The sequence below is a fragment of the Pinus tabuliformis genome, chromosome Q, assembly GCF_031772625.1.
Source record: "Pinus tabuliformis cultivar Carrire ecotype Pingquan chromosome Q, CPIR1, whole genome shotgun sequence".
In the NCBI taxonomy this organism is placed as follows: domain Eukaryota; kingdom Viridiplantae; phylum Streptophyta; class Pinopsida; order Pinales; family Pinaceae; genus Pinus; species Pinus tabuliformis.
Genome location: NC_142296.1, coordinates 1,316,775,086 through 1,316,847,174, shown reverse-complemented (window position 1 = coordinate 1,316,847,174; position 72,089 = coordinate 1,316,775,086). Strand labels below are relative to the sequence as shown.

The window sequence follows — 72,089 nt, the reverse complement described above, 5'->3', positions numbered from 1 at the left end:
GGCTATTTTCCTGGAAATATGTCTAAACCATCAAAGAAGTAGAACTCACATCTGTTACAACATGATTAAAGATCCAAACATTGCAGGTTCTCTAAATGCCCCACATGATACAAAAGGGAAGATCTTTATATTCTTTAAAATCCATGAATCACTGAGTGAGGTGATCCTCCATGGAGGACTGAGTATACATGGCTCTTAAATTTAGCAATTGAAAGACCCCAATCCAAATTGAAACCGCATAAGCACATGCATGGAAGAGATGCATCATGTCTTGGGGGCTATTACAACATAAAAATAACCTACCTAATCCTTGATAGCCTCTTTCTAATAGGTTATCCCATGTTAGAATCATATTATGAACTACCAACTAGAGAAAACACTTCAATTTAATTTTTTTATTTTCATGTTTTTTGAAACCATAAAACATATGAAACCTAGCTGCTCCCTTGTGGTATGAGAGAATAAGCTTCCTTGACTTGAATCTATCCTTGGCTAAAACAATAGTTTCAAGATAACACATCCTCCCTCACCAATAGAGAAATACCAACTAGCTACAACTGTATAGTGTAATTTTCCCACTATTATGCGAATGGACCCAATAGTCCAGTCTTCTTGGCTTCTACCCAAGAAATGGACTCCATATTCGAATGCCCGACTACATAAATATGATTTAAGAAAAATAAACTAATACTATGTAAATGACTGAGTAGAGGAACAGATAGGACATTATTACTGGTCAAACCTTTAATGTGTTCTAACCCAATCTCCATTCTCGATATGGATTTGACCTCCCATCTTAAGTTTCCCATATGCCAATGATTTTAATTCATCAAACTCCTCAATGTAAAAGACAACACCCATTTTTTTGGAGCCCCTTCTCCAATCTAGCTTGTCAGTTGATTGTTATTAAGGTATTTTGATTTGATGATCTGCTACCATATGCATTCATCCTTTAGAGCCCTCTAAAGAATATTTACAAGCAAAGCCAAATTGAAACATTAAGATCTTTGATGCCCAACCTCCCACATCCACTTGTCTCGTGATATTCTCTAGGTGAACAAGATGGATTTTCTTAGCATTGATAGGTATAGCCCATAACGTTGTCATATGACAAAAACCTTTCATTAGTGACTAGAAGTGCTTATGGTGAAGTATTAGGTGTGACGAGTGAAGAATTCTTTTTTTCACTATTTTGATATTGTTTATTTTTTTCTCCTATAGAATTTCTTTTTAAAGCTTTGTATTGTTGCGAGTGGAGCATAAGATTGCATTTGAAATAAGTGCAGGGGGTAGCGCTGGTAAAGAATTTGATAGGAGGAGGGAGACTAGTCAAAGTTCTTTTCTTTTGAATTATTTGAAGAGTGGTGGGACTTGAAAAAAAAAAAAACACTACAATCTTTGAAATAAAATTCAATGTAAAAGAACATACTACCATATTTGCAATATAATTCAGTGCAAAAGAACATAAAATTGGTGCAACTTTCAAAGAACCTCTCTATCATATCATTGATTGGCAACCCATAGATTGGTGTTGTAGTAGTGAGGACCTACTATGAATTCCATTCTATAAAATTGCATAAACCTAGTTTGAAACCACTTGAACTTTTTAAAGCTTTTTATGAATATTTTTAAATAGCCCATCATTGAGTGTGGACTTAAAAGCCATTGATTGTTTTGAAACTTGGAGAAACTTTTGTTTCAGGATGGCTAATCCTTTAGGAGGATTATACCTAAATGAAGCAACCAAGTCATTGTGATAAAGTAAAGTGTTCCCTCTGAGGCAACTCCTATAGCCCTAGAGTGGGTCTAGTCACAACATAGACAAAACAACAATCGATTCCCTTAAATAGTCATCGTTGGATGCCTATCTCAAACCGGTGGTTGATGAAGTTTCCGTTGCACCGCTCCAGCTTCCGTTTCTTTCTCCTTAATGAGAAATAAACCTGAAACACCACAAGAAAACAACATAGCACATAACCGAGAACAACAATGATCTATTTACTTATAAATTCAAGAAATCATAAGCTATCAAGTAAATTGTACACAAGATATAGAAAATCATCATTGATTGTATTAAAATGAATTAAGAGCAAAGCTTACAACCAAGTCTTGACGTTGCAAGCCTTCTTGGAGGGTCTAGCCAGTATGTTTCTTCAAGCATTCACTCTCAAGAATGGGTCTCCCAAATAGATGATATCTCTCTCTCACTCACAAGCTCTAATACAAGGTTAAGGCACTCCACAACCTCTTACCAAACTATTAGCAATCCCACACTTGTCACACTCACACCAAAGCATCTATTTAGTTTCAAAGGAAACTCAAAAGAACTAGCCAGCACTGCCCAACTAAAGAACTAGCAGATCATAGAAAGGGTGAGTGATTTTATAGGAGAAGGAGTCTCTATGAAATGAGGGAGAGAGAGCTTATCCTTAAGGGAGGTTGCACAAGAGGCGGAACCACCATCCCAGGGGGGAAAGGTGACCCAAACTGACCCAACAACCATCTCTAGAAACATCTAGAAGGTTGACTATTTGAACAAATTCACCAAATATGGATCGTCACAAGTCATGAACTAAAGCTTAGCGATGACATCACAAGGAGGTAATGCATGCAAACCAATCATCACGATAAATAGCTGGGAGCCTTGCGCTGAGCCCTAAACTTCGATCATCACGGGAAACAGGTGTAAACCTGCGACGCTGTCGCGATGAGGCTATTCATGACAAGGGATAGTTTTGTATATTAATGGTTCACTTGCGACAAGGCAGAAACTTAGGGAATAAGGGTCAACTTTCAGCATTAGAGAGCATTTTCTTAATCTTCTTACATGAGTGGGAAGATATGAACATGTTTATTTGATTTATGACACAACAGGGGGAATGAGATGAGGACAGTGACAAATTTTTGTGTAACAGATGCCCCCTAAAGCATAAAGCATGAGAGAGTGGGAGGGGTGAAATGTTTTAGGAAACCATGACCGAAATGGAACACCACCTTTAAGAACCTGCAGGCGCAAGTACAACTGATATCTCTCATAGTGAAATACATGTAATCTAGGCATGGGCGTCGCCATCCAAAAGACATATGAAACTTGGTCTGTGGTATGGACGCAACCACCCAGTTGATAAGACCACATATAATGATAAAGGTATGGTTGCAGCCATCCATGAAGACTCAGGTATGGTTGTAGCCATCTAATCAAAGAGTCAATTATGTAATCACGAACCAATCCACGCAGCCCGAACATATGTAATCTTAGTTCGGGGCCTTGAAACCCTAACGGTTCTTAGTACAAATTCTACCATGCGAACAAATGTGCTAAAGTTGAGCATGATAGAAAGTCACTTGATTACCAGTCAATAGTGAAAACCATTAACAAGCGCGAGATAAACCACCAATAATGCCAATGGCTCTTAAGGTACTACCAGTACAATCGAAAAATGAGCTAAAGTCGAACACTCGTGGAATCACCCAATCGACGACCAATGATGAAACTATATCATTAGGCATGAAGAACTTGCCATTGAGGCATGTAAGCTCCAAGGTACCAAAGGGGATCTCTTGATCAATCTCCTGGATAATGAGCTGGTGTCGACAGGAGACGATCTGTCGTAGGAGGGCCATAATGTTTCCCCCATCAACAACGCAAGATCAGGAACAAGTGGTAGATGGTGAAACAGAGCACCAGAGGGGGAGGTAAGAGTGTGAACTGCAGAAGGATTATACTCTTGAACATATCGGTGACACGACTCTGGAATGTGGCATCATTTTGGTACCAAGGGATCAAAGCTCTGATGGAGCAACATGGATCAGATGGAATGAGGAAAAATGGCAACCCAAAACCTCGGAAGGCCAATGATGATGTGAGGATATCCCAACCCGAAGAGGAGCAAAAGTATCGATGTTCAAGAGTGACTAGCTACCGCAGGTAACCAATGACGACTTCCAAATTTTCCCCCACCATTACTAGCAAGTACCCCAATTATTTTTGAAAAACAAGCTTGAAGGGCATAGCATACGCTTGTGATATAAGTTCAACCTTTGGACAAATCCAACCTAGTAATAGTTTAACAAGCCCTAGGGAGAGAAGCTCAAGTCTCGTCAAGGTGACGAGTCCAATGTCGTCAAGATTTAACGAGTCCAACATAGGGAAAACTCAGAGTCTTTTTCATGTTTAGAGAGTTTGAAAAAGACACGGAAAAGAAAACTCTAGGGGGGTCCTTTTTTGTAAATTTGTGTCCCTCGAGCCCAAAAAAGTATAAAATAATACTCGAGAGAACCACTTGACCATTACGATCAAGGAGTACTTTTTGTAATTAGTGGCCTCGATCTGAAAAAGTAAAAAAGTGATTGAAGACATGTCATTTCATAACCAGTATTGAACTCGAAATGACAAAAGTCTAGCGATCTTTTCATGTTTATATGGTTAGAAAAGAGCTAAAAGTGGACCACCTTTTATTCTATTTATTGAGTCAAAAAGGGGAAACACTCGGCAATCTTTTCATCTTTTACAAGTTAGCAAAGAGCTTAAAGGAGACTTTTCCTAGAGGAACAAGTGGTATAAAGGGTAGCAACTGCTTTCGGCAATGGTGGAACTGCTCAAAACATGTAATGGTCAAGAGGCTGGCTAATAAAATCACTCATCGTTGCAGTCCCTTAGGAAAGGAAAATCAACCGAGTGAAAGCATACGATTGGCCAAATAGATGGCAATGATGGAACAAAACAACCAAGGCTCATCTAGTAGAATTTAGCAGATAAAAATCAGCAATCACAAGTTGTAAATTGGGTATGGGTTCATGTTTACACAAGCTTGAAACAAAAAACTATGCTTGTTATAAGTTCACATGCTCCCAGCATAATAACGCAAATCGAGGTGCATGCCCCCAAGCTTCATTGCATTCAATGAGGTGGATGGAATGAACGTTCACTTTCGAGATCTTGGAAAGACTTGACTCTGATTTTACGAGATCTTAATCAAAGACTCGATTTGGAAGAGGGAGTTGTTTCATTTTTTTAATGAGGTTGACACAGTAAAATAACTATCCTCATAACCCTTGTTTCATTTCTTAACGAGGTTGACACAAGATCAAGAACTTTCCTCAAGACTCCTTGTTTCAATTTTTAACGAGATTGACAGAAGACAAATAACTATGATCTATGATCCTTATTTCATTTTTTAATGAGGTTGACACAAGATCAAACTATCCTTGGGACTCTTGTTCATAGGCTGTACAAAAACATGGCTCCCAAAAGATATTCACCGGACGAAAGAAGCACACTCCGGGAGGAACACATGTCATTAAACACCAATGATAGATCAGGTTCCAATGCCCCCAGTACATATGTACGAGACATTCTACATGATTAGCAGTAGACACGAAGATGGAATAGGTAGCCACATAATTGACCTATGGCAAGGAAGGTACTGCTTGCGAATAAGAATCGATGGGGGATGACAGTGGTGCAGGAAGCACCAGGTGACTAAAGAACGAAAATTAATTAATAGTCACCATGCTTCCATCGTGCAGAAAAAAAAACCACACAGAAAAGTGAAGAAACAAGAGCCCCCATGGAATAAATATAGTCATGGCCAAGGAGAAGATTGAAATCTAAAGCACCTTGGACAACCATCACGTCTATATAGACGGTTTTGCTTTCCAATGTAACAGGGAACTTTGAAAGGATCCCTAAAGGTTGACTAGTTCCTCTGTCAAATGCTAACAGATTCTACGTGATTGACATAAGATGTGGGGAGCCCAAAGCTTGCCAAGTAGTGAAAGAAATGAGGCTAATCGATGCACCCTTATCCAAGACAGTGCTAGGTACTACCTTATCATAGGCATGTACTGTAATCTGAAAAGGCACATAGGATGGAAGGCAGAAAGTATTCAAGTGACTCCAGTCAAAGGAAACAACTAAACTACTTGGTGGGGGTCTCATATGATTACCCCCATGCTCAACAGGATCCAAAGAAGGACCCTCTGAATCAGCTGGGATAAGAGGGTCATTCTTGGACTCAGGAGAATCTGACGAGATGAGAAGAACATGAGCAATGTAATCATGATGTTTTTATGGAACAGAGTGATTACCGGGTCGTGAATCCAAGTAGACACTCTTTCCGACCAATGGTTGGTTAGGAACAGACTAAGCACAACCAAGTGCGGGAAGAGAAGGGTGGACAATAGAAGAATCTAAGTTAATCTCATTGTCAACCAGGAGAGGGTCTGAAGAGAGCCTCTAATAACCAATGGGAAGTCGAGGTGAAGAAGCCGTAAGACTTTCCATAATGGTGGAAGATTTATCCATAAGCATACAAAGGTGAAGGGGATGGTTGCCTTCACACAGTCTATAGGGGAATCAAATCTTCCCTTTCTTCTAAGCGTTGCCATTTGAGGATTGAACATCGACATGAGCTTTAGAGGATGATGAGGGACGAGCCAGATCATGAGACCATACTTCTAAGATCCTAAGAATGTTATGACAATCACGAAGAAGATGGTCACCCTTGCACAATTTACAAGGAAACTTAACCTTCTGCAAAGGAGTAGGAGGTGTTCCGACCTGAGATGTAATCAGAGCAATAGTTGCACAGCTAGCCTCATGCTTATCGGACTTCTTCTTCTTCTTTGTTTTCTTCTTCTTCCTCTTAGCCATCTAGTTACTGGATGTGGAACTTTCACTAGGCGAAGGAGGAGAGGAGGATGAAGAAACAGGGGAAGAAGGTGAAGGCACATCCTTAGAATCATCGTGTCATGATTCAAATGAAGGAGATGGCAGAAAAGGATTCATGACACTTAGGACCACTAAGGTTGAAAACAACCACATGCGCAAACTGATGGTTAACCCAAGCAAAGACAATGTTGCCATATATGGAGCACCAGCATTTCCAAATGGAGGAAATGGACTAGGAGTTCCATCTGGGGGAAGACCTTGGTTGGTAGACTCGAGGAAGGTTGCCATCGAGAATAATCCTAAAAAAACACCTGCACCGTAATCAATAACTCAAACTGTTACCAGGAATATTTCGTGGGCAATAAATTTTATGACACAGGAACAAAACTTGACCTTTTCATGTTTCAAGAGTCGAGAAAAGGATGAAAAGGTGACTCTATCTCTTTCGAGGTTTAATGAGCCTGAAAGGACAAGTGCTCAGATGGACCTTTTCTTTTAAGGAGTAAAAAAGGAATGAAAGCGACTACTCTGGAGAACTAGGCAAAAGGTTAACCAGACAAACTGTAAAACTGCATATACACCTTGGTGATCAAATGGAAGAGTAATGACCAAGGAATTTCTGTATGGTAGTCAATCTTCCCGAATGCTGTGTTCGGTGCATTACGATTCGCAAGGCGGCAGACATGGCTTCCTATGGATGTAGGATGATAACGTAGCATGGTATCCCAATATATACTCGATGGTACCGGGAGCACAAGTCCGTACTAGGCAACTATTGAGTCAGAGAAGGAGGAATCACCCAACCTTAAGCGAAAGCAATAATGACTAGGTTTAACGACGCCGGAGAACGTCTCTAGCCTAGACCCCTAAATAATTTGCGTTAAGTTCCAATGCATTGTTAGGTTCATTCAGTTAATTTTAGAGTTGATCTTGAATTAGGTTTCAGGTTTAAGGCCCTACCGTATGTAGCTTAATAATTCCTAGGATGCAACTAGAATGAGTAAAGCATCAATCGTTTTGATGAATACCTACTTAAAGAAAGGTAGAGAGTTCATTCCCAAGCAAACACCAAACCAAGACAAGCTAATGGAAGTGCTAAGAAACACAATGTATCAATACACTAATCTCACGATGCATCGATACTATTAATGAAAGATTTAGAGTTCGCTTTTCAATTTCTCAAACATGAAAATTTGAAATGCACATATACTTTCACTTTTGTATATCAAATGAATGCGATCCCTTAATTTTTTTGGTTTGAATTTAAAGAGACAAATAAGCAAGTGTGAACCGATCGATCCAAACAATTGTGACCTATGCTTGGTAGTGAAGAAATTGAATCAATATCAAAAGTTGGTTCCATAATCGACACTAAAATTCAACTAGCAAGAAAACAAGCAATGAAAAAGCCTCAAGCAAATCAATAAGATGGTTGTGGATGAACCTTGGATAGACAAATAACCCAAGAAAACAGTTTCTCGACGAAACCTCTAAAGAGCTAGGTCACACGGTCTAAAAACATAAGACTCACTTAATGAAATCAAAGAGACAGTACCTTAACCAAAAGCAATCAAAACAAGCTAATGAGAGACAAGAAAGAGCAGGGAATAAACAAGACTGGTGGATTCAGGAGGTAAAGTTGTAAAAACAACTTTACAAGAATCATCGCAGGTGTTACACTGATAGCTAGAGATGTCATCTCAAGTGTTACATTGACAACTAGAGATGTTTCCGTAAGTGTTACACTGACAACTAGATACTAGTCGCTAAAGTACACCTGTTTTCAGAGACAGTCCAATTTCAGGAGTCGTCGCGGGAATTAAACTAACAACTCAAGATGAAAGCCAAATAGTCATGGGTATAAATTTATAACATCAGCGACGTCATCGCGACTGTTCGGCTATCTTCAGTGATGATCTTACTTAAGAAAAAGACGAAGTAAAATCACCTAAATGCCATCAGATTAATCTTCCAATCAGTCAGAAGGACTCCCAAATTGACCTAGGTAATCCAAGAACTAAAGGTGCAACCCCAAAATTCAAGAGACACTAAATCAAAAGACAAACAAGAAGGAAACATAAATCAAAAGACAAACAAGAAGGAAACATACAAATGACTCCCCAGCGAAGTCGCCAACTTGTGATAAAGAAAAGTGTTCCCTCTGTGGGTAGAGGCAACCCCTCTAGCCCTAGAGTGGGTCTAGTCACAACAAAGACAAAACAACAATCGATTCCCTTAAATAGTCATCGTTGGAGGCCTACCTCAAACCAGTGGTTGATGAAGTTTCCGTTGCACTGCTCCAACTTCCGTTTCTTTCTCCTTAATGAGAAATCAACCTGAAACACCACAAGAAAAAAACAGAGCACGTAACTGAGAACAACAATGTTCTATTTACTGATAAAGTCAAGAAATCATAAGCTATCAAGTAAATTGTACACAAAATATAGGAAATAATCATTGATTGTATTAAAATGAATCAAGAGCAAAGCTTACAACCAAGTCTTGACGTTGCAAGCCTTCTCGGAGGGTCTAGCCAGTATGTTTCTTCAAGCATTCACTCTCAAGAGTGGGTATCCCAAATCGATGATATCTCTTTCTCAATCGCAAGCTCTAATACAAGGTTAAGGCACTCCACAACCTCTAACCAAACTATTAGCAATCCCACACTTGTCACACTCACACCAAAGCTATCTACTTAGTTTCAAAGCAAACTCAAAATAACTGGCCAGCACTGCCCAACTAAAGAACTAGCAGATCATAACAATGGTGAGTGATTTTATAGGAGAAGGAGTCTGCATGAAATGAGGGAGAGGGAGCTTATCCTCAAGGGAGGTTGCACAAAAGGCGAAACCACCATCTCAGAGGAGGAAAGGCAACCCAAACTGACCCAACAACCATCTCTAGAAACATCCAGAAGGCCAACTGTTTGAACAAATTTGCCAAATCTGGATCGTCGCAAGTCATGAACTAAAGCTTAGTGATGTCATCACAAGGAGTTAATGCATGCAGACCAATAGTCGCGATAAATAGCTGGGAACCTCGCGCCGAGCCCTAAAATTTGACCGTCGCGGGAAACAGGTGTACACTTGCGACGGTGTTGCTATGAGACTATTCATGACAAGGGATCGTCGCGTATATTAATCGCTTACTCACGATGAGGCAAAAACGTATCAAATAAGGGTCAACTTTTAGCATTAGAGGGCATTTTCTTAATCTTCTTACATGAGTGGGAAGATATGAACATGTTTATGTGATGTATGACACAACAGGATGACTGAGATGAGGACAGTGACAAATTTCCGTGTAACAGTCATATGACACCAATTAAGTGAATTGGAAGTTTAAAATATAGACGTTGATGGAAGGGTACAATGTCTGGTGGATAACAAGTGGTAATGAAGTAAAGTAGAAGGAAGTTGCAAGAGTTATAAATGCATAAATTCAAGATTGCGATAAGCTAGAGACCAAGGGAAAAGTACTACTGAGAATGTTTGTGAAAGATAATATTATAATGCATATTATATATTGCAAGACATCTAACAAGACTTAGAGAACACTTACTGATTTATACAAGTTGAAGAATACAAATTGACTCAATTCCTTGATGAGTAACATTCCTTCTATTAAAATGGAAGAACATGAAAGTATCAATAACTTTATTTCAAGAATTAAGGGCATTAAAGATAAACTTGGAGATATATGTGAAACAATATGCAGCACAGATCTAGTCAATATAACCTTAAATGAAAGGCTAAATGAGTATCAGATGTTCATCACAGATCAAGGGATAAGGCTCCCACTTTTGATGAGTTGATAGGTATAATCATGTAGGAGGAAGAAAGGTGAAGGAACCTTAAACCTCAAAGTTCTGATTTGGTGTTGATAGCAAAAGGGAAACCATATTTCAAGAGGAAGCCTTAGGAAGGTAATAAAGGAGGAAATTCACCACATGGAAAGCCATCATTTGGTAAGCCACCATTTGCAAAACCACAACTAGGTATGACATTTCCAAAGTTTATTATTAAATGTCATTAATGTGGCAAGTTTTGACACTACCCTTGACATTGCATGAAAAGGAAATAGCATAAGTCTAAACATAGAAATAAGAGGTACACTAGTAATTTTGTTTATAGAGGAAAAAAAATGAATGACGGCATAAAATGTTTTAGAGTATTTGTTACAGATGCTACACTATCTACTCACACATGATCCAAATAATTGGTTTGTTGATTCAAGAGCCTCCATCCATATGTCTTGTAACATGCAATGGTTTTAGAACTTTCATGAAACTAATAATGGAGAAAATACATATCTTGGAGATGATCGTTCACATGAAATTAAAGGGCATGGTGATGTATCAGTGACATTACCTAATTATCACATTAAAATAATTCATAATGTGATGTATGTGCTTGGTATGAAGAAGAATCTAATATTAATTTATACTACAAGATATGAGGGTTTGAATGTAGAATTTGTAAGTTCACATTGTGTGGAGAAAGATATGTAGGATTACTTCAAGGTCGTTGCAACATGAGAACAAATTGTAAGTTTATATAAGCTCAGTGTGACAACCAAAATCCATCAAGCATTGTCATCCAGGACCATGATAAGAGAATTTTTTCGGAATCAAAGGTATGACCATATTAATTACCATGATTTATTACTACTTCAAAAAAGACGAATGGTAGAAGGGGTTCCAATACTTAAGAATGCATATTTTGCATGTGAAGGGTTTGCATAAGTGAATATGCATAGGGAAGAGTTTCGTACTCATATAGATAAAAGGAAAAGGGATGTTCTAGAACTTGTGCATAGAGATGTATGTGGGCCTACACAGATTAAATCATTAGGTGGAACATATTAGTTGTTGATCTTTATTGATGATTGTACAAAATATATAAAAGCATACTTCATGATAATGAGGAGTGATGTATTTGAATATTTTAAGGAGTTCAAAAATATTATTGAAAAGAAAATTGATAAATACATCAATATCCTCTAATTAGATCAACTAGGAGAATATATTTCAAATGAATTCATCAAGTATTGCGAATCCCTTGGAATTTTAAAACAATACATATTACCATATACTCCACAGTAGAGTGGAGTAACTCAAATGAATAATAAAACCCTAGTAGAATGTGTGAGGAAAATGTTAAAAGGTAAAAATATTACCAATTCTTTTTGGGGCAAGGCCATTAACACTATTTTTTACCTGAAAAATATAAGTCCAACAGAAAGTTTAGATCATAAGAGTCCTTTTGTAGTACGTTATAGTTATGAAATAGTAGTAATCCATCTAAAAATCTTCAGTAGCAAATCATTTTCTCATTTTCCGAAAGAAGATAGGAGGAAAATTAATGAAAAAGTTATCTAGTGTATTTTCAGAAGTTAATGTTCTCATCATAAAGCATATAAGTTGTTTTATCCTCACACAAATAAAATCTTCACAAGCAAAGATGTATTACTTCCAGAGATTAGAGATGAAGGACATAAGCATGAAAGGTATGATGCAAGTCATATTCCTTATGTGTATGATGATGACAAAAAGAAAGCATTGGATAAGAAAGAACATAAAGAGGAGGAAGAATCCAATGATATGGACACCTCTAGAAGCCACATCAAACTAAGAGGAAGAGATGATTCACCATGAAGCAGGAGAAGAGATGAAAGCAGTGAAGTACCAAGAAGGTTATATCATAAAACTCAACAATTAAGTAATGAATTCCATAGAACCTTTGAACTTAAAATAAGCTAATGAACATAAAGAGTAGAGAAATGTAATGAAAGATGAATATGAGTCTATAATGAAAAATTATAGTTGGGAATTAACATAATTTTCTGAAAATAAAGTAACCATTGGATCCAAGTGGTTGTTTCAAATTGCAAACGGATACTACAAAAAGAAGAAATTTATTATGAAGAAATGTTTGCACTGGTATATATGTTGGATACACAACATAACTTAATTACAATTATATTGATTCTTTATTTATCTACAAAACATAAATGGAAACTACATTAGTTAGATCTTAATCCCTAATTATTGAAATGGAAATTAAAACAAGAATTATATTGTAACGAACCTCCTCACCCTACCCTGAGAATTCAACCCTTATGCTCAATTAACTTAAATTTTTGTTCATTCACAGTTAATTGTTACCCATCATTGCAGATCTTGTCTTCCAATAGTACATGAGAAATATTACAATTAAGGCCATAGTACAAATTACTCATTAAATGTTTTACTGGTTCCTTTATATGGACCCTTAGATTCATTAATATGTCTGTTGTATGTGATCGACCATTAAAACTTATGATGGTATGTAACATACAAAATCTCTGGTTTAATCCCTACAACCATTAATGGACATTAATCTAAGGTTACTATAGCTAGATTAGCCTAAGTGGAGGCAATCTTATGCAAACACAGATACCTGAACCATTAGTCATACAATAGGAAACAAACTAGTCCTACATGCAACCCATAACATTCATTAGTGAATTTCCCCTACCAACATTTAATAACTTATGTCTAATGTAGTTAACCTGACCATGCATCAGAATCACAATTCTACAGACTTAGTTCACCCTTATACAATAGGTAGAATGGCTAAACCAACCTCTTTGAGTACACATGCAATAGATAATCAGACCATCATAGTCTATACAGTTAAAGGCATGTATCTATGTCTTGTGCTCATTATCTTCCAAGTTAAACTAGAGACATAATATAACATTAAACACATACTATGTTCTTGCTCTAACATAATGATGATCAGCTTTAGATTCATTGGTTAATTCACTCATCCATACATATCTATATCATAAGCAAACTTTGTACAGTATCCTACCTATGCTTAAGGGTCCCATGTGGATTCTATCATGAATAAGCAACGACAATCCCATGTTATGCTCCTACTGCTACCTCTACCTTGGTAGTAAAAGTCACATGCATAAAAATGAGATCAATTACAGATAACATTGCTAACACATATCTGACGCAATATGAGTAAATAACTGGAATCCTCAGTAGGTGCAATTCATCATAATGCATAGATTAGATAATATGTACCTCTGCCTCTATAGTTGCAAACTTAGAATCAAAATCATTCATCATGTATAGATATCATTCTCCTACACAATTAACACCCATATAGTTAAACCAATATACTGAAATAATTGCAACAATTTTGCACGATAAGTGAAGGCAACATACAGTACATTACATGCATATGAAACCAACTAAACCATCACTTGGAGAGCAAAGCACCACCACCCAACCGTGAATCCTATGATTCTCCCCGAGCTGAGGTTCTTTCCATGGATCAACTGTCTCCAATTGATCGATGCAATGGGTATTGAATACCCTCTTTGATGATTTAGTTTCCATTAGAAGTGTCCCGCTTTTATGTTTTTTTCATTTTCCTAGGTCTTTTTCCGAAAAAGCTCGTGTTTGTTTCCCATGAGGCTTTTCGTCATAAAAGCTTTCCTTTATCTCTCGCAAAGATTTTATGTTTTTTCCTTGATGGATGTTTATCTCTAATCCATCCAATGGATATTTATCTCCAATCCATCCAAGCTTATCTAGAATCACATCTAGAAGCTTTATCATGAAAGACTTATCTCTATCCCATTCCTCAATGGGATTTGGAAAGAATCTTGTCTCTTGGTGTCTCTCTTTTCTAAGTGATTCATTTATTAATTTATTTAATAATATTCTTTCTTTCCATATTACATATCACACCTATCTTTCCTCAGCTTAGGTTTACAATAGCTTAACACACAAGGGAGGGGTGTTACATACTCCCCCCCTTACATTTTACACCGTCCTCAGTGTATCACTACATCATGTCCTCGTTCACAGGTAGTTGGTTTCTCTCATGGCCTTGCCATCTAATGCAAATCTTCTGATGTATATCAGTTACAAGGAGTGATCCCAGCATATATCCAGCCATAGCTACGTGTAACATTGTTTCCAAATCATTTGTGAGAATTTATAGATGCAAAAATTTAACTATGATCAATATCATGATTCGTTACTCAATACTATTAAAGCAACTATTGCTCATTATTCATTTTATCTAAAGAATGCATGTTCTCTCCCTGCATTCTTCTGAGCCTTTGTGCTCTTGATGAACACTTGCCTTATGTAGCTCCTCTGCATATAACAATCAACTGGTATATTTGCATAATATATTATAATCAAGTTAGTTTATATATAATCATAACCACATATACTTATCATAATAATATGTATGCCATACTGCAATTAACCCATTGTTAATTATCCTAGAACCAATTCTTGATTCACTCTTCTATACAACTCCCTAATTGATTTCCCTGCCAAACATCTACTCAATGTCTTCATGCATACTTGCACACAAGGTGTATTATATACACTGATATACATATCATATTTCAATCATGTAAGATATGTAGTCATATGGATACCATATGTACTGCGTGTACATAGTACCATCTATGTTATAGCCCATCATACCATCCTCATGGAATCACCTGCATGACATAAACTTTATCCATACTTTTTTCCACTATGTTAGTATCATGCCAAACATTCCTTTATCCATTTTGGGTAAACAGAATAACTATGCTCAGTTTACAAGGATTTTTCATGAACATGTTCCATTTCTGTAACCAAAGAAAGTTTTATGTCAAGTGAAAATAATTTTCCGATTTCATGTGGTTATATCACAATAATTGTAGTACAATATTGTATTTATGCATATTTTTATATTAATCATACCTTTTGCTTAATGTTTTAAAGAATCCTTTTAACTCATATATTTTTTAAGTTTATTAATCATTAGATCAATAATTCATTGTTAAATAATTCAACTCGTGTGATTTAATATTACTATTTTTATGCCTCAACATCTTATTGGCCATGGTTAATTTAGTGTAGATATAATCTCATTTCCCTTTCATGAGTTATACATGAAAGTTTTACTACTTTCAATCCTACACCTTTTTAGTTAATTACTTATGATGTCATGGTACTTACATGCTAACACCTCCTCTTTAACATTAGATCATCATTAACCAATTTTATGGATTATTGCATGGTTTATGTAACATTTGTTATGTTGTCTTATTCAACCCAGACACATTATCAATGTAATTTAGCAAGAAAGCCTCCCAAAATTTCTTGGTACAAAATATGCATTTCAATTGGTATGATATTAGTCTGTACCATTCAATTGATCCATTGGTTCATAACATACAATTTGTGCTTCTTATTAATTACCATGGTTTTTATATTGTTGTACTCAAGGATACTTCTAGGTCCCACTATGCACATCCAATGTTGGATGCATATGTCATGGTATATAATAACCCATTAAATTTTAGTTTACCTTAATCACACTTTCTTCTAACCGAAGAACAAATCACATTCTAAATTCATTGTATATAGATGCATGTAGGTTTTAACCCCGTGCAAAAATTACATGCATATGAATTCTAAAAACATAAAATAAACATTGGTGAGAGCATAACACATAAAACAAATATACACAAAGATTTTCCCTGGATCCCAAAACTGGGACTACTAAATTGATTTTTTCATTATATTCCTTTCAATGTTACAATACATATATATACACGACGAAGCATCCATAAACCTCAATCCATTAACCCTATATTAAAATATAACTGTAGTTCCCTTGACCGGATCTACAAAATACCATGGACCGAAAACCATCACATCCAAAATCATGTGTGAAATCCATGCACAAAACCATAGGTAGGTCCACCCACCTAACATAGGGTCCAAAACAATTTTCCCTGGGGAGCTACCTGAGACCCTATAGAGGGGGGATATCGCACCCCTCAAACCCATCGACAGGGGGGTCTGTCGAAGAAAAGATCACATTCAAAATGAATTGTATATAGATTCATTAGTCAAAGGATTAATACTTAAGGCGGAACCCACTTATTTAACCCCCAACCTCTCATGAGGTATATAATTTCCCTTTGGAATTTACTAGTGAACCATTTACCTTACTAATGCTTAACATTTCCTATAATCATCCCCTCAAGTACTAGGTGGGATTTTTATTTAGCCATGTCATTTCATAGCAATTATACTATTTGACTATAGTTTAATCTTGACCAGAATCAATTACCACATATTCTCTAACAAGCATGGTAATTCCTTCTTGATTTTATCATAATCTAGTTTTATGAGAATTGTGATTCTTTCCTCATGAAGGCAACACCTTCTATGTATGATGGATCATTACACGATAGTTCATAAATGGCGCAGTCTACTGTAGATGACATAAGAGCTCCACTCTGAATCCCCTGATTTATAGGAAGTTTATACAAGGAGAATGCTAGAACTAAAGTTTTGAATTCAAGCACAAAATCTTCTAGCAAAACCCAGACAGATAATACCAACACCCTATCATGAGTTGATTCAACATGAACGAAACATATTCATAGGTGCTACTCACAAACCTTAGAACTAGGTGAAGCCCAACTTGATGCTCACTTGAGGATTCAACTATTTCTGTTCGCCCCATATCCAAACCCTTTAAAAATAACTTCCATACTATTAATATAATAGTTAAGTATATTTTTCTCTTGCTAGAGCCTGCAACATCTCCAGCATAAGATTTTGAGAGGTTTTCAAATATTTTGAGTAGGAACTCCAAATGGAATAACCTCCACTGTGGCCATTTAATAGGAGGACATTCTATGGGAAGAACTTGTCTCAGCGGTGTGTCTTTAATCTTTAGAGAAATTAATTCCTCAAAGAGACCAGAACAAGAATCCCAATCCCATATGCGCCAACTATTCCGTCCAGATCTAAAGATAGACTCAAGCATTAGAATTGAAATAAACAGAATAACGGAGACTCAGACACATATTTTCTAGCATGAATTCCAAGTTTTTTTTTTTTTCCTGAATTTTCAACAGTCATTGTACCAACTAGGGGTGTCATCGAGTGTTTCATGCACTTGAGGTAAGTTGTACTAATTGGTTCTCGGTTTCTCTCCACCAAATCAGGCACTATTGAGCCTAGCTGATTTTCCAATAGACATTGTTCCATCCCATTCTCCACAGATGATGGCACTAAAATATCAACCATGGATTTTCATGCAGCCTGAGATGCAATTCGTACATCAATGTCTGTATCAAGGAAAATACGTTCTAGTATTTTAAGCATGCGATTTACAAGAACCCTGTTTTCCAGTACATGACTTCCAAGTAGGCTGATGAACCATGCCCATGCATTGATTACAAGAACCTTATAGTTTTCATTTTCTATCATTTTCTCCATACACGTAAGAGAATTATTTTGTTTATATGGATACTCACTTAACTTTTAAAATGCACAATAGACCATTTGGGTAAACCATTATGTTTTGCATCTACCTTCCCCTTTCATTGCAATCGTTCGATATGAAAAATGGTAAACGGAAGTCCATGATGTTATTACGAACCCACTAATTTCCTAAATCATATAATGAGACATTACATTACTTAAATAAATCCGATCATCGATATTTTTTTGGCATAAGAGGGAAGATCCTGTAATGAACCGGATTCTAGACATGTTTGGTGTAAGTCGTAATATTTTAGAAGGATCTTCGTATGCCAAATAATATAACCCATGTTTCGGCAATGGCTTTACCAAAATTTATGAGCTCGACGTTTCCATTTCCACAATTGCATGGATCCATGAGACAACCTCAAGTTTCCTATCATGCAATTTCTCACTGGTCAAAGAGAACAAACATACTGCTTTCAGGGATCCTCTTATACAACCAAAAATTAAACCAACTTTACTACAATTCTTTTTACAAGAGTTCCCAAACTTTGATTGATTAATCGTACCCTCAATCAGAATGTAACACTAATTACTCGATCCATTTCTCACTCCTTTTTTGTTTTTGTGCACACAAGATATCACACATTTTCAACATCTATTATTGAACTGGCTAGCATTGTAAGTCAATCATACTTTTTCTATAGAACCTTCTTATAGCGCACCTATTTTAAAACTTAAATAATCATTCCATATTTTCTAGGGCTTTATATTCTTATCGAAACAATATTTCAATCCTTGCGGAATTTACGACACTTCGATCAACATTTTCGGCATAATTCATAATTAAATTATTTTTTATTAAGTCCACTAACTCTCTTACATGCGGTTCATTTCACTTGTTGCTTCCTTTCATTGATGAATAGTTACAACTATAGATAGAAAATTTATTTCCTTATATGAATTTCTCCATATTTTCGACAACCGTTATTACACTACACTAGTGACATTGATACAACATCTGTTACTACAACTAGAAAATCCTATTTCATAATTTAAGAAATATAATTAACAAAGTTTCCTCTTGCAAACAGAGGGTTATAAACTAAGGAAGGTGAGTGGGGTGAATGACGAGTTTCATGCCCCCAAAACAATAAGCATCTTTGACATTGGAAGAACACTATTTATTTTGCAGAACACATTACTTATTTGAAAGCAGCTATGTACTATTCAACAATTTTTTTTTATGTAATTTGAATGGAAAACATTTTACTGAAATTATTGTGGCACTACCTGTCCCCTTCACAGGAATTCTGAGAGTGTGCATGGGAAGGGCGTATCGACTAGATCATCTGTTTCATGATGTATACTAATTAATATAAATTGTATGCATTCAACCTTCTAGAGTCGATTCTTGCGAGGGAGAAAAATTCTGGAACAACACCTCGACAATATTTACTTTGACACCTTACGTCAAAGAGGGTGCACATTTTATGATATAAGGATGGACAATTTAATACAAGATTAACGCTCAAGAGAGAGCAATGAAGGTTTTTCAGACCCAAAAAAATTTCTCCAAAGGTATACAAACGGGAATCCCAACGCAGCTCCAAAAAATGTAAATCTAGCAATTCCAAATGCTTCTCTAGGAATAACATATGGCAAGAAAAACTATAGTGAATCAAAACCTTTGGTCCAACAAGCCGACACCCTTTAGATTGAATTGGCCACAAGAAAGGATTTTGCTTTATTCCACAAGCCCAAAAAAGATTCTAGAGAGAGACCAATCGTTTGCTAGAGAGAATTGCTCACAACTAGCTCATTACCGACTAACAATTAAGATGATACCATTGTATACGCGTGCCAAAAATTTCCTCCTGATACTTGCAATGTCCAAAAAAATGATTTGAAAACATTTTTTTTTTATTTTAGTAACATGTTGTTCATGCATATACATTAGAGGAATTTTCAACTCAAAATAGCCACCTAAGAAAAAATTAAGAAACTAATAAAATAATGTCATGTAGACAATTTTTTAATGTATCATTTTTATTATTCTTTTACCAAAATTACCCAAATAAATGTCACATTTATCAAAATAAATGTATATATATTTTATATTTAAATGATTACATTAGCACAAGATTTAATAAAATTTAAATTAAAAAAGTAAATTTAAATTAAAAAAATAAATTCAAAATTTAAAGGAAACTTAAATTTAAATTTAAATTACCCAAATAAACATTACTTTTATAAAAAATAACCCTCTACACATATTTTATATTGAAATTCATTTATTAACACGAGATTTAATAAAATTTAAATTTAAAAGGAAAATTTAAAATTTAAATTTAAATTTAAGTTACACAAATAAAGGCACTTTTATCAAAATAACCATATATTTATATTTTTTATATAAATTAATTTATCAATACAAGATTTAATAAAATTCGTATTGTATGGTCCAAACCAACGATTCTGGAGTTTCTCAGGGAAGCCTGAAACCTAGAGTCGTACAACAGAGCCCAGTCTCCCTCATGGAAGACTTTGTTTTTAATGAGCGCATCATGCCATTTATCTCGCTGCTGTTGAATCATTGTTGTATTTTGAAGTGCAAAGAGCCTAATTTCGTCCAACTCATTGATCTGTTGTAGTCGATTAATCTGTGCCTCGCTTAGATCTAGGCCAACTTCCTGTGCTTTTCGTAATGTTTGGATTTCGAATTCTATGGGAAAAATGGGTTGTTTTCCAAACACTAATTGATAGGGTGAGTAACCAGTGGTGCTTCTCCATGTTGTTCTATAGGCCCAGAGTGCTTCAAGTAGTATGGCAGCCCAATCATGCCTATGTGACGCAATGGTTTACGTTAGGATTGATTCGCCTGTGGGTGGTATGGAGTAGTGATTTTATGCTGGACGTGATAATTGTTGAGTGTTGCAGCTAATCTATTCCCAGCAAATTGTGGTCCTCCGTCTGTAATTATTTCCCTTGGAAGGCCATAACGTACAAATAGATGGAACAAGAACTGTATGACAGAGTCCTCTATGGCTCTTGGCAATGCTTCTGCTTCAACCCATTTGGTGACTTATTCTGTTGCCACCAAGATATATGTTTTCTGATTTGATGATGGGTTGATGGGTCCAACGAAATCAAGAGCCCATCGCTCGAATGGTTCAATGACTAACTGTGGTTTTAGAGGCATCTCATCAGATTGACCAGGATGTCCTGCTCGCTGGCAGCTATCACAGGCTTGGACAAATTTCTTTGCATCTCTGAAAATCGTGGGCCAATAATATCCTGTATGTAGTGCTTTATGTCCAGTTCGGAGCTCAGCGAAACTTCCACCACATGGTCCATCGTGACAGGCTTTTAGGATGTCAAAGATTTCATCTTCTCGAACACATCTCCTGATATGCATGTCTGCCACTGTGTGAAACAAATAGCCCCCAATCCACGAGAATCGAGCACTCTTCTGAACAATCTGTTTGCACTCATTAGGGGTTAGGTGTTTTGGTAGTTTACCTACTGCAAGGTAATTGGAAACATCAACATACCAGGGTGTTTGAACGGCAACAACAAACAGATGTTCGTCCAGAAATTGATCTTCAACTGCTGCTGCATCAATTGGCTTTGGCATTCTTGAGAGAAAATCAGCTACAGGGTTTTCTTTGCCAGGCCGATCCTTGATTGTGATATCGAATTCCTGTAATAATATCAACCATCTAGTTATTCTGGCATTTGCGACAGGCTTATTTCCTAAATATTTTATGGCAGAATGATCTGTATACAAGATAACATGATATCCTGTAATATAATGTCTAAACTTATTGACAGCATGTATTACAGCTAGGAATTCTTTTTCAGTAACAGTGTAATTTAATTCAGCAGGGGATAAATTTTTGTTGATGTAATAGATAGCATATGGTTTTTTTATCCTCTTCCTGCCCAAGGACTGCGCCAATGGCTGTATCTGAGGCATCAGATGATATTTGGAATGGTAAATCCCAGTTTGGTCCTCGAAGGACTGGGGTTGTGGATACGAGCTTCTTTAAATCCTTGAAAGCACGCTCACATTTTTCTGTCCAAAGAAAATCAACATTACCAATTAGTGCATATAAAGGTGCAGCAATGTGCGAATAATGTTCTATAAATCGTCTATAATAACCAGAGAATCCAAGAAAGCTGCGTACCTCTGTTTGAGTAGTAGGAGTGGGAATAAGCAAAAGTATTTGGATTTTGGCTGGGTCTACCTGAATGTCGGCTGCTGAAACATAGTGTCCTAGGATAAGTCCTTCAGTCATCATCATGTAACATTTTTCGTGGCTTAAGCAAAGCCTGGTAGCGATGCAGCGTTGTAGGACTTTTTTTAGGGTGTCTAGTGCTAGATCAAAATCATCTCCATATGGTGTAAATTCATCCATGTATACTTCAAGTCCATCATTTATTAAATCTGCAAAAATGCTAAGGATAGCCCTTTGGAATGTGGCAGGAGCATTACATAAGCCAAAAGGTAGAACTCGATAGGCAAATGTTCCCCGAGGACAAGTAAAAGTAGTTTTGTCCTGGTCTTCAGGGGCAATCTGAATCTGATTGTATCCATTAAAGCCATCCAGGAAAGAAAATAATTTCTTTCCTGCTAAGGTATCTAATACTTGGTCTATGAATGGGAGAGGAAAGTGGTCTTTTTGTGTTGCTTTATTTAGTTCCCTGCAATCACACAGATTCTCCATTTCCCATTCTTTTTTGGTACCACCACAAGCAGAGAGACCCATTTACTATCAGAAATAGGATAGATAAAATTGACATCTAAAAGTTTCTGAAGTTCAGCTTTTACCACATCCTTTAGGTGAGGATTAAGTCTTCTTTGCGGTTGACGAACAGGTCTGGCATCTTTTTCTATATAAATGTGGTGTGTACATAATTGGGGATCGATTCCTTTCATATCAGGGTAATCCCATGCGAATGCTTCTTGATATTTTCTTAACAAATGGATGAGCTTCGTTTCTTGTTCAGGTGTGAGGTTGGCATTAATATTTAAAGTTTTTCCCGGTTCAATTTCCACAATTTTACTATTTGCAACATAAGTAACAGGTATTGTTTGATCATGTGTATCTTTCAGAGGATCTTCTTCTAATTCATTATCAAATGCTGCTTCTATCATGTGACACTGTGTGCAGGATCTGGATTCAGTTTGACTAATGAAGTTATTAATGGCATCATCTTCTGTTTGATCTTTAAAATCAAGTGCCTCTTGTATAGTCAATGGAGATCTAATGTTATCAGTAAGGTATGATGCAGGGTGCTTGTTAGTTTTAATTATTGTGACAATTGGCTACGCTGGAGGATATAGAACTAAATTCTTGATATTTGGTCCTTTGGTTATGGTCATATTTCCTTACCGGCAACCAATGTAAGCATCGGCAGTGGCTAGCCAAGGTCTACCTAGGATTAGCGGGTGTCCATCCAGTCGGGTTTTTGGATTAATTATCAGGAAATTGGTTGGATATTCCCAGGAATCTACAGAGACCATGACATCATGTAGAGTACCCTCCGGTCTAACCACAGATCGTTCAGCCAATTCTAACAAAGTAGAGGTGGGTTCTACAGATGTAATGCCGAGCTTTTGGCAAGTTGTGGTTGTTAAAATATTAATTGCAGCTCCTAGATCAACTAAGGCATTAGACAGAGTTTGACCATAAATTTGAACAGTTACAATTGGATTCCCTGGGTCTTGATATTTAATGGGTGTCTCTTTCCTGGATAGTAAATCAGATAAAGTACCGACTACTTGGACTCTTGGATTAGTTGTTATATTCCTCCTTGGTTTCTTTATGCACAATTCTTTGATAGTTTTTGCATATATAGGAATGTCTTGAATGGCTTAGAGGAATGGGATTTTTATGTACAGATTTTGTAATTCTCCCAGAATGTTGAAGTCAAGATACTGTAAAGGTCGAGGTATGACTAATCATTCTAGGAACAGAGGAGAGGATGTGGTTGCTTGATTATGAGTCTGCTACTTATTTACATCCTCTTGTTGCAACTGATGTTCTCTTGGTAACTGATCGTCAATATGAACTGTTTTATCTCCCTCAGTTTCAATATTATGTCCAGATCGTAACTAAAGATCATTACACTCCCTCAGGTCGGGTTCTATTTCTGGTGATTCTACAATTTGGAGAGATTGGACTGGTCTGTTATTTGGATTGGGGTTGGGTTGGGCTGGGAGTTGCTGTCTCAGATTACACTGGGGATTTTGTTGTAAGGCTGGCAGGGTAGGTTGAGGGAGCGGAATAGTTCCTACTAGCTGGTGTATCGGTCTCTGCAAGTTTGTCTGCCAGGCTAAACTTTGTGGAGTATGGGGAGTCCATTGTGGAGGATATGGGCTATTTTTCCAATATGGTGGGGTGTAAGGGAAATTCGGCCAACCAGATTGGCTTGCCTGATTCAGCCACGAGTTTGAACAGGGAAACAACTGTGGTGACTAGTTTGAAAATGGGGGTTGAGACCGACTTTCCCACATAATATATTGTTGAGCATTATACTGTGGAGGATGAAAAGAAGAAGTTGGGTCTGGAAACATACCAGATTGTCTCGGCTGCCACTAGCGGTGCTGGTTGATCAAGTACACCGATTCTAGTTCTTCTTTTGCTTCCCTATATACTGCTTTCAATCTAGGAAGTGAGGGTCAACTCTCCGTAAGGTGATCTTTTGTACAGATGGCACATGTTTGGACTGTATCCAGTGGACATTCCTTGTGACTATGCTTTTTCCTGCATCGAGGACAGAAGATCGCCAAATTCTGTTCTGCCTCCATTTGCTTCTGTTTAGCCTGCATAATATCAAGTTGTGTAGTTAGTGTCCCCAGAATATCAGTTTTAAAATTTTCTAATAAATTTCCAATTTCTACACGTGTTACTCCTTCTGTTGATATTTTGTTATCTCTTACAAACTGATCATATTCTGTCGGTTTTACTCTTGTGTTGCCTCTCGAACTCTTGATACATAAATCAATGATGTCAGCAAAATTCTCTTGATAAATATCCCCTTTTCCCATAATGTTTAATGTTTCAATCCATTGTTCCTTCATGCCCCTTATCAATGCAGTTTTTAACACATCATCAGGTAAAGGTAGTGATGCATAAGGAGATCTTTGTAGATTGTACTGAAAACGTTTCACATACTCCTCTAATGTTTCATTCAGTTTGGCTATCATTTGAAATATTTCGTCTTTTAATTCTCTAGACCTACAATAGTCCTGATGTTTTTTCAAGAAAGATTCTTTCATTTGATCCCAATTGTTTATGACCCCACCACCTAGTCCAATAAACCATCTTAAAGCAGCCCCTTTTAATGTAGAGGGGAATAATTTCAATTTCTGGGGATCGGTGGTGTAATCATATCCCCTGCACAACATATCGAATTCGAATAAAAATGCATCCGGATCTTCTGATGTGAGACTGCGAAATGTAGGGATATGTTGAAGAGAGATAGCTTTCATGGCCACATTTGCTACAGAATCCACTATAGGATATTGTAATGTAGAGGTTTGAGCATTTGGCTGGTTCTGAGCCATAGGATCGAATATATGCCAATAACCTTCTGAGATATCTAGGAGGGTATTCCTAGGTTAAGAGGGAACGATTTTGACAGGGATGGTTTTAATAGCACTTCCTTTATCTGGGATAATGAGAATACCTGATGTCTGAGGAGATTGGGTTCCTTCAACAATGATTTTTGCAGCGCTCCCCTTATCTGGGCTATTTAATGGTTGATTTGTTCCAATAGGAGATCTTGATTCCTCGGTTTCCCCTGTTTCTCCTTCTCCTTCACAAAGGTTGCTGAAATTCCCTTCTTGCAATAGTTTTGGAGTAGAATTTTCAATTTCTTGAAAGTCCTGCTCTTCAGTTTGACTATGCACCTCAGCAAAGGCTACAGATGGTGATCCTGTGGCCTGAAGGGAACTAGTAGGCTGTTTAGAAATGATTTTCCTGGGGCCTACTGATGGCTGAGATTCTGCTTTCTTATAGATTTCGTCTATGAAGGTCGTTCGGCCAAGGGTCACCGAACCCTTAGCTTTTTCAGGTTTGGATGGAGGTTTGATATTATTTTCTGGTTTTTTTTGCTTAGTCATGCACTCAAATGGACTACTAAATTCTATTCAAACAAAGCAACAACAAATCTGTTAGGAAAGCGGGTAGTGAAGCAGGGCTTTTACATGCTCCGTACGCAGGTTCTTACCTTCTGTTTTTAAGATCCAACTCTTCCCTAGTAGGTTCGTAAACTACTCTGAAAAAGACAAATGGCTACACTCTTTCCCCGGCAATGGTGCCAAAATGTAGAGCTATATAAAGGGTCTCTTTCACCTCTAATTACCTCACATTAATATGTCAATCCGGGAGCGTTTTTTTATTTAAAAGAGTGTCTCAGTCTGAGGCTATCATTTTCCAGAGTAATGCTAGTAGTACATCATTCAAAAATACAAGAGTAAACGGATGCTTGTCTATAACTAAGTTACTTCAAAAGAATAAATCACGCACTGAGAAAACTAGGCAACTTATCAGTCAAGGGTTCGGCAGCGATAACCCATCCCTTTGGAAACTGATGGAAAGGAAATTAGAGCATGGACCATGAATCTGGGAGCTAGACAGTAAATGCCGACGCTCACTATAGCCTTAGATCGTCTCTCACACCAAAGCAAAAAATGCGAGTAAATGGAACGACAGATAGTAAAATGGAACAACAAATAAGAAATTGAACAGCAAATCTGGAATGGAACAACAATTCTAAAATGGAACAACAACTAAACAACTAAGTCTCGCGAGCAGTCATCAAACTTAATCTACTAACTCAAATGCACTCATCGTAATCAAACAACAATCTTTCAATCTTAAGGCAAATCAAGCAGAACACACTAATAGAACAGCACTAGTTACTGATAAGTTATGGAATAGCGCTTGTAAATCATATACACACACAACATGCTTGAATAGTAATCTGATCAATCTTAATTAACAGGAATACGACTTTGTTTCAAAATAGAACAGCATTACTTCTGATTCCAACAATCGTAAAGAACACCGCTTTCAGATGAATTCTATAACATGAATGTACAGCACAAATGCTCTGTAACATAACAGTAACAATATTTGGTCAGGACTAATAATATTAAATCAACTCTGAAAGGATCAGTAATATAATGCAGAGTCAATACAACAGTTCGGTCTGTAAAAACCTTAATGAATTAATCTTAACAGAGCATATGATGTAAACTTATAAAGCATATCACATTACCAAATAACGACGATAAGCAAATCACGCAGAAATCAAATCATAGTAATATAGAAGCAAGTGTCCTCCGGGGCCGGGCCCTTAGCCTCCAAGGGTACACCGCTTTAGGTTAATCTAGACGCAAAGATAAGATAATCACCAAGTTTGTATTAATGGATGAAACAAAACTACAATGAACCAGTTCTTATCGAGACTCGATGATCAAAGTTTTGATCTTAACAGAAATTACATAAAAGCATAATCCCCCCAAAGTTAACAGTGTTGTCCCTTTATATAAGGGTGACGGTGGAGATGTCTAAGTAACAAGATAGATAAAGCAGCGATCCATCAGGATCAAAGATCTTGAGGGATTCGCCAAACTGTTAATCCTTAATCATCTCTTTTCTCCTCCGCCGAGCTGGTGTCTTCTCCTCCTTTTCCGAGCCAGTTTGCTTTGATCTACTTAGCCTTGTTTGCACTCGGTCCCCCGTCAAAGGGACAACAGTTACCCTATTCTTGTCTTTTTCTTTGGAACAGAAACTCCTCGTTTTTACCCTTTCCTGCACAGGAGAATGACAATTATCAGCGGTTAAGTCTTGCATATTAATTCTCACATGTTTTGTTATAATTCTTTATTATTTTCCAAGTTCATGATGAAAAAAGGTTTACAAGTTCTACTGAAAAGCCACTGAAATGATTATCAAAAGCATACCTTTTTAGTACTCCACAGTGTGGAGCTCTCTATTATAAGAATGTTGTATATACCATATTTTCATCCTAGGTCTTCGAATGCTTCTGGTTGTAACCCCATAGAAGTTACGCCAAAGTCCTCTTGACTACTTCTGTCTGCCCATGTGTCTGTGGAAGGAATGTTGTAGATATCTTTAACTTCATGTCCATATTCTCCCACAATGTATTCCAGAATGCACTAAGAAATCTTGTATCCCTGTCTAAAATGATACTCCTTGCTATCCGAAAGTGTAACCAGACCTATCCAAAGAACCTTTTTGCTGCTTCTTGTCCACTGATGGTGTTTTTACATGGCATCATAACATACATCTTATTGAACCTATCAAATAACATGAACATGTAGTCATGTCCCAAGGATGCAGGTAAGGGATTATACATACCTTGTTTCATGTTGGTAGGCTTGTTGGTACAACAAATAATTCATCTTCTTATGAACCTAGCTACTATTTATTTCATCTTGGGCCAATACACATACCTTTGCAAGTTAACCACTATCTTCCCTACACCAAAGTGCCCTGCAATCTTAGAGGTGTGAGTGTCTCTAATCAACTGCAAATGCTCACCTTTAGGAATACATATATTATCTAGCCTATAGAGTAACCCATCTTGGAGATGGTAGTCAACAGTGTTGTCGCCATCATGCACATGACTCTGACTCTACAACTACTCACACACCTCCTCAAATTCCTCATATTCTGAATTTCCCTGTCTGTATGCATCATGGGTGAATGGCTCCAAGTGCGTAAGAGTCTCCAAAGCTATAATATTTGATGTGGGTGGCCTTGAATGCATAACGACCAACTTGTATGTGTTTCCCTTGTTATACTTGATCACCAAATGAAACTGCTGTAAAATCCCCATCCACTTGTAAGGCCTAGCTTGTTGTAGCTTATTCTGGGCCTGTAGGTTCTATAATGGATGGTGATCCATGTGGATTATTGTCTCGTTTCCCATCATATAGTTCTTCCACTTCTTCACATCTTGCACCATGGCATAAAGCTCCTTATCGTAGGTAGGGTAGTTAAGAACAACCCCATGAAATAATTCAGAATGGTAGCAAACATGATTTCCTCCTTGCATCAGGAAAACTCCCATAGCATAGCCACTTGCATCTATCTCCACTTCAAAGGGTCATTGCAAGTTTGGTAATTACAGAACTGGTGCTTCATTGATTCTTTAACTCATCGAAAGCCTTATGCTACCATTTTCCCTAATGGAAACTCTTTCCACTTGTTGCTATGACGTGGAGCAGTTTTGCTACCACTGAAAATGAGGTTATGAATTTCCTCAGGTTCTGTGATGCTCCAATGAAACTCCTAACCTCAGTAACATTAGTAGGCACCGACCATTTCATGATGGCCTCCATCTTGGAATGATCTATCTTCAATTCTCCTCCACCAATCACATGTCCCAAATACACCAAGGACTATTGTGCAAACTCGCACTTCTTGAGATTTATTAGCATTTGGTGCTTCTTCAATGTTTCTAGAACCTACGTCAAGTGTGAAATATGCTCCTCCTAGGTAGCACTATATACCAGTATATCATCCAAATAGACAATAACAAATTAATCTATAAAAGGGCGCGATACAACATTCATGAATCTCATAAATGTAGCTGGTGCATTACATAGGCCAAATGACATAGCTAACCACTCATACAAACCTTTCCTAGCTTTGAAGGCGGTCTTCCATGTATCTTCTTCTTTGACTTGAACCTGGTGATATCCAGACTTCAAGTCCAGCTTGTTGAAATACTTTGCTTGCTGCATCTGATCTAGTAGACCGTCTATCCCAGGAAAAGGGTATCTATTATTGAGAGTGATTTTATTGAACACCCTGTAATCTATACACATTGGCAAAGTCCCATCCTTCTTTGGCACAATGATGATGGGTGACCCACATGGTGATGTACTCAATGAAATGATACCTTATTCCTGCAGCTGCTACAAATGTTTCTTCACCTCACTTGCTCCTATAATAGACTTCTTGTATAACCCAATATTTGGCTATGAGGAGTCTAGAAATAGCTAGATCTCATGCTCCACTTCTCTCCTAGGGGGTAATCCTTTAGGCTCTCGGAACACGTCCTTGTATGCCTGGAACAATTCCTCCAAATTTTTTTTTTGTTTCTTAGTACACCCCTCTAGGGATGCCTTGCCTCTTATTGAATCCTCTATAGAATGACCTTCTCTTGAAAACAATAATGCATACTTCTTGCTAGAACTAATCAATTTCTTGTCCTCTTTGGCAATTACTACTGAAATTTTCGACTTGCCTTTGTGCGCGTTGATGATGAATGATTTTCCATCCTTGATGAGCCGTTACTGGTTAGATCTCCTCATGAACATTGCATTACGCATGTACATGTATAGAATCCCAAGAATGTCTCTACATACATCAAGGGGAACCACATCCATGTCTACTTCATCAATAAAATCAACACTAATAGCAAATCTAATTTTACACATTTTTGTTACCTTTAGCTCTACATCCTTATGTTCCCATCCCAGTGGATATGGGTTTGGATGATCACAAAATTCCTGCCCGAACTTGTTGACTAGATCTACCACAATGATATTTTCATGCGATCCTGAGTAAAACAAAGCATCCATCTTCATCTTCTTGACTTGTATCTTTACATGGAAAATTTTGGTCATTTCTTTCTATTCTTGTTGTTGAAGGCTACTCAGATTCACCTCCTTTTGTATTGATGCAGATATGATCTTATCATCCATGTCCAAGCTTCTTTCAACTTGGTTTCTCGAATCAGTAGCCATGAGATTATTCTTCTTATTATCTTTCTTCTTATTCTTTGGTTTTAGCTGTAAATGCAACCTCCAACACTTCTCCTCTGTATGTCCATCAATGTTGCAATTGTTGTTGTGGTTGCTAGGATCTTTGCATTGGCGTGCTGTGGCTGCCATGTTTTTATCATCTCCCCGTTTTTGCTTCGTCTGTCCATCCTCATAATTGTCTTATTACTCCTTTTGCTTCAGTCCACTTGATTGTGCTCTTTTCAAGCCTATGTTATCCAGGTACTGTGCCTGTACATAAGCCTCGTCCGCTGCTTTGAGCTTGAACAACATCACTTGCTCACGCAGTTGGTGGTGTAGACCCCCAAAATAATTGAGGAGTATATATTGTTTCTTTGGAGAGATGCCCAACCTTATAGCCATCTTTTTGAATGTTGTGGTGCACTCCTCCATGCTTCCGCCTGACTTTTTCCTAAAGTAATGCCACCGAATCCACCAGAATTCTACGTACCTAATGGGATAAAACTATGACTTAATGAGGGTTTTTAAATCCTCCCACTTAGTCACTCGAGGTTCTCCCTCCAACCTCAAGGTTTCCGTGTGGCTCTCCCACCAAGTCAATGCATGGCCCTCCAATTTCAACTGTGCGAATGAGATCTTATTCCCTTCCTCGATCTGATGGACACTAAAATAAAATTCTAGTTGCTGCAACTAGTGGTTCAGCTTAAGAGCGTTAATCTCACAATGGTATCACTTGATATCGACTTTTTCTTCCTCTTTAAATATGGATTGGTTCACGACACTTGAACTCGGTTGATATTTTTTTGAGTTCTTTCTTCAGCTAATTATCTACGTTTTCCCAATCTCTCGATCCCCCTTCTGATTTGTCTCTTCATTCGAACCCCCTTCTTCTCCGAATATCACTAGATTATTTCTTAGGGCTTCCATGAGGAGGTTTACATTATAGTTTATATCAGTGACTTGTTCTTCGAGTTGTGAAAACCTCACCTCTCTAGGATCACAAGGTTCATTTATAGATTCATCACCCATGATTAAGGTTTTATGATTTTCAGCCTTGTTGATCTAGATCCATGCAATATAAAAAAAATACTCAAATAAACCTACTCTAATACCAAACGATTTGTAAACTACCATGGATATTCCATTGGATAGTTCGTCACAACAGATCTTATAATATTATATTAAAAATATGAGATTCTACACTATTACAATTTTATTTAATTTCTAGATCTATAAAATTAAAAGTAATTAGTTCATGGATGTAAAATTAAATCAATAAGAAAAGTAGAGAATGAAAAAATAAGCTCACACGCACATAATACACAATACGTGCCCTCTGGGAAAACCTTTCGAGAGAAAACCCAGTTGGAAGGTGAGGTCGCTTCACTCTCTTTCTCTGTTTGGAAATATGGTTGCATATACAAAGAAGTAATGTCTATGGCTCGTGGGCTGCTATAGTGAACAAATCCTCCCTGTGTGCTCTACCTCCTATCTCTCCTGGCTATATTTTCTCAACTATGGAACAAAATTCTCTCGAAAGAATGGAATGCCTCTACCTCCTAGTGGCCCGGTTATAACACAGTCCGATGGCCTACTAGTGGTTAAGTTTGACTATAATAACTCTTAAATAGAGTTACAAAATAGAATCTTCTATAGTATTTTACATCACAAGGATATGGCTAGCACCTTTTCCATGAATAATTTGGCTAACACGACATCCTCCCAAACTATAGGTGTGAAAACAGGACAATCAACTTCTAAGTGGCATAACGTTTGCATATAGACTCCAATTGACGTGATTCTTGCACGTTGGAAAAATATTTGTGTGTAGGATAACATGAAGATATGCTTAGTTTATGTAGAAAATTTTTACCCCCAAAAATGTCATTTTATGCCTCAAAATGCTCCTGGAAGGTTTCAAACCCTGTTTCGCCAAACTAGGTCCCACCGGTAAAAACGGTCCTGTGAGCGGATTCCTACACTTTTTCCACTCCAAATGCATCAAGATGGATGTAAAAAAATATAATGATCCAATTCGGATCACTTAACGGATGCTTTATCATGCAACATCACAATTTCCAAAATCAAATAAATATTCCTGTAGACTAACCTATCTTGTTCACACAAGCCTTCATGTTAAACAAACAACAACTTGGGATAGTTTTTGAAATCTAACCCTAGCAGGCCTGAATTTTGGCCCTAGTCATAACACTTGGTTTATTTTAGCCATCACCTGGGAATGCATCATTATATAAACTCAATTTATGTACATATGTACATATTCTGTAAATCTATGTTTTGAATTTCCTCTCTAATGGTTTTTTTTTTCTCAAATTTGGTCACAGATTGCAAAGGGTATCCCTTCCTCCCTCTTTCTCTTACACACCCCACAAGCACAAACACAAACACCCATGCTTGCATAAAGAAAGATATCATATGGTAAGTATTTATCATGCCAAACCAAATGAATCATTTGAAAAGAAAGTGAAATTTGTTGTCTGTCGTGTCTGTTTGTATGAGTACAACTAGAACATCGATAAGGCTTAAAACATAAGAAAAATAGAGAACCTCGTGAATTGTGAAAAAACCATGTTGATAGGACATTTTCGAAGTGTTAGAATGTTCCTTGGAACAATTATTTCAACCTGTGATGTCATATTAGATTATCTTCCAGCCTCTGATACTCTGTCCTACACTTGCAATATTTTATGATTATTATCAACACTATTGCAAAACCATAATATGTTTCATTCAGAATGATTTTCCCTTTTTCACCTATATAAATATTGAATATTTTTTCTTTTGCATTACATCTATACCCATCAAAATGGTATAGTCTCCTTCCGTAGAATCTTCTTAACATTATTGAATAGTCTCCTCTCTATTTCCATCCTTACCTTTGCCTTTGGTCTCTTCTCTAGGAACAACTGCATTTGGAATTTCTATATTGACATGATTTCCTTCTTGATTAGTTTCATTAGATGAATTATTCTTCAACATAGTCTCAATATTAGTATAAGAAGCTCCAACAATCTTAAACCTCTCAACGACAACATCTAGGTGTCCTATCCATGCTAGATCTTCCAATCTGATCTCCACTTGTGAGTGTTCCAAAAAGTATGCTTCCCCAAAATAGATGGATTTGAGTTCTCATTATAGTAGCTTGTTTTACTACTTCAGCAATAGATGTCACTATCTCCTCAGTAGAATATCCATCAACCCCAGCCAATTTCATTTTTCTTTTCAGGACCTAATCCTTCTTGGTTGCAGATGGATCTTTTAACTCATTTTGGCACTGCTCTTCTAGCTTCTCCCGCATTTCAGTTGCAGTCCACATCTTCTCCTATGAACTATTGAAAACTGGATAGATTTTGAAGAATCCCATGTACCAAGATCAACCTTGCTATCCAAAGAAAGATACCATCGAATTTTTACACTTTCAAAATATTGTTGACCCAGCGCAAGCAATCCCTCAAAGAAGTCATGATTTATCCTCAAAGCTTCCTCATAATTTTGTCCAGTTTGGGAGTATTGATCCTAGACATAGTCATATGCAGTTTGAAGTTGTGTCGTAACCAATTCCTTTGGAGGATTTTCATCCAAAGGAATCTGCTTCCTAGCTGCACACATATGGACATTTTCCCAACTGAAGAATGCCAAAGCTTCCACCTCCTAGAACTTGCACGATTCCATCTCAAAGAGGTGTTGGGCTTGTTCATTGGTCACAGTTTCCTCCAATGCCTCAAAACATAACTCCATTCCTAGCACAGGTAGATCCAAGTGAGCATCTAGATCAATTCCTACTTGTGTACGAAACAACTAAGAAAAATAAAATAGTGATTCATCAATTTCAACTTCTTTGCCTTCAAGCTCATCCCCATTTTTGTCTTCACAAGTTTTCTCCAAGGATACCTTCTTATTAGGTTCTTTTCTCATGTCTTCTACTATGCTACTGTTTCTTTCTCCTAATGAACCAAAATAATTCTCCTTGGTTTTAACATCCTCTTCTTGAACTCCATCTAATAGAGGTTCCTCCTCTTCTTCAATCAATGGCTCCTGCTCAAGATTCACCTTGAACACATACAACCTGAAAGGATCATTTTGAAAAACTGTGATTATAAATTCTTTCTTTGTTGTTCAAGCCCCTATTTGTAGAGGAGTCTGTGTTTGAGTTAACTGTCCTTTTCTGCTCAACACGCTGAGTTGTAACAACTTTGTCCAATATAAGCTCTTCTGTAGTTGTAATAGTCACAATATCCCCATCCAAATCCTTGTATTTTATTAAAACTACCTTGGATGAGGATAATCATTTCCTCACTATTTCTCTCAATTCCTTAAATTGGCATTTTTCTGCCATTAGACTAAGCCTTATGTCATGGTCAAAAATATGTTTTGATGGCCTCCAATGAATTTATGCCTATGATTTATGCGTAGGTTGAGGGGCATGATTAACCTGATGACCTTGAGAACAATTAGATCCCATGGATATTACTTTGGAAGACACCGTAAAAGATTCCAAGACCGAGGTATTTTTTTGTGAAGAAGACTCTTTGGAAGACATTGACAACATAGGTTCCTGCAAAGGTGGCCCATTAGATTGATTACTCAAGTTATCAGCAGGAAGCCTCTCCTATTTAATTTTCTTCTTTGGCATTGGTTTAGTAGGTAAAAAAGGCCCCATACTGCCAACAGGAGTTCCTCAAATTATTGATGCCCCCACGGATGTAAGAGGAGTCCATGAATAGGTAGGCACTGTGGGCCTATTTTACAGGTCTGGCTAAGAATATTTCTTGTTCCCAAGGGAAGCATGTAACCCTTTGATAATTTCCAAGCCATGCTTGTGATTCACATCAACCTATAGAAGGGCCTACACATCTTGCATGGCTAACTCTAACCTACCAATAACCTCATATGTTAGCGCCCTTCTAAAAAGAGCCCTGCTTAAATGAGGGTGCATTTCAAGAGTGAGTGTACATTCATTAACAACACTTTCATACTGAATAGGCTTCATCTACATCAAGTGTGTTGTTCGATTATTGTGGAAGATGGCATGGTCCAAGTGATTCCTAGTGATAATATTGATAGCCTTTTCATACTGTTCTAAAGCGTCCACTTAAGCTCTGTTTTGGAATCTCTTGTTTCCTTCCTCTTTCGGCTCATGTGCCCTTTTTAGGAAGAGTGATGGATCAAGATCCACTTTACTTCAGTGACTACTCTAGATTTCTTAGAAGTAGGAAATGCCCCTACGCCTTTCTTTTTCCTCGCCCCATACTTTACCATGACAACTTCCCAACAAAGATAAAGATATCCCAACCAATAATGTGAACTAGTGCTAGATTAGATTTTCTCTCTGTATTCGATAATGCCTCCATAGCGTTCTTTCTATGCTTAATAACGTTTTTTTAGCCGAACCCAACTGAGCTAAATTCCCCAACACTTAACAATCTCATAGGATACAAATCTATACTTTCATTCCATCACTAGATACTTTTATGAATCACTACTTCCTCCACATACTAGTTTCAATTGGGCATAGATCAGGGTATACAATCCTAACAATAGAGACCATATCCATACTTCTAACTAGTTTCAACCATCAAGTTCCTCTCTAACCTATCCAATATTGATTGAAAGGCAATCTTGGTGAAATTAAAAATCTTAATGCTAATGTGCATGCCATTCTAAATTACAGATATTAAAAGTTGCAACTAATCAAGTTTGAATTTTGATCATGACCCATGATTGAATGAAAATGAATCCAAATCTATTGGAGTTGTAAGTCATCTTGAAATAATATGTAATGCCACTGGATAATGCATACTAAAATATGATTTTTTTTAGAGAAGAGTACTATTATTTTTTGTTAAAAGGCCTCTACATTTCATTCTAATGATGGAAACGTTATTAGGAATTTTCAACTTATTTCCAAGTATAATATTATATTGAAACCAGTAAGATCATCTCTTGCAAAATTTACCATGATAAATGCTAAAGATAACTTTGAAGGTCATCTCAATATGAAGCGGGATAGGAAGGCTTGTACAATTAGGCCAAGAAAAGTTTTGAACAAAAACCAATCTCAACCCATTAAACACATTTTCAACATGAATATCCTTCCTGGCATTAAATTATATACAAGGTGATTTTCCCTCGAATGCACATCTATGGGATGATCATTTTTGCATATTCGTTTCTATGATCAACAAGCATCAGAAGAAAAGACTCTTCAATGCTCAAACCACAACCTCTCCAACATAGCTCACATGTACCTTATACTCCATGACATTCAAGTTATATACTTAAAAAGTTATCACAAAGTTCACAATTCGACTATCCTCTCTAAAGTCCATCTCACATTTCCAAGACTCATATGTCTAACTGGAACACTAAGAATCCTTTGAAGGTTTTCCTCTTGGACTTCTAATATAGAGGTTTATCTTCCTGTATGCTACTATTTTATCTCATAATTCTTGGCTATGAAATCATGTCCTTCTCCTCATTAAGTCTTTGCTTCAGGCTCTTGTGCCCATTTCATGTACACAAAGATTTCAACTGATTCACAGTGGTTACGAGATTCATCTAATCCCTTTCATTACCTTTTTCTCTACAATACCAACACCATCAATTTATTAGTTCTACTCTCATTATACCAGGATAATTCTATACAGAAAACCCCCTTCATGAATTCCCAAATGAATTTGTCTACTATCTCTGTTTGTAATAGAGATTCCTCATGTTTGCAACTTAATTTGGTTCTTACCGTAGGTTTTACTGTGAACTACAAGATGAGAACCATAACTCATTTCTACTTAAATATCATTCCTCTAGATGAAGATATAGAAAAACTAAAGGTAGAGCCTTATACAAAATCCCAACATTTTCTAAGATAGAAAACAACTTAGATGTCAGAAATGACTCACTTATTTATTTGTCTGATGATTAGCAAGCATGATTTCTTAGTTGGTGGATTTTCCATATGCTACTTACTATGTTCTCTCTATTATGTTGGGGGTTATCATGGCCCTATTTTATCTTGCTAATCTGGTCTATTAGGGATTGGTTCAAATCCTCAATAGCTTAATTTCTCCTTTGTTGTAACTATCCTATTTTTCTTCTACTCACCTTGTGAATGGAGGTTGATTTTCTTCACAATTTCTACTTCCATCACCTTCTCCTTCGGGTACCCCATTGACCTAGAAAACATTGTATTAGTTTCCTCCAATTTTCCAGTCTTTTATTTACGTTGTGAGATGTCATATTTCAACCACCCAACTTCTTTGTCTATACCTAAGAACTTGGGGCAATTTTTTCTGATTCTAGAGTACTTGGGAGACTCCAAGATAGCCTTGAGGCTGATAGTATTTGAGGATTTCTATATTTACCTTGCTACCTCTGTGAGTTTTTTTCTTGGGAATGTTAGGAATCTCACCAAAGGATATAAAGTGATTTTCTTCTTTCCCATGGTTGTCTATATTATCCTTTTCAGTCTGTTCCTTGTTGTTTAGGGCATGTGTCGGCATGTGTTTGGTAGGAGTCCTATTAATAGGCCATGTGCCAAACGTGTCAGACATGTATCCTCATGTATTGGTGTCTGACACTAGGATACAAGACATGGGGCATGTTTGGAGATGTCTTATTACTTAGTCACTAAGTAAAACACATAAATTCATTTTTCAAAATGCATTTATCTTGCTTCTAGTTTGAGGGCTCCTCGATAAAGTTCATATATTTCTTCCATTGTAACCATAATGTCGGTGAAGAGGGTTTTGACCATGTCAAGCGGTTTTCAAGCTCATGTCAACAAGGATGTTCTCTAATTCTATTTTTCAAAAGCTTCAAATGATAACTTTCCTTTATTGTTGTGTTTTCTCATGGAATTACTTTATTGAACTTAATTTCAAAATTTCAAATTTGTTGTCTCAAAATCACTAAAATTTAGAATACCTGGTTTATGTACTTTGTGTAATAGGGTGAATGACAAGTAGTTTTTCACTTTGAATGACTTCAATGCTTGAGTGATCTTGATTCTCCTTCACCATTTATTCAATTTCTATTAAACAATTTTGATTACACACTTCATAGGTTCTAGAAGCTTTCTTCAAGGGATCCTTCCATGTAGGTTTCCCATAAATCCAAAAATTCATCAATGAGGGGGAATAATATATTGATATTCAATGGATATCATTTTCCCACTAGGCTTTTGTGGTTAAATGGAATAAAATAAAATGGTTGCAACTATATTAATATTTTTTAGAATAATTGTGATGAACCTAAATTAGAAATGGCATTAATGTTTTGTTCAAGTGGCATTGGTGTGAACTCAATTTTGTTCACAAGTAGAGAGAAAATCAATCCACAAGAAAAGTTTCTTGTTTTGATAACCATAAATTGTAGAGCTGGAAAGTTGACTTTGTAAGGATATATCTTCTTCAATTTTACTTCAAATTGTTATTATGACCCCAATCTAAAAATGAAATCAAAACTTTGCTTTGGATGACAATGGTGTGATTGCAATCAGGCTCTTAAACAAAAAGAAATACTAAAGTCATGCCACAATATAATAATCAATTGATCTCATTTTTTTGGCTATGGTTTTGAGGTTGTAACTTCCTCATTATGGCTCAAAATTGCAATTATAACCCATTTCAGAAACGGTGACATGACTACACTTCTAATGGCATTTGGTGCAGCTGCAATATGGCTTTCAAGCGAGGGGAAATTCCACCGCAAGATAATCTGAAAAAAAAAAAAAAAAAAAAAAATGACTTCACATGACCCAAATTGCTTCTTAGATACTACTTTTTAAGATCAATATTGCATAATAATAACAAGAATAGAAGTAACACACAATTGGACATCAAAGGATTTCTATTATCCACACTAATCAAGTGAGGGAAAGCTCTCCCAACCACTTCAAAGGGGATGACCTCTAATACAAGTGCCAAAGCATGATAGATAAACACTCCTTGATTACATGAGGAGAACTCCATCCCTAGTTACAACCGCTCTAGATATCGTTGCACCAATCCACCATTAGTGGACCTTACATAATGAACATAGTGATTTTTATTTATTAACCATCATAGTAAGATTTTATTAATGACTAGGCAACTTTACATTAATTAACCACAATAAATCTAGAAACTTAACTCTAATGGGCATTTAGTCGATTATTACATTACTGGAGAGGGTCATGATGATAATTGTATCTTTCTCTAGTGTTGGAGTGAGGTTGATACAAGGGAATTTGGGCACTATAGCAAATATTGTGTTTGACATAATAGTTGTTGATTATTTGGCTTTATGCAACTTACTAATATTATAATACGAAAATTTAGTTCATCATAATGACATGGTAAGGATGCTACTAGAATGTGGCTCGATGTGGGCTTTGTCAGTAAAATTTAATTTGTGTGGTTAGCTGAAGTTTAATGTGACCAACTAACTAGTATTGCACTTACCTGATACATTACTTTTATTTTTTGGGGCATTATTTTGAGGCCCATTATGTTAGTGATCCGTCTGATCTTGCAGCCTTCCTATCCCTCTTTTTTTAGAAGTTGATGTGACATTTGGGTGTGTGTCATCTATCCATCCTGGTTTCTTCCCTATGCTTCTATTTCTCTACTGATCTTATTCTAGCATCCTTGGACTAGTATTGGCATGAGGGAAGCATCCATCTGATCCTTTGTCTGTTGTTTCTTATTTCTTTTAACAAGGACATGTGATGGTTTCTCTCCACTACCTTGCAATGGGGTTTTTTGTTTTTTTTTCTTGAAAAATACTTGAATTTCACATATAATAACCTAGATTTATATATTTCTTTTAACATTAAATTGATGTCACAGTAAACATATGAATATCCCATTAAGTATGAGCTAGATATGGTTCAAAGAATCTTAGCTTTAGCCTAAACATGTGATAGAGCAATTTCTGAGGTGTGGAGTTTTATTAGAGGCACTATTCATTTGTTTGTTTTGGTTATAAAAAGGGTTTTCTCTTGGTTTTATGTGACATTAAATTTATTATTTGTAGCATGTTGACAAATGGGAAACAATAATATATGCCTGTTATCTTGCAAAAATTGATGTTGAATGAAAGGATACAGAGTTTAACTGAGCTACAGTCTACTTTGGTAAAAACAAAGGAACATCTTAAAAAGCTTCCTAAGAATACACTATATACAAAGTTTGAACACAAGTAATATATGGATTTTTATTTTGCAGATATGTTATTTTTTCTACCCAAGATATCACAACAAGAAAAATATTGATATTGTAGGAATTGTTTGAGGACCTCATTAAGGTCGATTTTTCTGATGTCCTACTTGATTGATATATTCTCATGATAGGAAAGCTTTAAATATGAATTAATATGTTCACGAAACAAATCATATTCAAAATTTATAGATATAAAAGATAAAAAAAAATCAATGCCTTCGTTTGATTCTTACCTAACTCTAGTGTGGCCAGGATACAGTATATGGGATTGGAAAAGGGAAGGGGAGACAACACAAAGCATGTTTTGGATATGATCATTTGTTGTTCGAGATCCTTTAGGCACCTGAACCATCGACTTGGGAAATGTTTCTAGTAGGGATTCCTATGGTTTTTAATGTTGTGATTTTTTCACCTCATGGTTATTTTGGGCAAGAAAATGTTTTAGGAATGCTAGACAAGACATTGGTGGATAGGTAAACAATTTTTTTATAATTGTAATATTCATTCCATGATATATTTTATTTATTGTTTGATTGTGTTTTTAACATTTATTTTGATTTTGGTTTGTCTTTTAACTATGAAATTGAAAATACTTGGTATCATGTCCATTTAAAAACATCCAAAGCTTGAGGATGAGTTACGTATTACATGGTATTAATTGAAATCCTTTTAGTTGTTCTGTGTTAAAATATTTTCATGACTATTGAAAAAGTTTACTTCCATGTTGTTATTTGAGCACAAGTTGTCTATATATTTCACCAAGTTCACACATTCGAGAATGAAATGTTGTTGTGAGTAAAACGACAAGGATTAGACATAAAACCTAAGATTATTTGTTTTAACAAGTTATCTATAGCCTGAGCTTTTTAGCATGTAACTTGGTTGGCATGATTGTGTCTAATCTTTCTCTAAAGGTTGAATACTAAGTTACTAAGGTGTTCTTCTATATGGTGACATTTTATTTCTTTTTTGTATACAAGTCATCTGGTCACATAGTGGCCACCATTACCCAACTAAAGAAAACATGTTCTAGTTTCTTTCTTTATGGTTGAAAATTGCATTGACATTGCTAAGGTTGAGGTATATGTCATATAAATATTTTATAGTATATCTTAGATTATATTCAAGTATTCATCATCTTTCATGGCTTATAATTTGCGTTTTATCTTCTTTCATTTTCAAGATAGTAACTTAGTATTGATGATAAGAAGGAGGAATTGAAGAAAGAAGAGAACAATTATATTGTCCAACGACAAATGAAAAAAGAGAGAGAGAAGATATCTGGTCTAGTGATACCTTAGAGCCAATATCCTTCATAAGCCTACACACATAGAGACTAATGGTATATTCTTCAGAGTTGGTGAATTCACTTGCAATTCCTTGGAATGATAGAGGTAATGTTTTGAAGTGATAAAACTATATTTCATGTGTAAATTGTAGTCCAACCAATATTAAGTTGGAAACTCATATTGTAATACTTGACATTTTATATAATAAAATTTATATAGTTGAAATTATTTATATTTGCACTTGATATTATTTAGTATTGTAATTAACATATGTAATTTTTTGTTTTCATATTAGATGAACATGCAGATTGTATGACATTTTTTTTTATTTAGTCGCAAAATCATACTAATTAATTTATGTTGACTAATAATGAACACATAAAATCAATCTAAAACTGCTAAATTAGTAGTTTATATTGATTAATGATGAGCACAAATAAAATGAATATATGACTAAATTAGTTGTGTATAATGATCATTAATGAAATTAAATGAAATGAATAGAAACTACTAAATTGGTCATTTATATAATGAATATGAAACTACCCAAAAAATATAAATGACTACTGCAAATGATAAATTTGTGATTACAAATGAAGACTAAATTTTGGATATATATGAATATTAGTAGCTAATATACAATATCTTATAATAGGACTAAAATTTAGTCATATTTCTTTCGTTGGCTAAAATTTGCATATATATGACTATTAGTAGCTCATTTACAGTATCTTATAACATGACCAACATTTTGGTCATTAATTGGTTTTATCGGGTAATCATATAGTAATATATTTTGTTGTATATTTGGTCATTAATCGCAACAATTAATTACTAAATTAATACCCAAATTTATGACTAAATATACTACTAAATGATAAAATTGAAACAATCAATTAATGACTAAGCTAAAAATGACTAAATGTTGGTCACATTATAAGATACTATAAATTAGCTACTATTGGTCATCAACATAAAAATGGTCATTTATATGCAAATTTTAGTTATTTTTTTAGTAACTAATTAGCCATTTTGTACTAGTGAAACTACAATCTCATTACCTCCCCGATGAAAATGTGAGTTACCTCACTAGCTGAATTAATAGACTTGACTGCAATGAAGTAAGCTACCTTACTCAACTTGTCAACCATAAACATGATGGAATCATGTTGTCTAGATGTCCTTGGAAAACCTATAATGAGGTACATTGAAATAACCTCCCATTTCCATTCTAGAATCATAATTGGTTATAAGAAACCAGCTGGATGCTTACAATTTTCTTTTATCTAGTGACAGTTAGAAAGTCTAGCGACAAACTCAACCACTTCTTTCTTCAAGTTCAGCCAATGATAAAACTTCTTAAGTGTTGTTAAAGTATCTAATATCTTGGATGACATGAATATGGCTTGACATGAAACTCTCTCAAGATAACATTCTTCAGCTCACTGCTATCCTACACATAAATATTTTTCCTGAATCTAACCAAGCCATCTGGTGTGAGGTGATACTCCCCATCCCTATCGCCTTCACCCTGTCACTACAATATATAATTTGACTACTAGTACATGTCATCATGATGTCCTTTCTGGAATATCTTATCCTACAAATCTATCCCATAAGAGATCATGACTAAAATATGATTCACCTGGTTCTCCTTGCCCTTGATGTACCTGATTTCAAAGTCAAACTCACTAAGGGTAGTCAACCATCTAGCTTGTGTGGCATTCAAATTAGTTTGGTCAAACAAGTAACTCATCCCACTATGATCTATCATAAAAAAAACTCTTTCCAAGTAGATAGTGTATCCACATCTTCAATGAATGAATGATAACTATGAACTCGAGATCATGATTCACATAGTTATGTTCATGCTCATTCATCTTTCTTAACTCATAGCATATCTCCTCTCCTTCCTACATCTAGTCTCCACAAATTCCTCTCCTGCAAGCATCTGTACATACCACTAACTCCTTATGAGGATCTGTAATCTTCAATATAGGATCATTTGTAAGAAAATGCTTCAAATTCTCAAAACTAGTTGCACACTCCTCAAGCCGTTAAAAATTATTTCATTTTCGCTCCAAAGATGTAATAGGATAGGAAATTCATCAGAAATTCCTAATGAACCTCCTGTAATAACCTGCTAGTCCATTGAATGATCTGACCTTATTCACATTTCTAGGAGCATACCACTCCATGATAGCTTTAATATTTTATGAATCCACTGCTATCTCTTCCTTGGAAACAACATATCCCAACTAATGAACTTCAATTTGAAAGAAACTAAACTTATTGAGCTTGAAATACAACTAATTCTATTTCAATAATATTAACACTTATGTCAAGTGTTATGCATGCTCTTCCTCATTCTTAAAATATATCAATATGTCATCAATGAATACTATCACTAACTTGTCCATATAAGGACCCAACACATTGTTCACCAAACACATGACAGTAGATGGAGCATTAGTAAGACCAAAATGAACCACCACAAACTCAACTCCCCATACCTGGTACAAAATGTGGTCTTATAAATATCTTCTTCTTTGATGTGCACTTGATGATATCCTGATCTTAGATCAATGTTTGAGAAGATTATTTCTCCTTTCAGTTGATCAAACAAATCATCAATATGCGACAAAGGATACATGTTCATGATAGTCACCTTCTTCAACTACCTATAATTAATGAATAATCCGAGAGTATTATTCTTCTTCTTTACAAATAATAATGCTTCACCCTAAGGTGACACATGTGGCCTTATGTGTCCATTATTAAGCATTTCCTCAAGCTACAACTTCAGTTCCACCAACTCTGAAGTGCTCATCCAATAAGGAACTTTAGATGTTGGTGCTGCTCCTAGAATCAACTCAATAGAAAAGTCCACTTCCTATGAGCAGGAACCTATGATATCTTTGCAACAAACACATCCTAAAACTACTACAAAACATGATACTTATTCAAGGCTTCACCATCCTCAACATCCTTCCTTTTATCACTAGAAATATGAAATACAAATAATACACATCCCTTCTAGCAACTACGATTTGCCTACATAGCTATAACAATTTTCACTGATGTCAGTTTCTTCTTAACCTGCAATATTCTCCTTTCCCCATCATCATCTAGGCACTCAATAGCCTTATTATAGCAGTCCACTTTAGTCCTGTGAATGTACACCCAATCCATGACCAAAGAATATTGTATGAACCCAAAGGAAGCACATTTAGATGTGTTGATGTAAGCATACCATTCAGAACAAAAGCACAAGATCTCGCCCAATGATGAACTCTTCTCTTGGTCCTTATAACCGACTACACCAACCAACATTCAACATGCAAATCGTTATTCATGAAACACTTATCCACTAGTTTAGAATTGATATAACTATAATTAGATCTAGGACCAATCAAAATATAATCAACATGGTCACAGATCTTACCTTCAATCTTAATAATGGATTCCTGATGATCAACCTTCCTATTATCCATTGCTGCATAAATCTGAGTAATAATATGACCAACATCCCTAATTGTTTGTGTGTCCTCAACACTATAAATCTAAGGTTTTCCAATCTGATACTATGGAAATACTCTCCTGTGATGCTCTCCACCACAAATCCAACATTGCAAAGGATTCCTACCATCACCTTTATTTTTCTCCTCAATATGTGATCCATGTCCTCTAGAAACTTCATTGAACTTCTTATGTGATGCTACATTCTCCTTGTCACGTGCATCCTAAGGTCTTCCTCACTTCTTCCCCCACTTTCCTTTAGAATTCAATCTATTTCCAATCATGCTTAGGCTCATACTTATGCCTAGACTACTCATAACAATGCCTCAACTTCCCAATGAATTCCTGCAATGACCATGGCTCATCATACTCAATCCTTGAATGCTAACGATAGTCCATTGATGAACCTTTAAACATTTGCCTTCTCATCCTTAAGGTAGGGAATATACCTCAATAGTTATAGAAACTTTGTATAATTTTCATCATCTGTCATAGAACCCATCTTAATCTCATATAACTCCTTACAATTTCCATCATAATATCTCTTTGACAAGCACTTCATTTTGAAGAGTATTTTAAACTCATGCCAACTCAACTCCTCCGTGTTGATTTCTCTGACACACTTGACATATTGCCACCGGATATCCTCTTTTCCCTTGAGACTAAAAATAATTATGTCTTTCATATTCTTTGTATAATCATGCAACTCAAATAATTTATTCATGTCAAGTAGCCATGCTTCTGCATCTTTTGGTTTCTTCAATTGTCCATCAAATGTACGAGTCTTGGATTTCTTGAACTCATTTGGAAAGTACCCCCTCTCACTCCTTCTACAAGTATGATGGTGGTGATAACCATGATGTATCTCTAAACTAGAACTAGAATAGAACCCACAAACACTACCTGTCTTGTCAAATGTATCCAACCACCTGCCACCTATGAACGTGTCATCCCTATCCATCTTGTGTCCTCCATGAGATCTTCTACCATATGCCTCATTAGTCCTTTCCTCCTATCCATGGATAATTATTGAGTGTCCATGTCTCTGCAAATTTGATAATCTTTGAAGGATCACTACATTAACTACCACTTTATTTTTCTAAGCTTTGGCATGCCTTTCCTATGACTCAATTATCCTATCATTATCTGCCTTGAAATTTATGAATTTTTCCTTCAAGCGTCTTAGTGTATCTGCCATGTATCAGGAGAGTAATCATCTCCTTGCTTCTCACCTAATTTATAAGGAGAGTCATGTGAACTCTAATCCATCGGTTTTCTCTTTGTCCCTGATCTTCACTTTCCTGCAAACGTACCTCATTAGATAAACCAAATATAGACATAATCAAAATTATAACCTGGTGTGAAGTTCAGGGGAGGCTATCTTGTTTGCACAGTCAATCCAAATTAGCACAATATATATATCATTATGATGACACAAAATGCAATAATGACTATCACAATGCATGCACAACAAACACATTGATAACTAACATGCATCCATAACAATCATAAATAACCCATCCAGTCCAAGTGTCTAAACCTGGAAGCTATGATACCACTATGTGGTATCAGATATCACCTAAAGAGAACAAAAGATACTCTAAAATGACCTCGAAAATGCCTCCTACCACATTTACCCGAATTTATAAGCTTGTTAGGGTAAACATGAGACAAGTGTCACTATGAAATGACCTGAGCTCCAAGTTCTAGTTAATGAAGTGTGGCCCATAAACTAAACACATATTAACATCCCAAAATCACTACAGATCACTCAGCAGTTGGACAACCATCGCAGTTGATCAATCCCTTAGCTGGAACCATTTTTTCTGTAACCTAGATCTATAACATCACCCTTAACACTACATCCATGTGGTTCAAAGCCTATAACCACACTCGCATGCTTGCTTCCATACAATTATGACCCAATTCCTCTAGTTTTCTGCATGTGGTTCCGAGATCTATGGCACCTTTTCAGGCTAGCCTCCATATGATTGCACATAATTTCCTGTTGCTATAGGTGATGAATAAAATGATAGTCTTCATCTGAAAATCACAAGAAGGCTATAAACTCTCTCTAGATAGCTACAATAACACTTGTTAGTACATGAATTCATCAACCATTCAATAACATATTAGAGCATGTCAGGATCCATAGATATAATACATCATAAACCAACATATCACCAACATAGGAATGATGGAAAATCAACCATAATATCAACACAATAACTAGTACAAGTGCTCTTAAATTACAATAGGAAAAATAACTCTTATTAACACTTGGAAATTCTAACCAAGTAAGGGACTTCCATGTACCGCCTTACCATAGGTTGGGTTGAAACAAATCTCCCTTTCAGCCAATAACCCCCGCACCATATTCCAAGCACGAATGTGGGTTCTCATGGGTTAAACCAAAACCATACTAACCAAGGCTTCCAAAGGCCATGCCACCTGAACCCTCAACCACAGTGGCTTTAGGAACTAATAACTCAACCCACATCCTTCAAGGGATATAAAGCGTTTGTTCTAACATAAGCTCCAGGGACTAGTAACTCAACCCACCAAGGGCTCTAAAGTGTTTGTCACAACCTACAGCTCTAGGATCTAGTAACTCAACCCAAGTGGTTCAAAGGATTCTAGAGTGTTTGTTCCAACCCTCAGGCATAGGGACCTGAGCACCAATAATAAAAAAAAGTGGGAAATGCACAACACTATGGATATCCAGGAAATAGCAAGGCAATGTTGAAACCACTATAAATCTAGGAAAATCTCCATGCCAATGACAACACATAACCAAGGAATCACATGCATATACCATGCATCCAAAAATCAACAAGAAATTACACATGAAACCTATTACTTGCAAAGTTATCCTTGTTATAGATGTTGATCCAACTGTTCCCTTACACTCTCTTGCTTTCCTTTGATTTATTTCTCCAATCCAAGCGAATGCTAGAATGCTCCAAACATGCTCGAATAATTCTCTAAGTGTGCAACAGTATGAGAGAATGAAATGAGAGGGAAAAAATGAACTAACAAAATCTAAACCAAGAAACAACTAGAAATTGTTTCTCTAATGCCTTTTTTATCCTTCATGCTTCTATTCTCTTCATTTTCATTCAATTTTCCCCTAATTTCCCTTGCATGCGAATTTGTGTCTCTTCACATTCCTTCTCTCCTATTTTCCTTTATTTTCATAATTAAATGCCATTTATTACCTCTTTTCCTTGCTAATTCCTTTGACAATTTCCATAGCATTTAATTAATCACAAGTGATGCCCACTATAATTTTTTTTCCCAAAATTCAATTTTGAATCCGTGTCCCATGATCTCGGTCTTATTTTATTTACATGGAAAATCAACTAGGGGTTGTTACATAATCGATCAAATGATTTAATTCACTATTGATCATGTGATGAAGTGAATACTTCCTATTGAAATTTTGACTTGTAATATATTTAGAGCTTTGAAAACTTGTGATTTTAAGGAATTATATGCTTAGAGGTAACCTCTCTTATGTGGATGGAACTTTCATTTCATATTAGACAATGACACGAGATTGTATGAAAAAATAAATTTTAGTTCGTGATAATTAAGGAGTGTGTACTTCAGAGAATTTCCTATAATGAGATATTTAACTGGGGTGAGATTAGACTCTTGGTGAATTAAGGTGTGCATTTATAATACCATTTGGGTGATTTTATATCATGCATACTGCAAAAGATAACTTGACATTGGAATTTGTATAAATGGCACATGCTTGTTCGAGAAACTAGTGGCGATGGAATAATCCTATAAGATTATGAAGAGAATAATAATGAATCTCCTTTAGAATTGGGTAGAGTTGAAGCTTAACTTTGGGATATAAATACATATTGTAATAGCCTAAAAATTATGTAAATAAAGGAGACGATTCATAAAATTTGGACTTTAGTGTAGGTTGCTTGAATTCTTTCTAGGTGATTTGATGTTAAGAAATAATGCACGATATATAAATAACAATTTGAAAATATTAAATGTTTTTTATTTTAAATATGGATATATTTGTAATTCAAATGATTCTTACCCTATTTATCTCTATGTACAAGTTACCCTAGATTAGTAGCCTGAAAATTGTAGCAAGGAAATTTCAATTTGATTTTTCCTTGATTAAATTGAGAAAAATAGAATTTCCACCTCATCAGGAAACTTAGATGTAGTTAACTGAGGTTACATGGCTCTTGTCACTTAATTATCTTATTAAATTGAATTTGGAGGAGTTAGAGTTCAATTAAGTGTGCGTGATTTATAACTTTTAGAAATCAGGGTTAGTTATCTCAAGTCTTTTTTAGTTAATTTAGTTCTAACTATTGGAGGAACTAGTGGAACACCAATTGTGCAGTGGGATTTTAGTAAAACTCAATGATCATATAGATAACTGATCAATCAACCAAAAATAGCTAGTGCATGTAGATAATTTGAGTTCAACGCTTGTGGTGGAGATTTTGAGGTAGTGTAACATCAGTTGTAGACTAGCCTTGAGAGTATAAGTGTTACATGTAGTTAGAATTACTTAGTCCATTTTGCAGAAATTCCTAAATAATAAGGGCCTAATTTCTCAAGGAATTTCATAGGGAAATAAGGGCTCAAGCAGAGGAAAAATTTGACTACGCTTGTGTCAGAGCGTCTCAGTGAGCAGAGAGATAGGTTATTCACTTGTAGGTTGTGCTCAGTTGATAAAAACAATTGTAATACATCTCTATTAATTAGATTAATGCAAGCAAAAAAGTGGGTTTTAGCATACTTCTTTCCCCTAGAAACAATATTGTGTGCATGTCTGTTATTTCTTATTACATGTATGAAATTATGGTTCTAGATTGTGAATTACTTTCCGTAGAGCAGTAGAGTAGGTTTGTGTCTTTTGATTTTGATTGAAATTTCATGAACAATTGAAAATATATAAATAACTTTTACATGGTATTAGAGAAAGATTCATAGTAGAATAAGAATTTTGAAGTTGTTTATCAAGAAGATTGAATTTTCAGTTCATTGTATCAGGATCTCTTCAGAGCTGAGAAGATGACCTTCAACAGGTTGAGGCTAGAGTATGCCTTGGAAGGCACCTCTAATTTCATTGCATGGAAGGATCACATGGAGGTGATATTGGATGACAATGTCTTGCTAGGATACATGGAAAATAAAATCCATTCACAATGGGGAAAGAAATGATAGAATTGTTCGAGAATAGTAGTGACCATAGGAAGCTGGCACTGAAGGATAAACTTCAAAGTATCAAGATGCAAAAAAATGACACTATTCCACAGTATCCAAGCGAGTTCACATAATATTGTGATGAACTTGGTGGGGTTGGTGTTAATGTTCCAGAAGTTGACTTGGTAAGCCTAGCCCTTTTAGGCCTTCCAAAGAGCTGGCATAACTAGTAAGATTTTTTGAACGAGAGGGAGAAGCTACAAAATTGGGAACACGTATGGTATGATTTGGTACAGAATGAAATAAGGTGGAATATGAGAGATGGGACTTCATCCAAGGGAAAAAGATGAAGAAAAATTTGCATTGGTTGGAAAGGGAAAGAAGGGAAAAGGGAAGAAATATCAATCCAAACCAAAGTCCAACAAAGGGGGAAGAAGAAATATTTGTACCAAATTAAATGCTTCCATTGTCATGAATTCAAGCACTATGCCATGAAGTGTCCACATAAAACGATAACAAGAATACCTCAGGAGGAGCAACAGGTGAAGCCTTGGCTTCAAAGTTCGATCTTGACTTTAACCTTATCGCATGCATGGCCAACACAATGATGGGGAGCGTGTGGCAATTTGACTCAAGGGCGTCGTTCCACATGAGAAAGTGTAGAGAGTCTTTCAATGACCTGAACAAGAAATAATTGCAGATGCACATTGAGGTGGGGGATGAAGGAAGATACAATGTGACCGAGGTTGGTACAATCATATTTCAAAGGGAGTCGAGCTCCCCTCTTAGGCTCAAGGATGTCATGTTCATTCGAGGCCTAAGGAAAAATCTCATCTGTTTTGTAGTTTTGGAAGAACATAGTTATGGTGTGATCTTCAACAAAGGAAAAACATTCTCGAGACACATCCACGATATATGTGACACAGATCTGGGTTCGTGTGAAGAACCTGTATAACTTAGATGTGGAAGATTGTGCTACATTAAGCACAAAAGCATACAAGATGCAAATATGTGATCTCGGTGAAAATTGGCACAAATTACTTTGGCATTTGCAACATGGCTCCCCAAATATTATTCAAAAAATAACCACATGCCTCCCCAAAGGAACACTTGAGCAATATGACGTATGCAAAGGATGTACCTTGCTGAAGTACACAAAATCCACATTCCATGATTGGGAGACAAAAGGACATGTACTCCTAGAAAGGATCCACTCTATATCTATGGACCTTTCTCAATAGCCTCCACTACCAGACACAAATATTTTATCATTTTTATTGATGAATTATCATGTAAGTGTTGGATCTTCTTCATGTGGAAGAAACATGAAGCATTCTCCAAGTTCATAGAATTGAAGGCATTGGTAGAGAAAAAAAATGACAAGAATGTGAAGGCTCTCAGGAATGATAATGGAGGTGAGTATGTGTCAAATAAATTTAAAAATTTCTATGCAAAAGACGACATTTAGTGAGAATTAAAAACACCCAATAACCCATAAAAAAATGGGGTGGCTAGGATGTTGGAAATAATACTGAGAGGGGGGGTGAATCAGTATTATCAAATCAATAAAACTTTTTCATTTCCATACTTAGTTACATATATGCTACTTCAGTTAATGGAACCTGCGTGTATACGCAACTGTGTCTAATGCAACTAGCGTATATCCAGAATACTTATGATTCAGTTAATCCATTAAATGTTGATCTTTAGTTAGTGCATCAAAACTTCATTAACCATATGTATAGTAATTAGGTGCAGTAAAATAGAACAGATCATCACACACAAGAAGCACACATGAACACCATGATATAAGGTGGAAACCTAATGTGGGTGAAAACCACCTGCTGCAAGTTGTCTCTATCTTCTTTCAATAAGAAACTTCATTTTACAATATTTTGTACTGGTGCAGTCCTTTACCAGTACGCAGGCTTCTACCTACAGAGGGCTACAACCCTCTCTCGTTTTCAAGACTCTCCTGGATGGGAGCTACAACCCCACTAACTCTTGTACTAGCTGATACATTTACTAGTACGTAGGTGCCTGCCTATTGAATGCTCCAATCTTCACTCGTTCTCTAGCTGCTACCAGAAGGGAGCTACCACCCCCTTTGCTCTTGTAGGTGTCGACCTACAATCTCCTTCCATCCTCCAGGGATCACATTTCATACATTTTCAGACTGGATACTCTTGAAGCACAACACTATAATATGAAGGCCATGTTTCATCAAATTTTCATACTGGACCCATAAATATCATTGAAGCTCAAAACAATCAATACTAGCATCATCAATATCTGAATCACTGAAACACTGAAACCCTATCAACAACACAGTCACCAGAACACAGAGCAGATAACAAAAGTCTGCAATAACAATCAGAACCAACTGTATCATCAAAATCATGCATCAGAGTGCATACGCTACTTGGAAGTGATAAAACGGCGTGTATATGCAACTTCACCAAGGTGAACCAACGTATATGTCATTAATTGCTTACTTATAACTCGATGCACTTCCTGTCTTCAGACATATCCAGATTATTACATATACAAGGATAATATGTGTGTTAGCACCGAGATCTAGTCCATCAGATCACATAACTATGAGTCATTATGATCTTGATCCAATATTAGTTCTCATCCATCAATACTGAAGCTAAACACAATCAACCAATCTGAATATGCAGAATACTAACACCATTAAACTGTCATCAACAATCAAAACCACCTATAACTTCGGACATCATAGCTCAAAATGGTATACGCTACTACAATGAACCAAACGCGCGTACATACGCGCTTACATCAAAGCCAACCCGCCTACAGATCTATAAATATTCAATCATGACTTGCAACGATTTCAAACTAAAGTTAAACCCAGTTCAATTCATTACATGCGTCAGTATACAAATCTAGAATAAACATAATCACCCATATAGAGATAGTTCATTGTTATAGACATTTTTGTGCCTCGCAGCATGGAGCATGAAATGTCAACAATTACAGGGATCCTCAGTCCCTAAACATGTTGTTCTTACCCCTAAAAGAACAAGGTCATCAAACCACAGCACTTCCAATCAGTTCTCCACCTGAAAACACTTCAAAACAGGCTAATTTTGGATCATGTCAGCTGCTCCACTGAGCATCTGCGCTGGAATGCAACTGCTCCTCCTTGTACCTGCGCTGGAAGTCAAATCTAATGAAGGCTACCTGCGCTGGGCGAGATTGGCCAAGTGGCACAGTCATTCTGCAAGGTGTCAACTGCCCAGGAAGCTTCCAAACTGACACTTGGTTCATGAGATTCGCCCTGTGATGAGTAAGAGGTACTTGATCACCATGTGTAAGCAAGGATCTCCAAGTGGACTCAAGAACTGAAGATTAACTGAAGAGGGAGAGGACACTAGTCAGCTCTATGCCAGCCTCAAGCTGACTCATCCTCTCTTCTTCTCTCCTATATATAGAGCTCTTCTATGAGGTCTAAGGAGGCTGGAATTTTGTGTAAAGCAAGGAGGTGCTGTTGGTTTACAGTTAGAGCTATTGGGTGATTGTTTTACTAGAGGTGAAGAGGAGAGTTCTTGCTGCTGGGGAGGTGCTGCTGGATTGGAGCCATCATTGGTTGTAACCTTCTCAGAACCCTGTTACTTCTATCAATAAAGTTTTGCATGTTCTCCTATATACTTGTATTGCATTGATGTATTGTATTTACATGTATATTTGATTCACTCTAATCCATGTATCAGTTATGAGTACTTGTATCTTGTAGTTTCCTCTCTTGTTTGTGCAGGATCTGTGTGTAGCTGGACCGGCAAAGAGAGCAAAGAGCTGGGAACAAGAGACAAAGAGAGAGGACAAGGATCGACTAAGCGAAAGACACCAGGTTGGTTAATCTTTCTTCATTCTCTCTGTACTTTCATAAAGGAAATCATCAAAACTTTACTTTCAGTTGTTGCTAAAGACTGTCACCTTTAGAGTAGGGATAGGGTCATCCGCATCGGATAATTTTCCCCACAACAAACTGGCGACTCCGCTGGGGAGCCTAGTATCTTGTTGGTGTTTGTAGTATTTTGCTATTCATTTCTTGAAGAAAAGAGTACCAAATCGAAAAGCTTTTGACTATATCAAAAGCGAAGTAGAGGGTCTGCTACTCTTGCTCATTTACTGAGCAAATTCAAGATTTGAAGAGCTTATCTACAAAAGACTCTTTACTCTTTGTGATAGATCTTCATCCTCTTGATCATCCCTTAGCCTGTACTTGACCTATAGCTTTTTATTTCAGCAAAAACAGTGCATTTTTGAGCTTTTTATGACCCGGAAAACTTTGTAGACGTAACTCTCGTGTCCCAGAGCAGGCTGTCCACAGGCAGTCTGCATTACAGCGCAGGTACTCCCTTCGGGAACTGCGCTGAGAGTCAAACTGACAGACCAGAGCCTGCGCTGGTCCAGTTAGCCATTGTCTTGCTCAGTTTTCCCATTGTGTCTGAGCCCTGTTTTCACTGATTTTTTGCTGATTGCTTGCTGGTCATTGTACTTGCTGTAAACCACTTCTCCTTGACATTATTCCGCCTCAGTTGTGTGATGAAACTGTGAATGTTCTTTCAGTATTTCTTGCTTCAGTTACAGTTTCCCATTGTGAAAAGCGAACCAGTATAGCTGTGGCCTCTTAGATCCTGAACTGTAAAAGTGTCTTTGTGATCTTAAGAGCTAGTTTTATTACTGTTCATGGCTGTTTGAGTTTGTTTGCTTTTCATTTCATGGTTTGAATCTATACATTTCCTGTGTTTTAAACAAGTCTATCATAAGGTGTCTTTTTGATTGTGGACAAGCTTGTTTATTTCTACTTGAAATTAGATTCAAAATTATACAACAGTTTCCTTTCTGTCTAGCATCAACATTAAGGATAACGAAAAGAAATACATGCATTGTGCATTTTGCATTTGACTGTATGCTTGACGATTTAGGAAGATGTGCATTTTAGTGTGTGTTCTTTGATCTGTGGAAAAAGTTGTGTCTTTCTTTTCCCTCAAGTAGATTAAGGTTTTCAAAGTTGAAAGATTGAAAAGATTTGCTTCTCATTCTTAGATTGCATATAGGAAGTTGTATATATACATCTCGTGGCGAACCTGAAAGGCAAACTGTTAAGAAAGATCAACATTAAAATAAACTCAATTTACATAACAACGCTTTGGAATTTAACGCAAACATCTAGAGGTCTAGGTAGAGACGTGTTCCGGCGTCGTTAAACATAGTGACTGTCGATCTCTACGAAGGTGGGTGATTCCTCCTGAGAGTCGGTGGCACTAACACGGACTTGAGCTCCCGCGTACCGTCGCGTATATTGGGAGACCCCTATAGGCTTTTATCCTTTATCCTTAGGAAACCGTGTCGGCCGCCCTACTGATCGCGATGCAGTGAACACAGCATTCACGAAGATCGACCACCCGTACCGTAAAACGTATTCTGTGGTTTCGCGAAAGGTTTGGCACACCCTCTGCCTAGATCTCCAGAGCAGTTTCTTTTGGCCTTTTTCAAACTCTATAACTGAAAAAGTCCAACCGAGCATTTGTCACTTCGGGCTCGTTAATACATCGAAGGCGACTAGAGTCATCTTTAGCTTTTTCTCGACTCTTAAAACATGAAAAAGCAAGTTTGTGTCTAAAAGCGTCGTTAATAAAATTTATTTTAAGCGGAACATAATCACCTATTATTCCCACGTTGATCTTTCAGTTGAAAAGTATGGAGCCCACCAACCAAGGAAGTAACCTTGGCGGAAGTCCAAATCCCTTCTCCTCTTGGGGAGATGTTGGTGCGCCTCATATGGCTACATTGTCACTTCCAGGATTGACAATCGGCCTCCCTGTATGGCTCTTTTCAACTAATGTAGTCCAGATCGCCACTAATCCTGAGCAGTCGAATCAACAGTCAGAACAATCTAGAACTACCCACCAGCCTTCCACTTCTTATGATACTTCCTCTGATCCTTCATCCTCCCAAGGTAGAGCTGGCAAAAGTCAGCCTCCCAAGGAGAAGAAGGAAAAGAAGAAGAGAGAAAAGAAGCAGAAGGAGCCTCTGGCGAAGGCGACTGGGGGCAAGCAGAAGAAAGCTGACAAAAACCCACACACTGCACCGACCGGGCCTAAATCGCCATGTGTCATTTGCAAAGGGATCCACCTCCATCGTGATTGTCCTTGTATTCCCCGGATACTAAGGGACTGGTCCCCAAGGTTGCACAATCCGGTAGCATCAACCTCTGGTTGTCATGTTGATTGCAATCCGTCGACTAATGAGAGTGAAGGACGAAGAAGGGGACCAAGATCACCCTGTCTATTGTGTGAAGGCAATCATGCCATCCACAAATGTCCATTCTTAGATGAGGCAAAGAGAGTTTTGGAAGATCGTCCGGTATCACCGTTACGACTTCCTCCTGGATACCAAAAACTCGTGCCTAATCCCTCGATAGTTGAAAATCCAGCTGGCCCGCTCAAGTGGTCAGCTGAAGTGTCGGTCATTGAGAATGAACCTACTGAATCCAGACCAGACGAAAGTCTAAAGGTCGAAACGGTAGTTGACCCGGTTCTTCCTTCAGAGGTTCTATCATCCAATGACTCCGTCATTGAAAACCCGTCTTCAAATGACACCGTCGCCGAAGAGTCGTCTTCATGCGACACCCTCACTGAAGAGAATAAGGATGACACCATCCAGGTTCTTTTCATCAGCACCGACTCCGATGAGCGTCAGGGCAATGCGCCCATTCCTTTATCGCAGGAAGGAACATCATCAGAGTCATATCCGGCCGTATATTCGGTCCCACCACCAAGCAACCTGGTTGTATCCTTTGATTGGAATCAACTAGGCAGACCCCGGTTACCAGCCAGTGTACCATTCAGAATCATTGTCCAGATCTATAGAATGATCATGGCTGGTACTATCATTGATGAAGGGGCGTCTGTGAGTATCCTTTCCTCTGTTGCTTGGAAAGCACTGGGTTCCCCAGCGCTTTTACCTGAGTTGAGAAATCTCTCAGGTTTTGATAAAGGAACCAGTCGACCATTAGGGATCCTCCCCAATGTACCTGTTACATTGAAAGGGAAGACCGTCGAGATGAACGTGATGGTCGTCCAAGGACCTTTGGATTATAACCTACTCCTTGGGCGGGACTATATTTATTGCATGGGAGCGATAGTCTCCTCACTCTTTAGAGTAATGTGTTTTCCACACGAAGGAAGAGTGGTCAAGCTCGTAGACCAACTTTCGTTTCCGGGATCTCGCATCGCAAATAGTCAAATACCATTCCTAAATGGTCTGTTCACTCAAGATTCGCCTCCACCCCCAGTCCTTCTTCCCGATGAGTGCGAGTGATTCGGAAAGAAAAACTGGAACCCAGGGGGCATGCACCCTGGTCTGCTTCGGGCAGAAGAAACCCCGGGTATAAGGAAGAATTTCCGCAGAAGAATATGACTAGTCCGTACCCCGTCCGTGGAAGGAAGTGGGGTTGTTCTGGAATAGTGTTCTTTTGTTAAAGTTATGTGTTTGGCAAAAGAGTCATTCACCTTTGCCTAAAAAAGTGGGCGATGCCCAAGTAGGAATTCCCTTATCGCGACGAATAGTAACCATCTTTGAATTCAAGCCTCGCCCATTAAAACATATGTTTTGAAGGATAAGCAGGGGCAGCCTACAAAGTAGGGGACTATATTGTTGTGACAGAGGGTAACCATCTTTGGACAACCCAATGATAGACACCGCCAAAGAAAGAGATTGATTTGCGGCAGCAAATCGAACCGTCTTTGGAATAATAAGAAAGAGGCAAGCCTCCCTCAATAATACCAATGTTTTATCTTTGAGTAGTGTTCTTCCATTGTCACAAATAGCTGTTTGTTAAAAGTGGGCCGACGGGAAGCCTGAGTACTGCGTAAGACCCCTTAGAATAACGAGAAGACAAGTATCGTTAACATTAGATTGGCAAGATGACAAGTAACTGTGAACACCCAAAGAAAAGCAGAGGTAGGGGAGAGGAGGGGCAGCCTCGAAATTCTATCCTATACCTGGGGGCATGCAAACCTTCTGGAGTGAAAGCTAGGGGCGGTTATTTATCTGGTTTTAAGATTAGCCGTTTCCAAACTTGCATGAAAGAAGCCTGTGGGGCAAAAGTAAAATTTGCCAAAAGTGAGCATAGCTGTGGTAAGGCATAAGCTCTATAAAAATTGGTCCTTACGGGAGGCGTTCTTTTTATGACTGGTATATCGAGCAGTTTTAGCATATAGTTCATGCTCGTTAAAAAATAAACGCAAATTCGAGCAGTTTTATGACTGAATTTATGCTCGTTAAAAAATAGAAAAGTGTGAGCAAAAGTTTCCCCCAGAGTTCAAGCTCATGGAAAAAATGAACCGGTAAATAACCTTTTGAGATCGTAAATTCATTAGCCATAAGAACCTTGATCGTGTTTTCATCCATCACCTCCACTGTTCATTTGGCCGATCATTCACTTCCATTTGTGTGTTTACCTCTTTTGAGAAACAGCTGCGAAGAGTGATTTCACCTAGCCATCCTTGTGACACTGCCGTGATTGGAAAATTCCAATTTGTACCTGGAATCAATTGCTATCCCTGTTTATCACTCGTTCCTCAAAAGACGAGTCTTCTTTCAGCTCTTTTCACTGACTCGTAAAATATGAAAAGTTTGCCGAGTTTTGGCCTTCCAGCTCGTTAAATGACCGGAACGCTATCCCTCCTCTAAATTTTAATCTTTTTGGACCTGAGGGATTATTGCACAAAAGGATCGAGCGCTTGTCTTGTTCGGCTCGTTAAAAGTACCGAACAGCCATCCCTTCTGTATTGTTTTATACTTTTTCGGACTTAAGGGATTTGCTGACGAAAAAGGAATTATGGAGTTGACTTTCCGTACCTTTTCAGACTCCCTAAAAATGAAAAGGACCGAGTTTTCTTTGTCGTTAGACTCGTTAAAATGATTAAATAGCGACAAACTTGTCTTTAGACGAGAACGAGTTTCCCTATCGCTAGGCTCGTTAAATCATAGCGATGGGCTTGCCCGAAGGGCAGGTTATAGAACAAGCATATGTTATCCTCCTCAAGCTTGACAAAAATAAAGAGGTACTGGTCAGAAATGACTGGGGAAAAATTGGGAGAACATCAAAGTTTAATGGTAGCAAGTCACTCTTGAACATGACACTTTTCCTCCGTACCACATCGGGTTGGGTTGTTTCATTCACCGGTCTCATCGCCATGGTCCTCGCCAAACCATCCACATTTGGGGTAATGCTACCGATCCATCGCATCAGTGTCGTTATATGTTCAAGAGGGGTCATTCTGAAAGTGTCAACCGTGTCCCATCCACTACCATGCATTATCCTTCATCCATTCATGATCGTCACCCTGAATCATATGTCACAGTTTGTTTTCACCTCCACTAAAATCATTAGCTCCGTTCCGTGTCATTGATGTGGGATTCATTAAGGCCCTCCTTTGACGGATCGCTTCTTGTCGACTTCAGTTCATTATCCAAGAAGTCGATCTAGGAACACCCCCATCAGTACTTTGAAGCTTGCATGCCTCAATGGCAAGTTTCTCACTTCCGGCGATAGGTATACATCAATGACCTTCGACCAGAAGATTTTGCATGGCGTTCGACGCCAAGTCCTTTATTCACGCCACGTGAATTGTACTGCAGTACCTTGAGGGTCATCGTCATTATTGGTGATTCCTCTCGCGCTTGTTAACGGTTTTCATTATTGACCGGTAATCAAGCGATGCCTTTCCATGTTCGACTTCAGCAAAATTCTCACATGGATCGACTTGTACTTAGAGTGAAGATCGAACGAGTTTGAAGACCCCGGATCTAGTTTCATCCATCCGGGCTGCGATATATATTCAGGAAATATAAAAGCATTTGCCATGTACATCATTGCAGCAGATGATCATCCTATTCAAAGGACGATAATTTCAGCAGAAAATTATCAGTCTACCTTCAGACGATCGTCTGTCATATGTACCAAAATGTATTTATAAAAGCTGAGCATGGGAATGCCCGCCTCAGCTGGATCATGAAAATAGAATGAAAAATAATGTATTGTATTGTATTGTATTACAGGGCGCCTCCTCAGCACTGGAATGAACTTCGGACCCTCTAGATAAAGCATTTCACCCGATAAACGGCCTCATACTTTAGGGGGCAACTGTTATAGACATTTTTGTGCCTCGCAGCATGGAGCATGAAATGTCAACAATTACAGGGATCCTCAGTCCCTAAACATGTTGTTCTTACCCCTAAAAGAACAAGGTCATCAAACCACAGCACTTCCAATCAGTTCTCCACCTGAAAACACTTCAAAACAGGCTAATTTTGGATCATGTCAGCTGCTCCACTGAGCATCTGCGCTGGAATGCAACTGCTCCTCCTTGTACCTGCACTGGAAGTCAAATCTAATGAAGGCTACCTGCGCTGGGCGAGATTGGCCAAGTGGCACAGTCATTCTGCAAGGTGTCAACTGCCCAGGAAGCTTCCAAACTGACACTTGGTTCATGAGATTCGCCCTGTGATGAGTAAGAGGTACTTGATCACCATGTGTAAGCAAGGATCTCCAAGTGGACTCAAGAACTGAAGATTAACTGAAGAGGGAGAGGACACTAGTCAGCTCTATGCCAGCCTCAAGCTGACTCATCCTCTCTTCTTCTCTCCTATATATAGAGCTCTTCTATGAGGTCTAAGGAGGCTGGAATTTTGTGTAAAGCAAGGAGGTGCTGTTGGTTTACAGTTAGAGCTATTGGGTGATTGTTTTACTAGAGGTGAAGAGGAGAGTTCTTGCTGCTGGGGAGGTGCTGCTGGATTGGAGCCATCATTGGTTGTAACCTTCTCAGAACCCTGTTACTTCTATCAATAAAGTTTTGCATGTTCTCCTATATACTTGTATTGCATTGATGTATTGTATTTACATGTATATTTGATTCACTCTAATCCATGTATCAGTTATGAGTACTTGTATCTTGTAGTTTCCTCTCTTGTTTGTGCAGGATCTGTGTGTAGCTGGACCGGCAAAGAGAGCAAAGAGCTGGGAACAAGAGACAAAGAGAGAGGACAAGGATCGACTAAGCGAAAGACACCAGGTTGGTTAATCTTTCTTCATTCTCTCTGTACTTTCATAAAGGAAATCATCAAAACTTTACTTTCAGTTGTTGCTAAAGACTGTCACCTTTAGAGTAGGGATAGGGTCATCCGCATCGGATACTTTTCCCCACAACATTCATTTCAAACCATTTGATCCCGATCTATCTTTAAATCTTGTTCTCCATCAACCGATGAGATCCTTCCTTAGCTCAGATCAAGCAATGCATCATCAACCCATAACCTGCATACTGGATCTCCTTATTCATCAGATATTCAAGACTTTTCTCAATGCTCTTGCCTAATGATCTTCTTCTCCTTTTATAGTCTTAGGCCTTGCTCAATACCATGGTCCAAAACCATAACAAACCAATACCATGGACCCAATACTTGGGATCAACACATCTAACGAGATACTATGGTCCAAAACCATAGGTTCAAATACCAAGGACTAACTACCACAGACCAAAAATAAGTTCTCCAACATATACGCTCTTTTCCTTGCATGAAAGTGTGTGTATACGCATACGCGCCTTGGAAACGTCTAACCCACGTGTAAACGCGGCTCGGTCACGATGAACCTGCGTATATATATTTTCTCTTCATTCTTGTAGTTTGATCATCAATTCCTTGCTACTGACCTGCTGCACTATGATCTGTCATTTGTGTGATTTGCCATTACTGAGACCTGTCATCTAATTCCTTTGAGCTGTCTTGCATCCCATGCATTCAGTCACATCTGATATCTCTTCTGTAGATTCATCTAGTTATGAATAAGTGAGATGTTCTTATATGAGTGAGTTGCCATCAAGTACAACACATGCATCATAATGCCAACAATCTCCCCCTTTGGACTTGATGGCAACAATACCAAATCACTCTCCCCCTTTGACATCAAGGGCAAAGGGCGGACCAAGATATTTTCTTTCCTTGATAAACATTCCGCTATCCATACTCCCCCTGAGTATCTGCTGAAATCTCTGAATGAGCTCCCACTTTGTATATGCTAAGGTGTACCAATCTGTCCATGCTTCTCCTGAGTACATGCTGAATCTCTGCTCTGCCGAAGTGTGCTAATCATGCTTCCCTTGACTATAGGCATGATCTATAAAAGATGTTCTACAAGAAGAATATGACACTATACATCATAAGTGACCATCCTAGCACCAAAGACTCATACATACATCCATCTCCCAAACAAGTGGGGATATACCAAAGGTTTACTCATGATAATACAAGAGTATAACATCATTCATCCCAGGCATAGTGGGGAAACCAACATAGGCCGTTACATGACCTGAAGAGATCTCATCAAATGACTATAATAGATAGAGACACACTATTACATCATGAGTCTTGATATGACCTTTACATCGAATGATATAAATGACATTTATAAAAGAGACCAAACACCTAAATAAGATCATGATAAGCATTAGCAACGACATTGTATGATTTGCTCATAGCATCTGTCAATAGCAACTAGACCATCAACTTGTTCCTCTTTACTTGTTCCATCTGTGCTAGATGGTTTCTATCAGGCCCATATCAAACTCATTATGAGTTTGGCCCACTGATTTCCTTCAAATTAACATATACGCGTCTGTATCCACATAAAAAGGCGTATATACGCGGATACTCCTTATTAAACTCGCGTATAACCATTTCCAGATTAGCAACCTGTAAATGTCCTATGACAATATATGCCTGCATATAGATATCAACTCATCATCATATTATATCATATGTGTAAAACACCATAGCCATCACGATCATCCATGTATCATCACTTGAGAATATATGCATTAATCAACATATGTAAGTATCAACCTATCAATATATAGGTAAGAACTCATCATCATCATATCTCCAACAATGCAACTTTGAGTAATCATTCATGTATCCAGCGCTATGTATCTTGAGCTCAAGATCTTTTGTCAAGGCTTCTTTATATCACCAACTTCAACAATCCTCATCCACATGAGCACCAAGAACTATAGGAATCCTGCATCATGATCTTTATGCATATGACGACAGCAGCATATGGGAGACTCATCATCAAGTAAAGAATATGTGAATTCAAGCTATGTACTTCTTCTTATCCTTATGAAGATCACCATGTAAGCATCATATATGCACCATCTGAGAATCAATCCACAAATATGATCTGAACATCAACTATGTAACCCCAAGAATCATATGAGATTTTATCATGGACAACTCATAACCACATCATACCTAGATATATCATTTAGCCATATAAGCATCATCACCAAGGAATATTAACCATAATTCCAGCAAAGCTTTATTAAAGGCATATGCTCCCCCTCAACCTGTGCCATATGATTACTGTTAGATCTGATCATGCATATATTAGCATCAAGACATCATCATCATCAAGTTAGGATCAAAACACTTCTAAACATCTTACAAGTATCAAGACATTTCCACACATCCTCAGCAGACTGTAACTATTAACCAATAGAGTAAATAATGGACTGAATCATATCAGACCCTTTTTCTGAGCCTGTCCCCATTGCTTTTCTTCAGACTGACATATACGCAAATTTGTAGTGTCTAACTCGCGTATATACGCGACTTCCCTTTATGAAACTTGTGTATGAGTTTCAGGACACTGAAGTTTTACACTTTCAGCTCCCCCTGAGTCTGTTATGTCTGTGTTGTGCTGTGTCTGAGTGTATTGTGTTGTGCCACATATTTATGACTGTACTTCCTTTTTCTTCCATATCTTCAAGCATTATGGTGATTTCTTCTTTTGGTAAGGTCCATGTACTTTGTTCCTACATTCCTTTGCTCTATGTCCAAGCTTGTTACATGAATAGCATCTTATATGTTTCATATTCTTTCTGTAGCAATCAGTAATTTGGTGACCAAACATATTGCAAGCAAAGCAATGTCCATTAAAGTACCTGGAATGTGGTGATCTTTCTGCGTGATGATCTTGAACCATTCTTCTTCTGTATCTAGCAGCAACATGTCCAAGATTATGACATTTATAACATTCAATATCATTCATTAGAGGAGAAAAGGATTTTCTTTGGAGAATTTCTTTCCTTGGTTGCTGATGGGGGTGACCTTTCATGTCCTTGTTGAGCATTGCATTAGAGTTCCTTGTCTTATTTTCCGAACTAGATTCACCTTCAATAGATTCATGAAAACCAAGACCAGTTTTGATAGCAGGAGATCTTTGACTACTAAGAATATCATCCAATATTTTAGTACTATCTTGAAATCGTAAGAGCTTATCTTTTTCTTCTAATTTATCTTTTAGAATATTTACCTCAACTTGATGTTGCTCTCCCTTTTCAAGATATTGCCTCTTCATGTTTTCTTCAACATTTCTTTCTTCTTCCAACTGACGTCTTAGTTCAAGAACTTCATTTTCATGAGCTTGTAGTAGTTCTTTATTCCGCTTCTTTGATTCTTCAAGATCTTCTTTTAGCGAGCGGATCGTGGCTTCAAGACTTTCACAGTAATTGGATCTATCTCTGAGTTTCTTGATGGTTGTGCTTCTTTCATTGACTTCATCCCTTAGTGATGTTACTTCATCCCGCAAATTTTGTTATTTGTCCTTGAATAATTTCCTTACCTTGTTTCCTTCCTCTAATTGGGCTTTTAGTTTGGTAGCTTCTTCTTTGAAGTCACATTCCCTTTTGTTCAATAGATCTTGTTGATCTCTGATTTTCTCTGAAAGCCTTTTAAATTCTGCCTCTATTTGATATCTTTCTTGTTCACCCATAAGAGAAAATTCAGTTGTTTCGCTATCACTTTCATCTTTTCCAAATGGATAGATAGCTGGAACATCAGAGGATAGCAAATTCATACCTGATAGTTCATCTTCATTCTGAAATGATTCTGAATCTGAAGAGCTTCTTACACCTAATCCCCAATCGATTCTCCCACTGTCATAGTTCTTCTGAGATGTCTTCTTCTGCTTATGTGCTTTCTTCTTAAGCTTCTTTCTCATTGTTCCATGGATCTCCTTTCAGCGATCAAGCCTCTACCAAAGGACCTGCTCTGATACCAATTGTTGGAAATAATACTAAGAGGGGGGGTGAATCAGTATTATCAAATCAATAAAACTTTTTCATTTCCATACTTAGTTACATATACGCTACTTCAGTTAATGGAACCCGCGTGTATACGCAACTGTGTCTAATGCAACTAGCATATATCCAGAATACTTATGATTCAGTTAATCCATTAAATGTTGATCTTTAGTTAGTGCATCATAACTTCATTAACCATATGTATAGTAAGCAGGTGCAGTAAAATAGAATAGATCATCACACACAAGAAGCACACATGAACACCATGATATAAGGTGGAAACCTAATGTGGGTGAAAACCACCTGCTGCAAGTCGTCTCTATCTTATTTCAATAAGAAACTTCATTTTACAATATTTGTACTGGTGCAGTCCTTTACTAGTACGCAGGCTTCTACCTACAGAGGGCTACAACCCTCTCTCGTTTTCAAGACTCTCCTGGATGGGAGCTACAACCCCCTTAACTCTTGTACTAGTTGATCCATTTATTAGTACGTAGGTGCCTGCCTACTGAATGCTCCAATCTTCACTCGTTCTCCAGCTGCTACCGGAAGGGAGCTGCCACCCCCTTTTCTCTTGTAGGTGTCGACCTATAATCTCCTTTCATCCTTCAGGGATCACATTTCATACATTTTCAGACTGGATACTCCTGAAGCACAACACTATAATCTGAAGGTCACGTTTCATCAAATTTTCATACTGGACCCATAAATATCATTGAAGCTCAAAACAATCAATACTAGCATCATCAATCTCTAAATCACTGAAACACTGAAACCCTGTCAACAACACAGTCACCAAAACATAGAGCAGATAACAGAACTCTACAATAACAATCAGAACCAACTGTATCATCAAAATCATGCATCAGAGTGCATACGCTACTTGGAAGTGTTGAAACGGCGTGTATACACAACTTCACCAAGGTGAACCAGCGTATATGTCATCAATTTCTTACTTATAACTCGATGCACTTCCTGTCTTCAGACATATCCAGATTATTACATATACAAGGATAATATGTGTGTTAGCACCGAGATCTAGTCCATCAGATCACATAACTATGAGTCATTATGATCATGATCCAATATTAGTTCTCATCCATCAATACTGATGCTAAACACAATCAACCGATCTGAATATGCAGAATACTAACACCATTAAACTGTCATCAACAATCAAAACCACCTGTAACTTCAGACATCATAGCTCAAAATGATATACGCTACTACAATGAACCAAACCCGCGTACATACGCGCTTACATCAAAGCCAATCTGCATACAGATCTATAAATATTCAATCATGACTTGCATCGATTTCAAACTAAAGTTAAACCCAATTCAGTTCATTACATGCGTCAATATACAGATCTAGAATAAACATAATCACCCATATAGAGATAGTTCATTTCAAACCATTTGATCCCGGTCTATCTTTAGATCTTGTTCTTCATCAACCAGTGAGATCCTTCCTTAGCTCAGATCAAGAAATGCATCATCAACCCATAACCTGCATACTGGATCTCCTTATTCATCAGATATTCAAGACTTTTCTCAATGCTCTTGCCTAATGATCTTCTTCTCCTTTTATAGTCTTAGGCCTTGATCAATACCATGGTCCAAAACCATAACAAACCAATACCATGGACCCAATACTTGGGATCAACACATCTGACGAGATACTATGGTCCAAAAGCATAGGTTCAAATAACAAGGACTAACTACCACGGACCAAAAATAAGTTCTCCAACATATACGTGCTTTTCCTTGCATGAAAGTGCGTGTGTACGTATACGCGCCTTGGAAACATCTAACCCGCGTGTATACGCGACTCGGTCACGATGAACCTGCGTATATATTTTCTCTTCATTCTTGTAGTTTGATCATCAATTCCTTACTGCTGACCTGCTGCACTATGATCTGTCATCTGTGTGATTTGCCATTACTGAGACCTATCATCTGATTCCTTTGAGCTGTCTTGCATCGCATGCATTCAGTCACATCTGATATCTCTTCTGGAGATTCATCTAGTTATGAATAAGTGAGATGTTCTTCTATGAGTGGGTTGCCATCAAGTACAACACATGCATCATAATGCCAACATGGGAGAAATAACCATAGCATTATGGGAGAAGCGAGGGCAATGTTGCATGACCAACGCCTACCACTACATTTTTGGGTAGTGACATGCAACAAAATAGTCTATTTGTAGAACCAAATTCCTCATCAGATTCTAGGAATGATTACATTAGAGGAGGCTTTATCGGGGAGAAAGTCAGATGTGTCACACTTCAATATTATTGGAGCCTCTATTTACTACCATGTCTCTAAAGAAGCATGGAAGAATCTTGAGATGAAAACATAATTGGGGTATTTATGGTTTACATAGAAACTCCTCACAACTATTGTGTGTACTTTCAATCCCTCAAAATTACAATTGTGGGAAGGGACGTAAAATTTGATGAGGAGAAAATGATGCCGTGCTCACTTGAAAGGGATCTTTAGATCCCACCAGAAGAGGAGATTTTATCTCCAAAGGAGTAACCTAAGGGAGTTGTGGAGCAGCCAAAATTGAGGAGCAGAGAGTGGAGACAACCACTCAAGAAAAACCATCTAGAGAAGGCATAAAATAATGAGGGAAGCTAAGACACTTGTGTAGGATGCAAGGGAGAATGTGGGTTCCCCTTCAAATTTCATAGGTAGAGAAGGTCACTTGATCGGTACACTGACTACATGGTCTAATGATTGAGATTGTAGAGATGGATCCATCCTCTTTCGAGGAAGCAATAGAGAAACCTATATGGGTTAATGCAATGGTGGAGGAATATGAATCCATTGTGAAGAACAATATTTAGGAAGTGGTTGCAAGACCAGTACACAAATAATTTGTCGATTCGAGATGGATCTTCAAGTTAAAGTAGGAAATAGATGGAATCATAGAGAAGTATACGACCATATTTGTGGCCAAGGGGTACTCTCAACTTGAGGGAATTGACTTTGAGGAGACCTATTCTCCTGTATCAAGGTACTTATCCATTCAATAAATCATTTCTCTAGCTACGAAGATGGGGTAGAAGATCCACCGAGTGGATGTAAACACAACATTTCTCAATGTGGTTATTGAGGAGGAGGTGTACATTAAGCAACCAGAAGATTTTGAGAAATTTTATCTGGTGTCTCATGTGTGTTGACTCAAGCAAGTGTTATACGATATCAAACAAGCATCCCATTCTTGGTACACTAGGCTCGATAGCTATCTCACCGGTTTGGGCTTCACCAAAAGTGAAGTGGATACAAACCTAGATCATATCTTAGTAGAAGGTAAATTGTGTGTTATTGTCTTATATGTTGATGATTTGATTTTAGCTAGTGATAAGCGGCTGATTAGATCTTGCAAGGTAGTTTCAAATGAAGGACATGGGTCTCATGCACTACTTCCTAAGGTAGGAAGTATGGAAAGGTGATGGGGAACTATCTATATCTCAATGAAAGTATGTAGAAGAGATGCGACAGATATTCCACATGGAGAGTTTCAAGCCCATGGAGACTCCTCTTGTGACCAACTAGAGTAAGGACAATGCCATTTCAAGGTAAGAAGTAGAATCTACCATTTATCAGTAGCTAGTGGGTTCACTAAAGTATATTGTAAACACACGACCAAATATGTGCTATGAATTTTAATCATTTCTTTCAGATTAATCACATTTCATGTTGTTGGTCGACATTTTGAACCAGCTAATGTGGTTCATTGTCAGAAAAAAGGTGAACAAAGGCCAACCAAATTATTTTACAAGGAACCTGAGAATCTTTTACGGTACTGCAAAGGCACTACCCAATTTGGACTTTGGTACATTGAATGAACAAAGGGAATGAAGCTATGTGTCTTCACAGATGTAGATTGGATGAGGAGTCCGTTAGAATGAAAGAGTACATTGGGTGGAATTTTTAGCGTTGGGTCATGTTGTAGCAAAACAACCCCATTATTTTTAGTTAGTTCTTAATAAATGACGGGGACCCTTTATTATAGTATACTTAGTTTTCCAAATAAAATACTTTTTTTTTCTTGATAAAGGGATAATAGCGAAATATTATTTGAGCATTGTTAAAATAACAAAACTTTTATAAACCTAAAAGTCTTTTCCATTTCCAGAACAAGTATTATCCGAGTCATATTTCATAAATGTTACGAAATAATGGAGTTCCAATGGGCCCACTCCCCGAAGTTCTCTTTATATAAATTCTTTCATTATCAACTCTTCTCCATTTCGTAACTTTTATTAATGAATGTTACCAAAAATATCCTTCCCAAAATCCAACCTCCCAATGTCTTTAGTAAGGTTTAAAGAATTCATGCGTCAGAGCTCTTAATATCATAAAGCGTAATTTAGAGGTTTCCCTGAAATTAAAAACCCCGAAAACTTTCTGATTAAAATACTCTCATTTCTATCACACTTACGAAAGAACACACCTCTAAAATTCCCTCAAATTTTGCGGATAGTCTTTTCGAAACTTCACTCATCGAAATATCCCTAAAAATAATGTTACAAAAAGTGGTTCCTCTGAAATCATACACCTCATATCCTTTTACATTTGTAATATTTTGACTAGGGGTAGTTTATTGGGATTCCATATTTCAGAGACATTATTTTATAAGTATTACAAAGATAATTCTCCCGATAAACTTTTTATATTTCTCATCAAGATGCTCATTTCGAGACTCTTTTCGATGGATCCTTGTATAAACTTTGTATTACCAAGAGCTTCTCATTTTGGAGTTCCAAAATACCATAACATTATTTTAAACAACTCTCTGATATCTTGTTCCCAAAATTGACGTGGCATTTATCACATGGTTTATCGTGAGATGTATGTAGTGGGTTTAAACGGATTTTAATAAGCTTCAAAAACATTAAACTTTACATTTAATTCAATTTGGTTTCATCAAATTCATTCCAAAAGGATTTTTCACTGTAAAAGTCTATTTTCTATCAATTCCAATTTCTGACTAAGTAAGTGTCTCTCTTGATTTCATGTGTATCTCCATTATAGACCAGCTCCAATTCTTCTCACTGTGAAGAAATTAATAAAGGAGGGAAATTCAAGAAAAAGGATATGCCACAAAAACCTGCCTTTCCATTAGTTGAAGGTAATGATGAAAATAGTCCACGAGTAAGATTATTTTCTAACACGGTTTGTACAAGGGATTCTAGACTTTCTTCCTAGGATTCAATTAACCAATATTTTGAGGATAAGGGACCTGAAGTTATAGAAATAATAGTTAGAATAGAAGAATATTTTCCTGTCTCTGAGCATACGACAAAAGGTACTACTAATTCATTCCTTCATAGAATTTCTGCAAGACCCAGGTTAATTCCCCACACAGATATGGTTCAGAGTGTTAGAGAACTTGGATATTTCAGTAAGGCACATAAAGACATCAAAGGGATCAATCAAAGGATCTTTTCATAGCAAATATCTACAAAAAATGTATAATTTTCCAGAACCACAATATGTATATTGAGCCTTTTGCTGAAGCTTCCCCAAAGGAAAATGGACACTCATTAAAACATATAGGAAGTTGTACAAATACTCTAATAGTAATAAAGTTGAGGAGTCAAGTAAATACTCAATTGATTCCCTTTCTCTTCCATTCTTCTAGGTAGCCGCAATGATGTGTCAGTGCTATGCACAACCTAACGTGTCAAAATTTCTTGATGATTGGGTTCCTTTAATTAATGATGTGATTGAGGGTTTCAGTTTTGATTAGGCCAAAATGATTTCTGATAGTATAGCCACTCATATCTTGTAAGTTAGAAAGGAAAGAAGTATTGCTGAAAACAAAATTCCTCATTTCTATATGTCTGCATATATTATGGATGCTCTTTACTTTTCAATGAATTTCTCAACTATGGGATGGAAATGGAC

At 37.2% G+C, this 72,089-nt stretch overlaps 1 pseudogene; it reads right to left on the bottom strand.

Moving 5' to 3' along the window:
* Window positions 1-33,630: 33,630 nt before the first annotated feature.
* Window positions 33,631-36,048, bottom strand: LOC149224681 (protein CLMP1 pseudogene; annotated as a pseudogene).
* Window positions 36,049-72,089: the final 36,041 nt, after the last annotated feature.